We start from the raw sequence: 71,628 nt of genomic DNA, 5'->3' as shown, positions 1-71,628 counted from the left end.
AGGAAGGGGCGCGACCCGGGCTACCTATACAGGTCGAACTTCCTAGGCCTGGACCGCCTAGAATCTCATCATGGACTGGACTTGAGGAAGGCCCAGCGTCCAATGATGCATTTTGTTGATTTACGGCCTCAAAAAACTCCTTATTTCTCTGATTCCCCCTCTCCTCCATGTATGTTAGCTAGACCGTCTGAGTGTGCCCTGCTCAAGAATAATGGTGTCTCTTCATCCTCTTCACGCATCTCTGATGCTTGGAAAGGAAATAAATTCTCATAAAAAAAGACATACCGCTAGACCAAGAATTCCCGAGTCTTGAGATCATACACACGTCACCCTTTCTTAGCATAAGGGTAACCTACGAAAATACATTGTCATGCTAGTTTCTTAAACTTATCCTTCGGTGGTGGCCTTATTTGTGCATAGCAAAGTGAACCGAATATCCTCAAGTGCAAGTAGGTGGGTGGCATACCAAACAAAACTTCATACGGGTTTTCTCCGGATAGAACCGGAGTAGGTGTAATGTTGATGAGATAGGTTGCCGTCAATATGCATTCACCCCAAAATTTTGCCGGAATAGATGCTTGACTAAGTAAGGCTCATGCGACATTTAGAAGGTCTCGGTGCTTCCGCTCGACACACCCGTTTTGTTGAGGAGTGTCGACGCATGAAGTTTGATGGGCAATTCCTCGTGCGAAAAGAATTCATGCATATCTTGAGATAAGAACTCAGACCCGTTGTCACTCCGAAAACTTTCACTATTCTATCAAATTGATCATGCACGAGATTGTTATTAAGTGACATTTTACTTCCGGTTTATCTCGTAGTAAGTAAACCCACTAGCCTCTACTGAAATTGTCGACTATCGTTAAAAAATAATAAGCACCTGAATGAGACCAAACTCTATGAGCGCCCCATATCAACATGTACCAACTGAAACAAAGAACTTGCCTTATTCAAACTGTTTGGAAAGACAGATCGAGTTTGCTTGGCTTTATGGCGGACCTCACAATCCTTATTAACTTGTAAACCGGGAAAGGAAATACGAGGAGACGGATGCCTGGGCCTTTTATGCCACATATCATCCACCTTGATTGTCGTTGCCTTATTTGTCTCACGAGTCGAAGCAACGTATCAGAGATGATAGACCCCCCATTAAGCTCACCGATTCCAATCATCACAATCAACATGCGATCCTGAATAAGACACCATTCAGAAGAAAATATTATTTGGCAATTCATTTCTTCAAACAACTAAGCAACATATATTAAATTACAATCGAAATCCGAAACCAACAATACTACAGATAAATTGAATCTTCTACCTAGATGCACCTTGCCAATATGTGTTGCTCAAACAGATTTCCCATTAGGAATGAAAACAGGCAAGTCATCGAGCAAAGTTGATGAATCAAATAAAAATCAGGGGCGGCTGGTCATGTGTCTCGAAGCCCCGGTATTGACGATCCAAGTATCATTGCAGGGAACAAAATAGAAACGGTTACTAATCTGTATCTCGGTTTCTTCATCGGGTCCTGCTATGGTGAGGAGCAGCTAAATCTACCCATCAAAGAAAGGCAGTGTCGGATAGGTCAAGCTTGCAGCATGGATTGCATTAGCCTGATTAAAGGCAACCGCAGGTCTCTTTGTATAGGAACCATTCTGCTTCTTCCCATTCCCATATGCTCCTTTTGAACCCTTGGAGCCGCAACTTTAGGTTGGTTATCTCAACCTCCTCGATGCTCCCATCCACTAGATAGCTGCATCTGAAGTAGTCGGGCGCCCGTGAAGCTTGTAGCAGGCGCTACTCGCGTGCCTAACTCGATTGTAGTAATCGCAGTGAGGTCGGCCACCTCATGCTCGAGCTGCTGGCTTGTTCTCAGTCAGTGCTTTGGCCATGAAAGTTGTAGCTTCTAGTCCTACAGCTCTTGGGGTCGAGCTACGATTCTTTGTCGCTTGTCCTGAGTAATCATTTGATAGACACGATTAAGATTAGGGAAAGGTTCCATACTGAGTATGTTTGAACGAACCGTCAAGAACTCGGGATTCAATCCCATGAGGAACTGATACGCTTTCTCCCATTCTCTTTGCCCGGGTTGGTAGGCAGCTGCTCCACAAGTGCCAGCGCAATTACAGGTCCAGCTCTCTAGAAGGTTATCCAATTCATCCCAAAGTCCTTTGAGCAATCCATAGTAATCCGATGCTGATCTCCTTTCTTGTCATGATGTATAAATCTCGCCTTTAAGCTGGTATATGCGAGTCCGGTTTCCTTGAGCATACCATTGCCTCAAGTCTTCCCAGAGCACCCACGCATTCTTAATGCAAGTGACACTAGGCTACAGGTCTTTCTCCAATGAATTCGTTATCCACGTGACCACACGAGAGTTAGCCATGACCCATAACTTGTTAGGGTGATCATCTGCCAGTTCATCTAGGGTTCCATCGATGAATACCTATCTTATTGTTCGCGCGGAAAGCCATCCACATCAGACGAGACCAAGTCAAATAATTATCTCCATTCAGTGAGTCGCGGAATTGTACCATCGGATGGTGTGACGGTGTATGGAGAGATAAGAATAGCTACGGCAGCTCCTGGAAGCAAGGCACGTTGTTCTGGTCGTCGCCTCCTGGAGGCAGAACAGCAGGAATTTCACCGCCTCCTGACATGATTAATAGAGTCTCGGTTGATCAACTTAGCCAAGAGGAAGAGCGCGATCGAAGCTTGGTACGACCTCTAGACCACTTGCTCTGATACCATCTTACAATGTGAGAGTCGAGAATTGAAATGGACTCTTAGTCAGTCATATTTTTCGTCAGACATCACCCATATAAGGGCCAAGTTCATCAAGGTAAGAATGCAAAATCTAGCCTAATCAAGAAACGTATAGGTGCTAGTCTAAAATATGAAAACTATACAAAAATACAAGATATAGAAGATATTTGGAAAGATACACAACAACTGTAATATGAACGGATACCATTTTTCTTTGATTATGTTCCATTTCATTAAGCCTATTTCTATGACATTACTCTCAGTTGTGCCTACCTAGACAGTTCGTGCAATAGTATTTGCACCTCATGTGTAGTTTATGAATTCTGACTATTATTAATATTTTGTAGGGTATGTTATCATTGATGATACCTTTCATATGTCTACTTGCATATAACATTTTGAATCCACGGACCTATAAGCTTTCGATGCCCTGAAATTACAACTATAAAACATCGTCCTCATCACTAAATGAGAAGAGAGGTCCAACTCCCATAAATACAATTCTGCCCCAAAACCCTAAAAAAATTTCTTAATAAATTCAAGGATTTTCTATATGAGCAATCACACCTCCCATCTCGATATCTCGACAGTATTGGCCTATATAGCTCTTTGGGAGGTAACATTATATGATTAAGTTGCTTAGGGTGGATCGACGGGGTGAGTTTATATTCTACAAAATTGACGATTTCGTCCCTGAAATATGCATCTCAAGGAAAATTCGTCCCGGAAAGATATTCTCCGTACAATTTGGTCCGAACGTTTCAAACGTTTGGACTAATTGGTCCTTCCGTCCAAATAAATGAAGGTCCCTGACGGATTAGCCATTAACGCCGTCCCCAATCCCCCTTCCCCCGCAATTTCTTCCCTCCCCAATTACCCCCGATTGGAGCTTCTCTGCCTTCTTCCCCCAAAATTCGATCAAACACTAATCTTCAAATTCTGGACAAAGCCTGAAATTCGATCAAGCTTCCTTCTACAATTGATGGTTTCGTTTGCAATTGCCCCCGATTGGAGCTTTTCTGCCTTCCGATGAACCCTAATTGAACCACCCGATCGGTTCGATTTTGGCACCGTTGGAGCTGATTTCAGCTCATCTCGAGCTGGAGATCCTGCGCAAGGAGTGCTTCTGCATTGTAAGTGTTGACATTTACTTACACGGGATGTCTCTGTAAAGGGTTTTCGAGGAGTCTCGGTTGTTGTTTCTTTCTTTCAGTTTAGCTCTGTTTTACCATACTATATTTATGTGTGTGTGCAAGTGTAAATGTCATAAACTTTTTTGCAGAAAGTGTTATGTTGCTCAGTTGCTATTTGCAGAACGTGCTTTGATGTGATGGATCTGCGAAATTTTCAGTCTATTATAAGAATACGGGTTTCGAATGTCTTCTACTTTCTAATTGACTATTCGTATTAGAACAAGTATGAAGTTACGACTACCGGTAGGGGGGGAAGGGGGGGAATTTTTGGATTTTCCTATGAGGAGCAGATGCTCCTCATCCTCACTCTCTTATCTGGCCAGATCGATAGAAAACATATCTGTCTCCATTGTTGTTCAATTTCGTTGTAGATGTTTTCATGGGAAACTTATTGCTTCATTTTGGGGAATGTCTTAGATTGTGGTGACTTCTGTTTTTTGCTCTTAAAGCTCTCGTATGGTGCTATATCATTTAGAGTTCAAATGGTAGTGAGACGAAAATTTGTTCCTAGTTTGGTGGGAGTGGAGAGGTGTGACCTTCGGGCCTCATTGGTCATTGCAACTAATTGCTGAAATTCGTCTCATTTTCTTCTGTCTGTAATTACCAGACAAATCAAGCTTGAGGGTCTTTCAACTAAATTGGTTGTATTGAAGGAAAAGAATGAGTTGATGGAAATCGAACTGAAGGAAATGCAACAGAAATACTTCGAGATAAGCCTGAGGTTTGGAGAGGTTGAAGGCGAAAGGCAGAAGCTCATCATGACTGTTCGATACCTGAAGAATGCCAGGAAGAAATGAAAACCGTTCTTTCTAATTATTCCTTTTTTTTTTGGATAGAGCAATACGTATACAATGTACAGTTCCCTACAAGAACACAGCCATCGGGTCGAATAAGAGTATTATTAGCTATAAAATCATTCCTTTTGTTTGTTCTTAGGGTTACTAGTTTAGCTTGTCCACGGGATCATTTTTTGGTTCAAATCTTATCTATGTCCATGTGAACTTTGTCATAAGTAATATAATGTTTATCTTTCTGGATCATTTTTTTGCAGAATCTTGCTTCCGGTTTCCCTTTGTAGTATATATATAACTCATCAGTGAAGAACATTGGGAAGCTATCACGGCAGAACTGGTTCGTGGGTTCTGAAGTTCATATGATATTCATTATTGTGGTGAAATGTTTTCTGTTCTTACACTTGTGCTTCTTGGTGTGTCAAAAACCCTGTTATCTACAGATACTACACATCAAGAGCAAGTCGCACATCGGACCCACTTTGTCAGTTCTGTCCTATTTGATAAAGAATAAAAAGCTCGACATTCGCTCAAATTTTTTTTTAATAAAATAAAACTCAAAGAATCGGCAGTTTCCTCCTGTCCAGATTCCGCACCAACTCGTTTATCCCGGACTTACTTGAATTCTCTTCCCATTAAGTAGGGGATCGCTGATCGCCCTTGTTCTTCGAGAATGCATCACATTCTATGGCTCATTGATCCATAAACAGCAACCAGAGCCACAATGAGGGAATGATCTACTTGAGGCTCAATTACCAGAGCCAAGACATCCTTTCCTAAGTAAACTCCTGAAGTTGTCTGCTTTCTCCTTACCTGAAATCCCCGACGAGAACAGGGCAGGAGACGCATTAATGTCTTGAAGTATCGTAAAACCATGAAAAGTTATAATAAAAAAAAAATCGGGATATGATCCAAATTGACCCAGTGGTACGTTTGACATACCTCTGCAAGGACCAATCTGATGCTATTCTTGATGTTGAACTCCAACTCATCACCACCTCGAAGTAATTGTCAGCACCAGGAGAACGATCTGTGTAAGCATTCCACTGTTGGTCCTTCAAAACGGGGTCCTTGTAACACCTCTCCACTCCCACCAGACTAGAAACAAATTTTCGTCTCACTACCATTTGAACTCTAAATGATATAGCACCGTACGAGAGCTTTAAGAGCAAAAAACAGAAGTCACCACAATATAAGACATTCCCCAAAATGAAGCAATAAGTTTCCCATGAGAACATCTACAACGAAATTGAACAACAATGGAGACAGATACATTTTCTATCGATCTGGCTAGGTAAGAGAGTGAGGATGAGGAGCATCTGCTCCCCATAGGAAAATCCAAAAATTTCCTAGGATGAACTATCCTCCTTCCCTCCCCCCTGCCGGTAGTTGTAACTTCATGCTTGTTCTAATACGAATAGTCAATTAGAAAGTAGAAGACATTCGGAACCCGTACTCTTAGAATAGACGGAAAATTTCGCAGACTCATCACATCAAGGCACGTTCTGCAAATAGCAACTGAGCAACAGAACACTTTCTGCTAAAAAGTTTACGACATTTTCACTTGCACACACACATAAATACAGTACGGTAAAACAGAGCTAAACTGAAAGAAAGAAACAGCAACCGAGACTCCTCGAAAACCCTTTACAGAGACATTCGTGTAAGTAAATGTCAACACTTACAATGCAGAAGCACTCCTTGCGCAGGATCTCCAGCTCGAGATGAGCTGAAATCAGCTCCAACAGTGCCAAAATCGAACCAATCGGGTGGTTCAATTAGGGTTTATCGGAAGGCAGAGAAGCTCCAATCGGGGGCAATTGCAGACAAAACCATCAATTGCAGAAGGAAAGCTTGATCGAATTTCAGGCCTTGTCCAGAATTTGAAGATTAGGGTTTGATCGAATTTTGGGGGAACAAGGCAGAGTAGCTCCAATCGGGGGCAATTTGGGCGGGAAGGAAATCGCGGGGGAAGGGGGGTTGGGGACAACGTTAATGGCTAATCCGTCAGGGACCTCCATTTATTTGGACGAAAGGACCAATTAGTCCAAACATTTGAAACGTTCGGACCAAATTATACAGAGAATATCTTTCCGGGACGAATTTGCCTTGAGATGCATATTTCAAGGACGAAATCGTCAATTTTGTCGTTTATATTCTCCCAAGAAAGGTGAGTGCACCACGCAAGATTTGCCACGTGGACGCTCATGTGGGGCCCGGAGGCCTCATACCTAATGTGCTACATGTCCTACCCCAAGGGAACACGTGCTCGGTTGGGAAGAAACATCTCACCAAATAATTTAAGCCCCCTTGTAGTAACCTTGTCTTATAGGTCAACTCAAAACAGTTGAACTAAGAATTTAAATTCGGGAAACATGGGGCCGATGCCCCGGGGATGTTCTTTCCATTTCAATATCATTTCGTTTCCTAAAAGTCTGAAAGAAATTCACGATTACAAAAATTTTATTTTTCAGTTGATTAATTCGATTTAAACTGAATTAATCTGATATTATTATATTTTCGCTATTAGAGTATACACCGAAAAAAATATCTAATAAAATGATATTATCCTCAATGATTGTGATCAACCATTCTCTCTGGTTTAGTTTTACTTTTAGTTTTTTTTTCGTTTTATTAAAAGAATCCATGAACTGATTGTTGGTCAAATTTCTCATTAATGCCATGCTGACTATTAGGAAATTATATTGGGCATAATGTCACAAAGAGTATCTGATATAAAAATAAAGCCCAACGACAGAGAGGATTCATAGATGATTCTCCAGAGCTAGCTGATATATAGTCGAGATATGTGTTTGTGTTAGAATTACCGAACGAATTGGCTTGCCTGCCATTATCGACTTGGTCATAAGAGGATCCCTAGCGAGATATTTCAAGAAGTCGAAGTTATCTATTTTCGTTGAATTTCAAATTGGAGTAAAGTAAATCAAAAGATTATGCGAGGATGTAGCAAGCTGCCACCAATTTATGGCTGAACAGCAGCAAAAAAAGACAGAAAAAGAAAATCCCAAATCGTGTAGAGAATAATAGCGTTATATACTACAAACGGCACAAGTGAGATTTGAGTTATTAGATAGACAATGACCATCATCATCGATATGAACGGTCGATCAACCCAGCAAACAACATCGAAGTGTCACTTGTCCTTTGGAAGGCCCAGACGACAAAAGACATTCTAATTACCTCATGGGGTCGGCCAAGCCGGTACTGCTTAACTGCACCACAATCCCAAATTAGCTAGGGAAGAGAACATGTGCTTTTGAATATTGATGTCTTGTTTCAGTAGAGTACCGGATTGGGCGGACATGAAACAACAACACATTCTCTTAGTCTTATTAGTTAGTTATTATGCGATAATTATGCATAGCCAATCCTTAATCAACGACATGATATATACTTATATTAAATTGAGTCGGTGCAGTGAACTGAGGCTGTATTTGGAGCCATATGCAGACTAGTCTCCTCTTGTATTTTTTTATTTTGAGTTTTTCTCCCTTGTGTGCACCACCCAGTATATGCAAGGCCAATAGGTCCCGACTAATTTATGTTCAAGTAGGTCCATCCATGAAGAGGTAAAATCTGCCAATCGTGAAATTTTTTCCATTTATAAAACTCGAACTAAAGACCCTTATATAAGGGAAAGGAATGTCGAACCACAGAAACTAATTCACCTTGATGCATTAATCTTTTCTTATTCCGGTTTTGATACATACAACTGATCCTACATCTTGCAAGGTAAGGGCTGACCTGATTCCATCGCTGTATATATAAAGCAGCATTATTGTTTAACAAGATTTTTTTTCCTTTTGATTGTTACAAGAGATATCCATAAAGAATCGGTAAGTGAGAAAAAAAAATAGTGGTCAATAAAAATTCCACTCATGAGAATTAAATTTAAAATGTTGGTCTGGGCTTCTGATTGATGGGGAATGCCACCGTACTGAACTTCTTCTTGCGACTAATACTTAGCCAAATAAGTACCTCATTTTTTTTTAACAAGCGTAGGTTTAAACATTGAAAATCTATATACAGGTATATAATCTTATGTATATATTTGAGGAATCTCACGAATATGTTGGACAATAATAAGCAGGTCGATTGGCAATTTGTTTTTCTTTTCAACATGCATCACCTAATATCCGTTTAAGCCCCGACTTGTTCAGGTTCGAGTGTTGGTCCCCTAGGGACTAAATCTCTACCAGTCGTTGATTTTCTCCATTTATAAGACTCAAGATTTTATAAGTGCCAAAACACATGAGTGTGTTTAGGATGACATGATACGGCATATACGCTTATATATACACTTAGACATTACTATTGTTAGTATTAAGGGCAGTCCATGTGGTTGAGTTTACAAAGCATGCCCTTCTTTTTATTTAGTGTGGAGTGTCTATACTTCTTAAAGAGTTATATAACAAATTAAGCATCAATATCAAATTGGGAAGAGCGCATGCAAGTGGTACTATAGTTTCCGTCCTGCTATAGTAAGACCTGACAGCATTAATCTCATAAAACTTAAAAAATACTTCATTTGGCTTAAGCATGGTCTCGGATTCGAGTATTCATGAATGCAGAAAATCCACGCTGCGAGAGTTTTATCTGATAGTGGGCTGACTTGGCTTAATTGGATTAGTCTAGACCCAATTGAATTTTCGGATACCAGGGTTCACACAAAAAAAAACATGACCTAACTCAATTCTAGAAACCATTAACCAATTAATTAAACCAAAAGACAATATCGAATGCCATATTGTCTCTTGTCCCTCTTTTGTTTTCTCCTTTTTCTCTTTTTCTTTTTCTTTTTTTTTCCCCTTTTGGGGTGAATTGCTCGAAGCACTTTATTCTTTTTGCCCTTTGAAGCATTGATCAATTAATTAAGCATCTCTCATTTCAAGATCCATGTGTGTGCACTTAAACAACTTGAATGAAATTATATAAATGAGGTTCTATATATCATGTGAATTATATGTTTATACTTTTAATTTTGGTAAAATGTGTTTTTGGGGTATAGAGACTTCTATTTCAGATGTTGTGGTCCAACGTAAGACATGGAGCATAGAGGCTTTAAGAACGGGCTCCCATCACAACAAGATAAATTATGTTTGTAGTATTGGTCCTTCCCTAAACTGCAATCCAAATAATTGGCAAGTGTGTAAATGAATGGATTTTGATCTCAACTTGTTAAGAGTTGAACTTGTTTAGGATATACGAAGTTGATCCCACAGTCCTCCACACGAATTTGATACCCTTGACAATGCCATTTGTGAATCACCATATGCTTTCGACGATTAAAAGCATGTGGCTCTCCCCATCTTAATGAATACAAGAAAATGAGGTAATCGTCAATAGCTCAAGTCTTCAACCGATGACAACCACAAATTTTGATAGGATACATAAAGTGAGTGTCCCTGATCATTCCGAAGAAAACACATTCGTTTCCGGGTTTCCTATTATTATAATTTGTATATGTATCTAAAAATAGATAAAGTAATATTAGAACGAAATATATTATTGCAATAATTAAATTATACAAAAATAATATTTTAATATATATAATATTGCATTTATGATGAAAGAAACGTGGGTTAATTCAAGCGGTCCGACGCTTGGTCCGTTTATGCAAAGGGTCGAGTTCAAATTTTTGTGAATACAGAAAATCAATGCTATGAGAGATTTACCCCTTAGTGGGCCGATCTGACTTGACTGGATTAGTCAGAGCCATACTAGGTTTCACACCAAAATAAATTATATAGTGGAATTAAATTAACTAGAAGAACTAACTCAAATTGTACGAAATTATTATTGTCAAGTAACATCATAAAAAATATTATTTTTTAGAAAGTATATAATACACACGTTACGAAGAAAAAGTGTAATAGAGATAATCCTCACTTATAAAGAGAGAGTAAGATATAACTGATCGGGGTAAGGTACGAGGAGAAATAAAAGTGGAAAAAGATGGTGTAATAAGTACCGTAAAATATCCACTAGATCTGTAAGTGATTTGGCCGGATCAAATCCAAAAGTTCGAGCTAATAAGTTGTAAAATCTAATATCTTATAAACCCATACTTTTCTATTCTATTTTTTCCCGTGAGATTAACTCTCAATACATGTCCTTATGTAGTAACATATGGCTCTGACATTCACCTGCCACATGATCTTGAAGAACCCACCCTAAAAAAGAAACAGTTAAAGAGACCACGAGTTCGACACTCGAGCCCATACGGGCGCACTTCGGCTGCTGTCGACAAAAAGACTTAGCATTGTGTGAGTCCATCTGGTTGCTTGCGGAAACATAACCCGTTCTGATACCATGTAAAATATTCACTACTTCTCTAAACAATTGAGCTCATATCCAATTCAAAAATTCAAGTTGACAGGTTGTGAAACCTAATTTCTTATAAACCCATACTTTTCTATTCTATTTTTCCATGTGTGATTAATTCTCAGCAAGTACATTCTAATGTTTGTATTTATTAAAAATTTATCACAGTGAATTTGAAAATATAATTTTATATATTGAGAAAAACTTTGAATTATTGAGATTTAATTTTCTCAAAAAGCTCTTCGATTATACACTAAATAAAAATAACGTACAAAAATATCTAAAATTTGTTCAGTATAAATGTATTAAGGATGTGGACAATGAGGGATAAACACATCAATGAGAGAGACTTGAAAAATCGATTTTAAAGGAGTCAAGGGTTTACCTGAAAAGCAATCATATCGCTTCCTTATTGCACTTGTCAGTTTTAAATATTTATCTTAATTGAAGAAATCTAAGATGATAACAATTTAGTAATATTAAGAAAAAAAATGGATATCCAACTTTCTTCAAGTTTTGTCTCTGGGTGAATATCATTTTTTTGTTTATTTTAAATTTCATAGACAGGTAATATATTTATTGGACTCTACGATCTTCCAACATCCGACACCAACACATTATTTACGTCAGAGACCATATATACAGGTTTTTCCCGATAGATAATCTCTTTCCGAGTCCGTACAGGCTAAATGCCTCCAACATGGGTTAGTTGAGGTGGTATGACATCCCTTCATGTCAAATAAATGTCTTGGTTCGATTCTAGTAAATAAAGAAATTTTACAAGATTGGGGAGAGTTTCACTTTTTATAACTTATAGGGGAGAGTTTCACTTCTTAAATTACAGGTACCGGGTAAATGGGGAAAAAAAAAAAGCGTTTCTAAAGTCGTGAGTTACGGGAGTTGCAAGTGGTAGAGAACAACTAGGGATATGGTACGTGGGAATCAGTGCATGTAGTGTACCCCCGACAGACAGAGACGAGAGCGAGTGATTGTCACCAGCTGGACCTTATTCCCCAACTTCAGTTTCCTTTCAACTTATGCTGGCTATCTCTTGTTCTTCTTCTTCTTATGTTTAAATTATATGCAATTTGATTTCCCTGGCAACACATGTTGGCCATTCATGTACCCTTATGGGTGTGACATGAATATTATTCCTTTGTCTTCAAGCAACCATACAACCAGTACAAATCCAACTAATTACACCGATTTTATGCATGGACCATATCGCGAGTTCAATTCAAAAATACAATAATTGATACACTTTTCTTGTGATCCAAAAGAAAAATTCTATAATACAATCAATTGTAAAAGTGATATCATTGTGCGGTCGTGAATTATTTACTAAAACACATCTGAATAAAAGTTTTCCGAAATAGAATGATTTACTTTATTTTTTCGTCTAAAACTATTCAAAATATGATAAATTTATTTTACTTATTGGCAATGTGCAAAAAAAAAATCAAGTAATTTATGCTACGTTTGGTTTCAAAGTAGGATTTTAAAATCAGATTTTGATTTTGAAAATAAGTGGTATAAATGGGGTCCACCCTTTGACTTTATATGAATTATTTTGTTTTGTTGTGAAAAAGGAGTGGTATAAATATGACCCATTTTTTGATTTTGTATAAGTTATTTTGTTTTGTTGTTGATATAATTAAGTTAAAATAGGATTTTAAAATCTTACTTTGAAACCAAACAAGCCATTACTCCAAAGTAATTTTACTCAAGACATACGTGTGATTTACACATAATATGCATATATAATTTACTTGATAGACGACCTTTCTTTATATCTATATTTATGCATGTTACATATATATATATATATATATAATGCGCATGTAAATCTGATTATTGATTATTTTTACTCTTTTTTTTTGTTATAAAGGAGACCATGAGCTTAACGGACAGGAAACAAGAATGGGAATTGAAAGTATTCATCATTGAGAAGAAATTTAAATAGTGCATTTGGTTTGTAAGTAACATTTTAAAATTAGATTTTGATTTTGAAAAAAAAAGTGGTATAAATGATTATGTATGGGGTCCACCCTTTGACTTTGTATAAGTTATATGATTTTGATTTTGAAAAAGAGTGGTATAAATGGGGCCCACCCTTTGACTTTGGATGAGCTATTTTGTTTTGTTGTGAGTAGAATTAAGTTAAAGTCAGATTTTAAAATCTCACTTTGAATCCAAACGGAGCATGGCTCCTTTCCCTAATTCAGTATATTCATGGATAGATATAATAGACCTAACATATTAGAACTTCTAACAAGTTTTAATAGTATCGTGTAATTTTTATTGGGTGTCTGTCAGGTCGAGATTTTGGAAAGAAAATGAGTCCAACCAAACTTATAGGCTTAACGGATGAAAATTTTACCATCTTTCTCCATCATAAAGTTTCTATTCCCTTTCATTATCAAACATTAATTGGAATCTTATATAGCTGCTACTGAATAGCTACTGTCACTCCCGTTTCAGAAGTCATTCTTCTCTCAAAGGCATGTGCTATATTTTGATCACTTGCCTTGCTACTTTCCTTCAGTTGTATTGTATTTTTTTTTGGGTGAATATTTGTATCGTTCACTTAATAAATTATAAGCTAAAGCTTATTCATTTAAGAGAGAACGTTAATGCTAGAGGTGTCGACCGTGTGTAATTTTTCAATGTAAATTCATCATGATGATGATGTATATGCATGCATACGCATGTGCAATGTCCATCCATGCTCGCACATCATCATCATGATGGATGCGTATATATGAACTGGAACCTTATATTAATTACATGGGACATGCATGTTCCATGATTTACTCCCTTCTTTTCTTACATGGGGTCTCATCTGAAAATGGGGTACCCAACTTCAGGAAAAATACGTATACAGCAAAAGGACTGATCTCAGCCTCTCAACCAGGAAAACCCACATGGGGCTGTCACCTTATCAGATGGCCACGAGGAGATCCCACCAAATCACCGATGATCAACAACCCTTGGATCTGTCCGTCCCCATTGTCCAGCTTATAATGCCGGCCTTTTATTAGTCTCATGAGAAGCATAGCGGGACCCGCTCTTGCCTCTCATGTGACCGACCATATACCCGCAATAGATCTGTCATGTCCTCTCCCCTCGTATAAAAACTCTTCACCCACTTTATAATCATAAACCCTCTCATCAACTCTTAACCTAGCCTTGAAGAAGAAGCAAAATCTATTGCCTTGACATTGCCGGCGACGATCCAAAGAAATGGAGAGAGGAGGGCTAGGGCTTGAGATCACGGAGCTGCGTCTAGGGCTTCCAGGGGCAGACGGTTTGAGTTTTGCAGAGAAGAACGAGAAGAAGAGGGCCTTCTTGGAGATTATCGAGGAGGGGTTGGGATCGAGTAAGGGGCACGATGATCGGAAGGCCCCTCCAGCGAAGAGTCAGGTTGTGGGGTGGCCCCCGGTGTGTTCGTACCGGAAGAAGAACAGCTTCACCGAGAAAGATCGTGCTGAGAATTCAAAGAATACATGCGTGAAAGTTAGTATGGATGGAGCAATATATCTCCGTAAGATTGATCTAAGCATGCAAAACGGATACTCGGAACTTGCCTCAGCTCTCGAGAAGCTCTTTGGGTGCTATGGCATTGGTAAGTTTGAGTGTAGCTAGATAGTCATTTCGATCTCACTTTCCACTTATTTCGCTTTTACATTTATATAATTTCATTTAATACAAACATAAGTATAGGAAAGTAGGCTGCCGTCCTAACTCAAAATAGAAGGTGCGGGTAGAATAGTTTTTCTTCAGTACGTACGTAGTGGTTATGATTTCACTAGCCAACACACCCTCTTAATTTTGTTCTCACTGGCTAAGCTAATATTAGATGGGTCGGCACATGAGACCATGTAACTGTACATTGCCAAAATTCAGGTTATCGGCAACCATTAGATGGGATAATATCATGTAATGGAGATAGTTTACATAACAGTTGGGAAAATAATTAAGTTCATATGTATATAACATGCTTCCTAGATTAATTGGTGTGTTGCCATAGCACCATACACTTTTATGTAATTTTCACTTGGAGTGAAAAGAACCTCAAAATAGATCTATTAAGCCTGGCAAAGCATAATAGATACATATATCCCTCTAGATGCAAAGAATGACAAATAAATTTGTACATGCGACGATCACCCGTAGAAAGAATCATAGTCGGTCCATATAAACATTTTATGAGTCCATTTTGACTACATCATATATTTGCTCCATACGCACAATATATACAAAAAAAACTATAGTAAATTATTTATTGTCGAATAACTATTAATTTTTCCAATATTAATTGTTATAAAATTATTAATAAGCATTAATTTACAGGTGAGGGATTGAAGGAGGCAGAGAGTGGTGAATACAAGCTCATCTACGAAGATAAAGATGAGGACTGGATGCTCGTCGGAGACGTTCCATGGGAGTAAGCCCCTTAACTCAAATCCCATTTATGTTGCACTTTTTTATTTTTAAATATATATATATATATATATATTTCTAATATGTATTAAAGGAAATTGAATCGGCTTAATGAATCTAAATCATTTCAATATGTTATAGCCTCTCTTCAGGATAAAGAATTTGTATGACGACCATTTGCTGTCAGAATTTCACCCAAAGAAATAAAATCTGGGAAAATTAGGTCCGAATCGGGTGACCAGTGATGAAAATCAAATGAATGAGAAGGAGAAGGATGGAGATAGTTCTTAATGCCTATAGATCGATCTCTTCAATTGGCGGAAGAATAGGATAATTGTGCATCACAAGTTAAAATCTCTGACAATCTTTACATAAAATCGAAAATTAATCTTGTTGAAAACAGATAACTACCCTTTTTTTTTGGGTGGGGGGGTTGGGGGGGGGGGGGGGGGGGGGGGGGGGGGGGGTGTGGATAGATAAATATCTTAAAATCTCTAAAATATTAACAGGCATAATTAGCTATATTCCTTTAGCCTCTAAGCTCTAACTACCTTAGATCTTATTTGATATATATTGGATGTTAAATCAGCCCTAATACATATTTCAATTAGAATATTATTAATAATATTAATTGAAGATTCTCTTCATTCGGGCAAGATGCTTGAGTTGTACTAGTGACACATTGATTAGAACGTTGTTTTGACGAAGATTTATATGTAAAGATGTTCTTATTTTATTTTATTTTGAATTATTATGCACCGACTCCCTTGTCGTGCAATTCATGTGAGGTGGCCGACATAAACGAACTTCGTCATTATGTTGTCGACAACTTGACCCGAAATTTGTCGTCAAAAGCCCCAACTTGGTCGAGGCAAGGAACGCTCCTTTTGCCGCCACATTTTCCATAAGCGCCCAATAACGTCAAATTCGTAATTAATCGATTAAACATACTTTGAAGAATGAAATCAGATGCTGACAGATGAAAGCTAGGCAAAAGTCCTCTGTCTACTTTTGTAATAGTATATACCTTATATTCCAAATAAATTACCATGATTTCATATCTTATATATGTGCTCTTGTTTAATGCAGAATGTTCATAGAATCATGCAAGAGGCTGAGGATCATGAAGGGATCAGAGGCAAAGCACTTGGGGCTGTCGCAGGCAAGGGACTTTCTCAAAGGAGCCTTCTTGAAAGATCAGTGAAAGAACTCCAGCCATGACACCGGAAAATTAAGCTTAAAAAGAGCAATGAACCACAAAATATTCGCCCGGAGAAAATAACTCAGTTAGTTGTCTTCGTCGAGAGTTTAACATCATGGTTGATCTTCTTAATTATGTATAAGTCTACACATAAGATTAATTAATTAATTAAACAATAATTAGTTTCTTTTGGGTGAAGTGTCTGTTTAATTTAGTGATTAAATACATGGTATCTGCTTCCGTTGTTAGTGCACTTTCCTTATTTACCCATAAAGATCCATGGATATGGGTAAAACATGTCTCTGTACCGTTGTGATTTAGTTATGGATGATGATCATCTTAATATGTGTGAATTTAAGTCAGTACGTACGTATGTCTTGTTGATGATTGTCACTGTTTCAAAATAATGAATTGTGATATGATTGGTTTAATTAATTCTTATATCCAACAAGGTTGCCCGTACTAATTGCAACAACGTGTAGTTAATGCGATAAAGTCCTAAATGGTCTTCCCTTAATATGACATGGCGAGGAAAAACCTATAGAATTATTTCATTTATATAAATTCAAGGCCCCTTCCCATGTGTTTATAAGCCCGCTTATTTATTCCTTTTTTGTAATTTAGTTGTTTACTTCCAGCATGAATCCTGATAGGATTATTCAGAAATTCTTCAGCGGATTCAGTGATGGTAAAGCATTTCTTCGTTGGTCTCTTTTTTTTTTTTTTTTGCTGAATTCTTCGTTGGTCTCTTATGTTGCCCATCGGAAATCATAAATCAGCGAAACGTGAAGTGAAACACTCACTGGTTGAATTGCGATCAACTTGCTAGAGTTACCGGAACTGGTGAATAAAGTTGCCACAATTAACATCCCTAATTGCCTGAAGTCACAAAGGACTGATCCTTCTATCCAAACTGGTGCCAAAGAATACAAGTAATTACTAAACCTTAGCTAATTAATATCACCGGTAGTGTGGGCGGAGACGGGGAAGGAGATGCTACTAGTTCAAAGGAATTACTAAACCTTTGCTTGGACCTAAAAAGAGAAGGTGAGGAGAATCAAAAGAATGTGTAGTGGGGTGGTGCACGCTCTTGTCGGATAACTTATAAGAGGTTACAGATTCAATACTCAGTAAGATTACCCATGCCCATTGATTTACTATTGCTCCGGTTGGTACGCCGAAATGAAATAATTTTTTGTATAGTGAATGTAATTATATTGAGAGAAAAACAATTATTTTTAGATTGAACTAGAGAATATGAAGGATTAAATTTAATTAGATAAACTTATTTTTCATGATATCATTCTATATATCATATGTTTACATATATAAAACTAAAAGATAATTATATGTAGGGTATATTGCACCATATAGCCTACCGTTGACAGATATTCTTAGATCTATTTCAACATCGATTTTTCGCCTGAGGCATCCCAATATTGCTAATTTGATATCACCATCTAGCCCCAAGAGATAGTTGGTGAAATAAAAATAGCAACGTTGGGATACCTCCGGCAAAAAAACAACGTTATGATAGATCTAAGAATATATGTAAACGTTAGGTTATATGGTGCAATAAACCCCTATATGTAAAACTTAGTAGAAATAATGGAATGAGTATTCCTTAAGTTTTTCAAAGGAATGACCATTCGATCATATCATAAAGAAATTTCCCTTTTAACTCATACAAGCGTTTCCATATAAAGAAATGGAGTAGAAGGATGGATTTTCATTCCATTCCTTTCCATTCCATTTCGATATAACAAGCAGGACCTTAGAATTTTTATTTCATTATACTTACGGGTCTCTCTTGTAATTAGGAGGAAAAAAAAAAGGGTGAGGAGAAACTTGTATAGACCTTAAAATTTCTTCTCCACTCCCTTTTCTTTTCCTTCGTTTCCTTCTATCTGTACTTGATAAATATAAAAGTGTTGGAGCTCCTTTATTTGATTCTCCACATTTTACTTCCTAAAATACCCTCATATATATCATAATATTCCAATAATGCCCCTATATGAAAGAGACCATTCCCTATGCCTCCTTTTGCCTCTTCCTACGCGCCCTCTCGCTATCTTAAAGCCATCTTCTTGCTGATTGGTTCCCCCTTACATGGATACACTAAATTCATTTTGCCTCACAGTTTTTCAGTTTTTGTTTCCAATTGTTTTTTTCTTTTTTTCTTTTTTCTTTTTTTCCAAATCTTCACTGCCATTCTATCCCTATGCTAAAAAAAATTGAAGCTCTTTCCATTGTTTTCATTATAGGTTACCAGTTGTGTTTCATTTTCAGTTATTTAATTTGTCTCCCCATGTACCTCTTCGATTTCCTCTTATTCAGTTTCCTCTTATTTTTCAACCTTTCCCCATCACATGCATTGCCCTCTTTCTTCTTTTTTTCTGCAGTTTTTGTCGCCCTCCCAAGTTTTTGAAGTCGCAACTGATCATTCTCATTGATAACTCCGCTCTTGTGTGGTAGTTGATTTCGGTGATTTCTGTCCTTGTGCATCGACACTTGCAGAGGGGGGTAGCGCTCCACTGTTAATGGTTGTTGGAACTCCAAGTAGTAAGTCACGGCGACCCAGATGAAGAGGATTTTTCGCGGAGAGAAGCCCGGGGTCCCATAGAGGGAAAGGATGACTGGTAACTCATTGGGATCGTCCGTGTCGAGAAAAATTTTAGATATGCACAGATTGCTCCGAGGAACGATGGTGGCAGTGTCGCTCCATCAAACCATATGCTTTGCTCTGTGACTTCTCCTCTCTCTGTCTATCAAATTCATGTCAGTGTTATAAAATTCATTTCTTTTGTTATAATCCCATATTGTATTGAAAGCATTTCTTTTAGGCATTTTCACAGCAATGGTATCTTAAATTCATGTACCTTGGTTGATGGTTATATGGAGATTATGATATCAAGTCTACTCTTCATCAGAACAGAAAGTGCCAAGTTGGAGATTATTTATTTCATAATTGAATTTTTCCAGTTTGATTAACCACAGTGGCACTAAGTAATTGGAACAAAGGACTTGTTTCCAACAATAAACAAAGTAGTGATTGCAGGTGAATTTCCGATCAATTGACTCCATATATGCTTTGATGGCTGAAAAAGAAAAATTCCATATGCTTTGATAGATTCTTGAGTCAGTACTGGAAAGGACTATTTGGTTTATGCGCAATGAAGATGAATAGCTGTTTGTGATTGAAAGAGCGCTGGTCTTTACTCGTAAGTTATTTTCTCTTTGGTTAGTAATCTGATTATAGGGAATGGATGTCTGATTCTTGATTTACATGTAAATGTGACGAATATGATTTTCACTATCAGCAAAAAACAATGCTTGAAATGTAAAAAGTTTAGCTGAACAAAGACATTCAGTTTACCATGCTCGCAATTATCAGATACTTGTCAAAATATACTTTCTTTTTGGGTGGGGTTAGAATGCTGCAGAAAAGCTCAAGGATGTTTTTTCTTGCAATCCCTGTATTGTACCTTAGACTTGGGCCCTTAATTCTATCAAGCATGTGACTTAATTCTTGTTCAGCAACATTGAGGAGATTAACTTCAGTTTCAACGGAGGAAAATATTCCACGTGATTGTTTCTTTTATCTTGAATTTGGCGTGCCTTTTTCTTCTTTTCTCATGAAAGGTTTCTATCGATAGTTGTTCTAATGGGATCTGAGCAGATTAGATTCCCTCGGCAGTAGAGGTGAGGAGATGTTGAGCATTAATGCTCTGCTTTAAATCTTGTTCTCTCAATGTCTATGAGCTGGGTGTTCTTCACTTTCTTTTTATTGTGCGGATTTTAGCTTAACATTTCAAGCATATCAGCTAATGGTTCAGAAGTGAGTAGCTAATATTGTTTTTATTTTCGAGTCTAGGAGCTAAGTCCTTGATTCGGGTAAGATCTTGTTTTCACCTGTTAAACTGAGGAAAAAACTTATTTGAAAATTGATGAAGTCTCTAAAATTTGGAACCCTCAAACCTGTTGTTACTGTAAATATATGGAAAGAATCTTATACTCCAAGAACATTTGTCTTATTACAAATCTGGTCTTAAGGTGGATGTGGTCGTGTGTTATTGTGGATTTACAACATATACATAGACTCCATTTTATCCTTATTTCATCAGTGCGTACAAAATTTTTGTATTTCGAGCCAGCTCTTCAAGCTCTAACCATATCGCATTGCTTCCTTCAACAACTTCTTCAAGTGCTTATATAAAAATCAAAAGTCTTATCCTTCCATTGAAGCACTCATATCTAATAAGGTACTCTGTTCTTTTATTCGTGGCTTCAAGATAAACAAATGTGGGGAAGCTTTTGAGGTGGCACAATCATCAAATAAAAAACCTCCCTTTTCCTATTGTCTAAAGTGTGCTATTACATTTGTTAAGCCTGAATAAAATTCGTACCCTTTTATTTTTAGGTAAACAAATAAGTCGAAGCCAGACATTGACATTGATCAAGAAATTCAAAAAATATTGGTCTTACTTCTAGTCTTCTTCCTTTACAGCCCACTGAAGAAATGGTGATTCACTTTCATTTGTTTTCATATAAATTTGTTTCATTTGCCAAGATTTCCTACGGTCTACACGCTCGCCCCCACTCATTCTCTTGAGTTTGTTCATGATCTTCCTTTTATTAGTTTAATCTTTTTTATTTTAGAAATTAAAAAGGCAATTTTTTATTAAAAAAATATCATGTAGACATTTTATGGAAAATTGAACGGCAAAATTATAAGAAGCAAAAAATTTAATATTAAGGAAAAATTAAACAAAAAAAAGATCTAGGATGAAAAAGGTAGTTACAAAAGGTTGAGGACCAAATTAAAATTTTCTCTAATAATAAAATTTGATAAAAGGACGAAAATAGACAAATAATCAAAGATTTTGGATGAAAATGAAGCAAAAAAAAAGTAAAATGATAGAAACAGAAAAGTATTCAAAGATATAGGATGTAAACGACAAAAAAATTTTAATAAGTCTAAAATAGAAAAGTAACCAAACCTAGAGGACTAAAAGTATAATTTCCCATATTATTTAATGTAATAACATATAAGGATATTCTTTTGAAATAACAAACTTACAAATGTTCTAACACTTCTTTTCTGTTAAAAATTTTTTTAACATTCAAACCAACATACATACATATAAGTCCCTAATTCCAACTTATAACCATTCAAAAAAGTCACGTTTTGGTAGGTGGAAACATAAGTAAAGAATGTGATTTTGGTAATTGTGGGAAAAGAAGAAAACTATGTGATTTTTCACGTAAAAATCTTTGGTCATGACATCCACGGAGGCAACTGTGTGTCATATAAACACTGCTAAAGTCTACGTTAATAAATTTGACGGGGCAATTAAATGAATTGGTAGATGGAAGTAAACTTTGTGATTTTACATGCCAAAATATAAAAGAAAAAAATGATAGATTTAGGAATTTAAGGAAAGTAATTGTATTATTATATTATTAACAATAATAATAATAATAATAATAATAATAATAATAATAATAATAATAATAATAATTCAAAAGCACCTAATAGAATTGAATCCGAGGTCCGAAGAACCAATAGAATCCCTTCCCAATTATCCCAGGGGCCGAGGACACGGTTTTTCTTTTTTTGCTGAGTGAGGACGCAGTTTTTCAGCTAAATGGGATATTTATACCCTTCCCAATTATTACGGGAAAAAGGCGCACCCGTTAATGAACTGTCTCGATTGGTTCTATTCCTTATAAATTTCTATTTCCGATCAAGGGAAATGTATTACTTTTAACCCATTAACTTTGGTTATTTTTCTATTTTCGTCTACTTTTTTTTTTTCCTATCTTCACCCATTACCTTTTATCCATTTTCTATTTCTCTCCTTTAGTAACTCCTTTAGTAACTTTTATCATCAAATAAGCTGAGTTGGCTGTCCATGTAAAAAAAAAAAAAAAAGAGTATAAATGATACGTGGCACATACACAGCCCTCAACTACACCCTGACCCTTGCCTACATTTATCTTTATTATCTCCATTTCGAACAGAGTCCTCTGTTCAACCATGTCCTCATCGTCTTCTCCCTTCTCTCTTTGTCGATTTGCTCTACAATGTGAATATGAGAATATTTTGAGACCTTAACTGTTTCTTACCCTTCTCTTTGAGTTTGAGAAATTTCAAGCCTTAATGGATCTTAATCTTCTCTCTGTTCAAATGTGTTCCCATGCTCTTTCTACTTGTTTCTTTGTTGGGCAGTGGATTTGAGGAATTTTAACGCATGCATGCTTCTTGTATCTCTCTCTGAGAGAAGTTGGGCCAAAGTTGGGTCAAAATTAGAGTTTAGCTTGACAAGTTTGTGACAATTGAGGTGGGGAGCTCACAGAGGGTGGGGGATGAGATATATTCTAGCTAGGTCCCACAATTTTGTGCAAGCCAGCTTAACATAACAGAAAAGGTCATGGAAGGAGGAAAAGAAAAAACTCGTCAAAGGTATAGGACTGAATTAGAAAAGGAACCAAAGGTAGTGGGTGAAAATAGAAAATAAAATAGAAAGTGGACGGAAACAGAAACGTAGTCAAAGCTAATGGGTTAAAAGTATGCTTTTTTTTTTTCCTTCAGATCAAATACTACGTTTGAACAAGTGAAGCGATCTGAAATTTGTTTTAAGGTAGTCATCTATGTTCTTATAATTTCACAGTTATAAATTCCCACGGTTGGAAAAAGCTGGAGTTCGAATATTGTATTTCACTGAGGAGCCACTGCTCCCCTTATTAAACTAGACCAACGCGAACGATCCGCTCGAACTTCCTGTCGGGAAATATAATAATCACGTTGATGCAACCCATGGAAATAGCGGGTTTGTTTTTGGGCGCCAGAGTGAATGAGTAAAAACCAAACGTATCGGAGTAAAAAGAGGGGTCGATACTCCCACGGGATTGCCAATTTGATTTATCGTTTGAGGAAGCATTGATTTGATTCACATATACATATATATATATATATATATTATATATTGTGAAAAAGCAGTGACCCGACCAGACTGGACTTCCATATATATATATATATATCTCTCTCTCTCTCTGTCGGCAGGGGATCCCTTCCATCCGTACCGTCAGCTTCAGTCAGCCACGGCCATCGCCATTGATTTATCCATCCAAATCCATGACAGTAAACCAACGGCCAGCGCCCCCCGTCCAATCCATCCCCCATTTCCCGGCCGCTCCGGTAAATCCTCTCTCTCTCTCTCTTCCCTTCCACCGTCAAGATTTGGTCTTTCTCTTTCTCTCTCTAGAGCCTCATATATATAGAGAGCGTAAATATAGAGCGCGATCTCAGACCTCTCATTCCCTCTTCCCCTGCCCCTGCCCGAATATCTCTCTCTCTCTCTCTCTCTCTCTCTCTCTCTCTCTCTCTCTCTCTCTGTTGTTCGCGCGCTTTCCAGGTACATTCTCCTCCTATCCGAGATCTGACCGATCTTTCCCACGAACCTGCTTGCTCTGTTGTTGTCAATGCATTTTCTTTACGTTGGTCTGCACTTCTCTTGAGTCCCACCCGATTCGAGTGTAATGCGTGCGGGAATTTCCTGGTTGATTGATTCCGTCGTTGCCCAGATTTGTCATTTCGTTCGAGAAATCAGTGATAATGAGTTTCGCGGCGTGATCTGCCTCGGTTGCCCCGCGTGCTCTCGCGTCTGTTGTGGGGAATTTCTTTGATTCTGATCTGTTTATGTCCATCACTCGCTCAATTCCATGTCGGCGGTGAGATTTGAATTTCGTTCTAAATTGATTGATGGTAATGCGTGTGGTTTTAGCTGACTTGGGTGCAATGCGTGTTGTGATTGCTGGTTTGGACCTGTTGGGATCATGGCAACTTGAAAGCGATATGTGATGGTCACCCATATCTGTCGATGCTGCATGTTTTTAGTCTTGGTTTTTTCTAAACCAGATCCAGGAAGATCTTTTCTTGCATCTTCTCCTTCTTCACTGCTTGATCTCTCGCCGGATAAAAGTGCTTTTTTCAATTTCGGAATGACAATCCCTCACATTGCCATTTCAGGTTATCCCCGAGCAAAACTGAAAGTCAGAGGCTTCCGTTCTCAAAATATACCCTGGGATTCCTGCTGAAGTTTGATCATCATGAGCTCTGAAATGAATGGTGTGACAGCTAACGGTCATGAGAAGCCCTTCAAGATCTTTATCGGGTATGATCCGCGTGAGGACATCGCTTATGAGGTCTGTCGCTACTCTCTGCTAAAGCGGGCATCCATCCCCATCGAGATCATACCTATCAAGCAATCTGAATTGAGGAAGAGCGGCCTCTACTGGCGTGAGAGAGGGAAGCTTGAGAGCACTGAGTTCTCCTTCTCTCGGTTCTTGACCCCACATCTGGCCAACTATGAGGGTTGGGCAATGTTTGTGGACTGTGACTTCCTGTATCTTGCAGATATCAAGGAACTGAGGGACCTTGTTGATGACAAATATGCCATAATGTGCGTTCAGCATGACTATGCCCCTAAAGAGACCACAAAGATGGACGGGGCAGTTCAAACAGTTTACCCGAGAAAGAACTGGTCATCCATGGTCCTGTACAATTGCAGGCATCCCAAGAACAAGATCTTGACACCTGAGGTCGTAAACAAGGAGACAGGCGCTTTTCTTCACAGGTTCCAATGGCTCGATGACAGTGAGATTGGTGAAGTCCCATTTGTTTGGAACTTTCTTGTGGGTCACAACAAGGTTGTCGAGAATGATAAGAGCACCTTCCCGAAAGCCATACATTACACTCTTGGTGGTCCGTGGTTCGAGGCCTGGAAAGACTGTGAGTTTGGAGATCTATGGCTGAATGAATTGGAGGAGTACAAGAAGGCTGGGAAGAACAAAGTAGAGTAGGCATTGGGTTTGCTCAAAGACCACAATTGGCTCTCTATCATGTATTGTTTGAGTTAGCTTTCTCATTGTTTGAGAATGCAGGTTATTCTAGTGAGATGTATATGTTAATTGGTTTTAGGCATATGCCACATTTGTGTTGTTGTGGCCGAGTGTTATTCTTATTTTTTAGCCAGATATGGCACCATTTATCTGTATCCCTTTCACACGGAAGCTTTGCTTCCTTTCTCTCTTAGAAATAAATAACATCAAAAATCTGCTTTTGCTTGTATTGCTTTATTATTGCTCGTTATGGAAGCAGACTGGTTGGTGGTGCCTGTGATCCTTTTCAATTGATATCTGCTATGAATTCCCTTTATTGTTACGGTCTTCTGAGGATGTGGAAGCAGTTGAGCCGTGGATGCAATTAAAGCTTTATCCTCGGAAATTCAAAAGATTATTTTGGTTTATCTGCAGGGCGTAGACGATCTCTCTCTGATTAGATAACTAAGCTGATTCTCGACGCAGGTGATCAGTGTATGATGAATTTGTTATAGCAGGAATCATTGTGGATGCCTTGCCTCCTGCACCCATGTTGCTTCAGCATGTTACCAGTCTAGTGTAGGATTCATTTCTTTTTTTAGTTCTCTCGTTAGCTTCCAAGTTTATTGGCATTTCCACTCCGGGTTTCGGTTGAAGATAAATGTTTTTCGCGTCACCATCAACCTGAGAACTGAAATTTGGCTTTATGATCAGGTTAAAGCACGTTCTGCATTGCTGTCATGTGAGGTGGGCCTGTGAAGAGGACAGAGCAACCGCTCTGTTTAAATGCGAAGAAAATATATCTTGGTAGGTTCGCGATCAAAACCAAAATCTCTGAAGCGTATCTCTCAACTTGGATGCACCCTAGGATGTCCTGGTTTCATTCATGTTGTCAGATATCTACAAGAGAGTAGATTTGTCATTTGCACTATGTGAGACTCGAGGATGACACTATATTCCTTCGTTCTGAATTGAACTCGAGCTACTTGGTGGAGTTTTTGTTTGAGGGTCAAAATTTGATGGAGCAATTGCCCTGGATTGTTGTTTAAACCATAGAAATAATGTACTGCGGAGGCTGTAAATCTGTTGGAATCTACAGAAAACGTGACACATGAGATACTGTGGTTCATGTCCTAGTGATCATGTCGAATCCGTAAGCAAATCGTTTCTTGTCGGAATTGTAAAGTTTGGATGGGGATGAGAATGTGCCCAATAGGTTTCTTTGGTTGATCTGCCTTTGGTGGGTCTTACATAGAGGCAATTTCTTAAGGCTGGCATATCACATGATTGAGGGAAAGCAATTAAAGAAAACGAATGAATGTGAGAGAGAGAGAGAGAGAGAGAGAGAGAGAGAGATGGTCCTTTACCAATTTCAACTAACAAATTAAGTGTGTAGATAAGGTCAGCGAGCTACTTCATAACTATAAGAACGCTTCCGCACCGTTCGTTTCCAGACCAGTACCACTTTGTTTCTCGAATCTCATTGATACGTTCGCCTTGTGAAGAAGAGGAAGAGGACATGGATGCACCAGTTAATCAAGAGATGTCCTACAAGGATCATATTCAGAGGCGCAAGGAGGAGAAAGGTTGCCTCTATGCTTGGTGAGTAGATGTTCCATCTCATCCTCCTCTCCCCGATCATTTCCGTCCTAAATATCAAACTATATTATCAGAAAATGGAAATTTTGTCACTGAAATAAAGAATAATCTATGTGGATTTAGATGATATGAAGTTGATAATCTGCCATGGGAATTTGTATTCTGCAGTCTGTTTTCACTGTGCTGCTGCTGTTGCTGTTTCGAGACCTGTGAATGCTGCTTGCAGACTATCTGTTGCTGCCTGTAAGGCTACTCGACAAAGGGATCCCTCATGTGTGCACGACGAAATTCACAAATTTGCTCTCTCCATTCATCTGTATGTGCTCGAGTGGTAGTTTATGTATGATAAGTTCGATCTGCTTTATGCAAATGGTAAGGTTTTAGATTACTGGGTGAATGTTTGACAGATATTGCTGTCAAATTCTTTTCTCATGTTTCAGATATGCGAGGGTGGTTCATATTCATGAGCTCTGTACTGTGTTGATGATGAATATCATGAATTCGATGCAAGGATCCGCTTAGAAGCGAAATTTATTATTTCACGGGTTACTAAAAATTTACATGTACGGTCCGTTTCATGAGGGAACCAAATAAACGAAAATTTGGGACCTTGAAAGGAAACAAAATCCTAAGCAACACTAGATTAACTGCAAAGCTCTCTAAAATGGGTTTCTCCCTTCATCAATCTCGATAACGAGAAGCCGCTCAGGATCAGACCCGTTCGGTCCTCCGGAATAGAGGGCTGGAAGGTAAGCATTGTATGCTGGAAGATATCGAGAAACGAAGTCTCTAACCTGCAAAATTTATCGAGTTAAAGAAATTTTCAGTTTCAGAAAATCTGAAAATTTGTCGAACCACTCAAATCATACAGCAGGAAAGGAAAGGTACCTCCTCATCCGACATCCCGGGTAATCCCTCGTTTCTCATGGCAACTTCCGCCTAAAGATTTTCAAGTGAACAACTTTAAAAAATGCCATAATAATAGTAGTCACTAGGCTCACTTGTAGATGAACTTACTTGTAAACGCCATTCAAAGACGCAGCTTGGGTCCTGAATCTTAATGACAATCCAAGCCTCTACAAATTTATCCCATGCTTCATAGTAAGCTTCGAGGTTTCTATTTACCGCCTCTAGCTGTTAGAAACAAGATGAAGTCGAACCGAATCAAACATTGTATGAGACTGAAAGAACAGAACAGCTCCTAGCCTGATTTCTTCAAATTGTCTATTGAACCTGAGGATCGACAGCTTTGACAACACTTGCTGGTTGAGGCTTAAACCCGAGCATCCAACCTTCAAAGAGAACTACCTAAACGACCATCCCAAAGCACCCTAATCAATCAATCAAATAAAAGATCCCTGTAAAAGTCCTATGAAACCTGCCAAGTTGCTACTTCGGGTATTATTCTCTTACTGTAAGTGGGCCTTCTATTTCAGGCCATACTGATGGGTCAGCTCGATCACCTCTCCCTTTATGAGCAGACTGTATAAGAAAGCATGTGATTCAGGAAAGACAAATTTGACGAACAAAAAAAGAAGCAGTTGTCCTGTCTTGTCTGCTTACTTTATCATATCGGGGTAGCTTCATTTTCATGCCTGAACAATCCAAGCAGCTCAACTTCAGTTAAAACGTTGAGTGGAAGAACTGGATAAGAACAGTTTGATCAATAATAGTTCCTTACCTTCCTTGGTCAATTTAGTGACACCAGTCAATGTTTCAATTGAAAAAGGGAGATCATGAGTTCCCGCATTTCCCCGGAACTGAAGAGAAGAGCAGAAAAGATCAGTCTCCAAATTACTTCAGACATTTGTGTCGCCCAGGCTTAGAAGCCATTTCAGGACTGTAGTTACATTACCTCCAAAAGGGCGTTACCCGGATTTTCTTCCCTCACTTTAGCCTGCAATTCCAGAGGAACCAAGCATGAAACAACGCCACCATTGAGACGATGAGATTTTTCAAATTCCACAAAGGAAATATCACCTGACTCTCTGCTGTCAAATAGAAATCATCTATCGATAATGTTGCAGACTTCCTGAGATTTGATGGCATCTAAGCAATGTTAACATCTATATGTGGATCTCTTGAACAGATAATTGACTTGTGGAATAATAGAATTGTGAGAAATTAGCATAATAATGCCACATATGTGCTACCTGCCTGTGACTCGGAAAAGATAGTTGAGCGCAAACACAAGAGTCGTCTTTCCACAACCTTGAGGTGCACTAAAACCAATCTGCAACCAGAAAAATGTAAAGGTGATCTCTCAAACCACCGACTTCTAGAATTTTTTCCTAGCACGGGCCCATAATGAACACTCAAAGATGCATCATACCACTAAAGGAGGCGCATCCTCTACGTCCTTGAACTTCGATTGGTGCTTGGCAATTTGATCCTCACACCACAAGAAGACAGGTACATAGTAGTGGTAAAACCGAACTTTCTCAGGAACCGTGAGGCAGAGCTCGTTGACCTGAAAGAGCCGACAGAGATGCAACCCATATGCGAGCCATTTATCAATGGACTCAGCCACCTTTTCTTTGGTCAGACCCACCTTGCTCAAAAGAGGGCCCAAGCATATGAAATCGAAGAGGTCCTCCACGGACGAAACTTGAGCAGGTGTTGAAGGGAAGACGCAATATATCAGGCCTTGCCTCTGCAGGAGATGTGTTGTAGAGGTTCTCGACCATGGGGATCTGCTGCTAGGAAGAATTCCTGAATGTAAGGGATCGGAGTTGTCAAGAAGAGGCTGACTGGACTAAGTACAGAGTATTGCAACCAGTTAGCTATATTAACATAGTCTCAAGTGCGTCCATTTTGTTATCCCTTTTCGTTTCATTTCTTCATTTCCCAGAGAGAACAAAAGAAAAACCCTCTGCTCTATCAAAACAGCAACTATAATCAGATCAAATCTTCGCGTACCTTTTCTTTTAAGAATTTAATTAATAAATCGAAGAGAGAAAACATGAGCTAAGCGACAGAACACTGTCGAGAGCACAACTAAAACCTTCCATATTATGAACCTCAAACTGACTCGAATCAGCAATAATGGGACAAAGTGGTAGCTGTTATCTTCAAAACATCACCGATATTATCGTTCCCTTATTTATGTTTTCTTTTCAACTCAACTACCGATAGAATATGGTCTCATGTGGAGATTGCAGCAGCTTAGAACCAGAAATCAAATCTTATAAGAAGAATCAAAGTTCTCCAAGCCAACATTCAACTTTAATAGAAAAGTCGTATCTTGTACAGCTCAACACTCCGAAGCAGATGAAACATATCAGTTCCATTTTAACCGACTAACATTATCCTCCAATTGTTCACATTCGTCTCTAACTTTTCAAATCTGTTTGCACAATCCATTTACCAGAAGCTTAAGCTAAAGGCATTGGAAATGGACTTTCTACCCACTTTCGAGTGCTTTTCTCAATAAATCTGCTCACTCTTTCAACATTTGCCATTGGTTTTGGTGTGGATGTCGAATTCGTGAAAATCAAATAACATGCCATATCCCGCGATTAAACTCATAGATGACTCAGAAAAACTACTCAATTCAGCGTCCTCAAGCATCACACCACCCAATCACCCAACAGAGAAATTCAAGCAGAGCTGAACCCAAATTCCTCAGTGACCACGAAACAGAGGATGCTGATTGCTGGTAGTCAGAGCAAGACAAATGATGCAGGAGCAGAGAGAAATACCCGATCGTGGGAGATGGGTATGCGAGATGGGAGAGCTCTTGGGCTTCTTGTGATGCGAGAAGAGAGAAGATGACACAGCGGAGACGTGAACAGAGTGAAGCCTGTCGCCATGGGTGCAGGACGAAGAAGAAGAAGTAGAGCCCAAGCTTCCATGGCAGCAAAGAGCCACCAAGGACGAGGAGGCTGGCAGCACATTCAAAGCCCCCATCTCTCTCCCTCTCACTGTCTCCCTCCCTCCCTATACACACTGCCTCTCTATGAAGCCTTTCAAGAGTCCTGTAGGAAAGAAAATCCTGCGAGCGGGTTAAGATAAGCGATGACGAGGGAGTGGCGTTGGCTGCCTTGCGAAGCTTCTTCCTTATTTATTTTATTTAAGAAAATTACGTCATGTGCCTTATAATTTAACATTTTTAAATTTATTTTATACTTTAAAAAGTATTAAATATATGTAATGATTAATATTTTTTTCCAAATCTATCCCGGTGTTATATATTTCGTTAATAAAACGTTAGTAGGCTCCAAATCTATCTATGATTCTAAATTTTTTTTCAAATCTATCATATGGATTTAAATTTTTTCCTCAAATTTTTTTCATAATTTTAATTTTTTTTCAAATCTATCCCGAATAAAAGTACACATTGACAAAATCGTTAAACTTTAACGGAGATATAACGGCACGATAGATTTGAAAAAAAAATGTAAACCGTGAAATAAATTTGACATTTTTTAAAGTATATGATAAATTTAAAAAAAAAAAGATTAAATTATGATATCGGGATAAAACCCCTTTTGCTTATTTATTTATTTATTGTTCCCTTTCTTTTGCGGGGTGGAAAAGACGAGCCGAATTGGGACAAAAATTCTTTTGTGGTCTGTTTTCTTACGTTTTCCATTGAGGTCCCAATTGGATTTGGCTTCCATCGTCTCGTCTAGTGGTTCCTTTTCGGAACCACTAGACGATGATGATCCGACCAAATTAGAAACTCGGGATACGGAAAATATTCACGATTTCAATTCATTCATTCTCACGTGCAGGTTTAAATTTTATTTTATTTTTTAATCAGTATGTACAAGTTTTTTTTTTCCCGGTGGAAAAGGAGGCTAAACGCCTGAGTATGTACAGGTTTAACATTATTATACACGTGCTGCTGTAGCCAAAGAAAACGCTAGGAATGCTAATTACAGAGAATGAAGTCGGTAAAAAAAATGGGAAAGTATACCGCTGATGATTCAATCAATCAAGGGAGCTTAATTGGGAAAATACTGATCCTTCTATAGTCTTTCTCATCAGTACTATCGCCTCAAGTTGGAGCATGAATGATATTGTGTAAACGACCAAATTACCAAGCAAGAATTGAAACCTGTCTTTGCCAAGAGCTTTTGTTGTCGTGTAGGCACATGCTCTGCAACAATATTCTTGGTCAGGAGATGCTCACGAATAGGGAGATAATCTATTTCTATGTATTTAGTTCGCTCGTGAAATACCTGCAATATGAAATGCGGCTTGATATTCACAATATAGCTTCATAGGCTGCTTATGATCCACTCCAAGTGACTTGAGGAAACTGTTCGAGAAGACTAACTCGCTCGTGGTTGCAGCCATCAATCTATATTATGCTTTAGCTGTGGATCGCGAGACAACTATCTATTTCTTGGTTCTTCAAGAGAGGATATCCTCCCAAAGTCACAAAATATCCTGTTATGGAGCACCTAGCTGTAACATCCCAAATTTTTCACGTGAATCACGTGTGCATTTTTCCAACCTTCACTGCATTTGTTTACTGAATGATCATTATAATTTTTATTTGATTATTTAATTATAAAGATAAGATTAAGAAATCAACTTTCCATGTGTCCTTCTTCCTGAGACTTGCTTGCATAATTCTGATGTGTCTCTCTTCCCCGGGGGCCAATAAGTTTTCTCCACTTTCACTGCCTTCTTTTATGCTTCCCTCATGTATCGTCTTCTCTATTCATCCTTCCATTCAGATTTCAAAATAGGGAGAGGGGTCAAGAATGGAGAGGAACTGGGAGTGATTTGAGTGAAAAAAAAAAATCAATTATTGTTTGATGTTTCTGGATTTGAGGAGTGATCAATGTGAGTAACATATTCCTAACCTAATATTTTTATCGTGATTATAGTCAGTTTATTATAACTGTATTGTTATGGTCCTATCAGTGTTACAGATCATGTATGTATTTTATACGATCGATTATAATGATATTTGGAAATGAGCAGTTTGGTTTTGAATTGTATAACTGAGATTGATGAGAATTGATGAGTTTTGTGGCGTCTTTAACCAGTCGAAAGCCGAGCAATAGGAAAGGGTTGTCTGGAACAGAGAGGCTGTCAGTGTGGAGTTGCCACTACTGTTGAGAGTTGGGAATGGACACAAGAACGATTTGAGTTCTGGAAGTCTCGACGATATTTTTATAATATTACTGAACTCATACTATAATTCGGATAGTTTAGGTTGTGGTTATTTACTGGACGTCAAGCTCACTCACCAAAATTTATTCTCTCAGCTGTTTTATAGGTTAGAATGGCAGTGGAACTGTGGCATTTTTCGGGATTTTGATTTGTGTGATTGAAAATTCATTTGTTTTTATTGACCTTTATTGTGTAAAAATTTCAGATTTTACACTAGTCATGAGACATTTTTCCCAATAAGAGTCGTAATAAGCCAGTAACGTTAGGTTGAGCAATATGCCTTGCCCTATTGTGTGCTCGATATATAGAAGAACTCTCATAGCAGCTTCCCATTGTGGGGGGGGGGGGGGGGGGGGGGGGGGGGGGGGGGGGTTACCGACAATGAGGGGGAAGAGGGTTAGCCCACACTAACCACCCAACCCCCAATCAACATCTCTGGCGCGGTCTGAGCTGGCTGCAACGTCAATCGCGAGGGTTGGGTTGGGAGTAGGGGGAGGCAGAGGTGCTCCCACCCCCTTCTCCTATCCCAATTCGATTTTTTTTTTTTTCAAGTTTATGTTTTTTTATTTAATTTAATTTGTTTTGAGTCCCACAAGGTACCATCTGTGCAAATTTTCCCAAAAAAAGGTTGCATCGTCAGCTTTTCATCCATATTTTAACAGAATATAGACTACATGCTGTGGTGTGAAAAAAATTTAACTTTTCGTGCTATATGGTGAAACTTTTCGATTTGTGCTGCAGCATGAAATTTTTTTGCATTTTCATGCTTTATAGTGAAATTATTTTGATTTGTATTAAACTGTGTTGTACGGTATCATTTTCGTGTATCAAACAATGAACATGTGAGAAAATCACAGCATAAATCATATCCTTCAAATGCCCCATCGCAAGCAAAATTTGGAACATAAAGCGTGTCCATTAGAAACAAATTAGGTCCTATCTTGACATAACCAGTCTGGTCACCATAAACACATTGCTCATCGGCTACTCTAACTGGGATACAATCGGTCAATCGGAACAAAATTAATCAACAGTTACGTGTACAGTCGCCCTAGTGTCTAGAATCCAACTCGAGCTGTTCCGATGGGAAAAAGAAATCATACCAGCAAAGTTGGATGTGTTCTCTGCAGGATTGAGAAGTGCAAGCAGCTTCTGAACCTGTTTGAATGAGTCAGCACCGCCGCCTCCTTGTGCGAAGACTCTCCTGCATCTGCATCATGAGCTGATAAAGCAACGTGACGCTGTGCACCCTGCTTTAGTCCCGAAGATTGCTGGACGTGCGAATAATTCTGCCATTTCCCGCTGGATTGATTCTGCTTCACTCCTCCATCCGAGCCAACCCCATCTCGTGCAAAAGCTGCCTTCCTCTGTTGTTCCCAGTCGACTGGATAGCCTATTAACTGGAAGCAATCTGACTTTTCTGGTGGCTTGGTTTGCCTCAGTGTCGCAAAGGCAGCAGCTTCCACAGCACGTCCACTTGTCCTCATCTTTTGAAGTTCCTCCGGTATAACCATGGAGTATACTCGAGCCAATGGTGGAACTGGGTCAAAAGTTAATACCTCGGATCACAGGGTCCCGAAGGTTTTGCTATTCAAGCCCAGGATAAACTGATGAACCTTCTCGATTTCCTTCTCCGGCGCATATTCCTGTGCAGCAAAGCATGTGCATCGTGGAACATTCAACTAGTCGTCGAGTTCATCCCACAAAGCTTTCATCCTGGTATAATACTCCGCAACGGTGAGGCCTTCTTGCCGTAGAGTACTCAGGTCAGCCTTGATTTGCTGAACCCAGCTTGTATTTCCATGCGAAGATCGCTGTTTGAGGTCATTCCACATGGCTTGCTCACTATCTGTGTTGGCCACACTCGCCTGCAGACTTCCATCTAGTGAATTAAAGATCCACGCAATCAGTATGGAATCGCACACCTCCCATGCTCCGCTCAGGGACGTGCCTTCTTTTGACTTAGGGGTACTCCCATCGATGAAGCTGATCTTATTCTTCGCTCACGGGGCATTCAGCATTGCCTTTGACCATGTCGGATAATTTGTTCCAGTGAGGCAGCAAGTCATCCAGACATGTGTCCGGGCTATCCGAGCTGCTGAGGTAGCAAAGTGAAGTAACGTCTGTTGGCTTGACATCTCACATGGCAGCACAGAGGCTAGGAGCTTAACTGGGAAAATATACTGATCATTCTAAGTCTTCCTCCTCAATACAAATTATTTTCTTTCCTCCACTTCCTTTTCCCTTTGTACTCCAATTCGTACATATTGAACAACCTCCGATAATGTCGAGATTTGGGGCCGGTGTAATTGAAATCGACTCAGGTCATGATCCAGCTTGAGCGAGGATCCTCTGCTTGGTATTGTATGATTCCTCTTTGGGAATTGCTTCTCTACTTGAAGTTTGCTCATGTGACAAAAGAGTTTATTGTTCTTCTCACTTTGTCGAGTTTGAGTCTCATTGAGAAGTTTGTGCCGCGTAATTCTTACAAATGCGTTGAATCAAATATACATGGGTCTGCTTGAAGGGCAAATGGTAATAAGATGTTTCTTTTTTTTTTCTTCTTTTTTTTCTGAATTGGAAGCCCAATACAAGAAAATTCATTAAAATTTGAGGAACAATATGTAAATTTATGTAAAATATTTAGGCTCCTCAACTCCCTCTGTTCATCCTTGAACAAGCATATGATAGACTTTTCTTTTCTTCCCTCTCTAAAGGTAATGAGAATCCATTCCGTAACAAAAGCCAATACAAAAGCGGAAAAATGCCCAAGAGAAAGATTATACGAATAGGACGAAATACCACAGGTCCGACGAAAAAATTACAAAGGAAACTAGAAATGTTAAACACATCAAATGAGCACAAGTCTAGTCATATTCTGGACCTTATACAACCATTTTATACTAACCCAAGTGAAAACTAGGGAGGAGATCCTCAATGTAGTCCATAATCCGTATCAAATTCTACTTCTTGTGGTACCCCGAGGGAGCCATAACGGAGTGATTTAGTAAGGGGTCTTGGAACAGTATAGGGTGCCGGATTCACAGAGCCATCCCAACTAGATCAAAACAAAGCCTACAACAAAATTGATATCGACCCAATTCTGAAGAGGAGGAAGGGGATGTCAAGATAGCAACAGCCTGAGGAGTCGATAACTTTCGACAAGAGAGAAAAAACGAACAAACAATACCACGAGTCGTCCTGGCTGACCAGTGGACGTATACAAAAGCCAAACTGAAGTCGATTTTGAGGAAGTTGCGTATGCTGATGTGAGCCCATCCCAAATGGCCAATATTTTAGTGTTCAGAAAATAGCAGTTGCTGCAATGAACAGCTAATTTGAAATAAAGGGCTTCTATTCTTCATCAATATCAGATCTGATTCTTCTTCAAAATTCACTCGAGGGAAGACATACAACCACAAGTCAATATACCCTCACATGTTCATTCACCAAGAAACTTGCTGCTGTTCAATCTGCATAGCAACCAAGCTCAAAGGAAGAACTAACAGTAACAGTTAATAAAACATACTTAGTAATATAGAGTACGCTGAATCTATTGAGAAAAAAAGGACTCTACATTCACATTTGATTGAGCTATTTGTCCAGCAGGAGTGAAATGCCGAGGACTGGCGAATCTTGCCTACTGACAGGAAAGTATAAAACAGGATAGAATCGAAAAAAAGAATAAAGAGCATGACCAAAAAGAGACTGTCTGTACCCTCCTATGAACAAAGGCTAAAACGGCCAAAATCTAGGACGTGAAATGCGAGGACCGCATAACCTTGAGCATTTGTTACGTTCCTATCCTAGAAATGGAAAGGCAGTGAGTGGAAACCCCGTGAGCAAAATGGGAACTGTTCCGAGAGGGAACTATTAGTTGTTGCAGCCTGTCAAGCATTTGGTTTTCTTCAGAAGAGTGTTTCCAGCACACTGGTGGAAGATAGACCAGCCACGGACTTGAACTGTCACGAGAAATATACAGAGGACACTTGTAAGATGTTCAAGTGACAAAGCTCTTTGAAATGCATCCTGTGCAATTGATTTTTAGAGGAAACAAAGAACCTGTATGCTGTGTTATCACATTTTGTCGGTTGGTTGTCTGCAACTTAGTTCTTAGACTATTGAAGGAACATGTTTATGTTACCTTTTGCTGCCGGTACTTAGTCTGGATAGCATTCAGTGGGCATCTGTTCATGCTTAGCTGTAGATCTTGCAGAGCAAAGACTGTTGTTTTCAGATCCGACACCTTGTATCTCGTGTAATATTCCAAGGTCGGGTTCTGTGGCAAAAGAAAAATCAAGTCAAACAGTAAAAACATAAACCCATATGAATAATAACAATCGAAAGTGAGAGAGATCCTGACCCAAGGGTGACAAGAGTTATCAAGAGTCCACTTGGCAAGAAATACAGCCGATGCAGCGATAATCGAAGGAAGAAAGTTCAAGAATTCATATTCAATCAGGGTCAGTTCCGCAAGATAGTCGGCCAAGTACTCCAAATCAAGACTAGGACTCTGGAAATACAAGCACAGACACATTAATCTTCTCTTCAACACAAAAAGCCTCATGTTTTTTTAAAATCTCAGGCAAGCCAACAATTATTTTACCGTGTAATTTGCCTGCGCAGCGAGAAGGAATCTCCTGAAAAAAAGCAAAAACAAACCATTTGCATAAGAATCAAGTAAACTCAGTAGATATCAACGTAATGAATTCAAGTCACTGCAAATGTAATGGGACCTGAGAAACGTTTTTGTGGTGGGTCCAGATATTCTGAAGTCAAAATAGTTCAAAAGTTGGCCTTCCATTCTCAATACCTACCAAACACACTTGAGACAATTAGACAATAAGCAAGGAAAATGAGTGTCTGAATTGGATGAAGGAGAGTTCGATGGTAACCTCTTCTCTCGTGTAAGTGTTATCTGTCATAAAGCAGAGTTCATCTACCCGAGGAGCACAGATTTCTTCGTACTTCCTTGAAAGCATTAACAGAGAAGGGAAACGAATGTCTCATTTTGACGTTTTGGTATAAGGCAGAATCTATAACAAGTTCAATCAAAGATGAAGTTCATTTCGACATTTTGGTAAAAGGCAGAATCTATGAACAAGTTCAATCAGAGATGAAGTTTGAATGAATCGCTTACGAGGCAATGAGCATGCAAGTGATGCCAAGAAGTTGGAGTCTGTGCCTCTCGATGAAGTTTTGGGAGAGAGACCAGTCAATGAGATGCACGGTGATGTACAGTGTGTCTGCAGCCAAGCTATACTCTTGTGATACCTGAAATGATTGCCCAATGGTATTACAAAATTCACTGGTAATCGTCAAGATCTACTTAGGATATTCAGAACTGATTAATGAACATGATCTTAGTAAAACTGTTGGGACCTCGACAAGCCAATCAACCAAGATTCCCCTCATGCCCTTAGTGATGTCCCGTTGAAACATCTCCATATAGCCGCATTTAGGCCTTCTAAGGAGCTGAAAATTCGAGACTCTAACTATAAGTAAATAACATTAGTTACTTAAAAGATTCTCACTTGCATTAGTCTGATTATTACTTCAAAGTCTGTTAAGACTACAGACCTCTGCAAGACGTAGGTTGTCGTAGATATCAGGTGCATAGATGCTACACAACAGAGGATTCTTCTTATCTGCATCGATGTTGATGATCTCTGGGTTGCTTGGTATATCCTCACTTAGCAATCCTTTTTCTACTGGCAAACAAATCCATGTCATATGAGTCACTGAAGAGCATAAGAAATTCTTGACGAGCCTAAGAAAGAAATTCAAACTTTCATGTTCCGAGTAAAGGCTAGTATATCTACTGTCCAGATCAGAGTTCATACCCTTCTGTGAAGGGCCTTGGTCTTCTTGTGACAGAATTGCCGAACTAACTCCATCGAGAAGGGAATCTTCTGATTCACTCAACTGAGAAGATACATTTTCATCTGACTTCATCGTCACGGGCATTTTCCTTGAGCATGCTTCCTTTCGTGATGCTTTAGCAGATTGCTTTGCTTTTTGATTTTGAACACCTTGAGGCTTCAAGATTTCCACAGAAGCAGATTTCATCACTTTCGTAACCTTTATCAGAGCTTCGCGGCCCTGTTTCCCACTCTTAGCCTGACATCAGGAAAACAAACCCATTCCATGATCCTTCATTAACTTTTCAGCGAAAACAAACATATCGCAGTATGTCACTTCAGGTCAGTCTCAAACCAAAGGACGATAGAAACACCCAACACTACTGGAACATCTACAGCCTACTGACCAGAAAATTTGCTGCATTCAGGCAGTCATTGTAAGAGGTTTCACAGTGAATGTTCGTGACATCTTGAAGAACCGCCTTCCTCTTGCGCAGAAGACCTTCAGGATCCGCTTCACTCTGATTCTTCTTACCCAAAGTTGACACATTTGGAGCCTGTGAAGCAGCAGCACTAGTCATGCGCAATGCTGCAGCTCGAGCTCGGGTCACACGACCCGTAACAGCTTCGGGAATAGAAGCCCATGAACTCTCCTTCATATCGACAAGCCTGAGAACGGAAAAGCCCCAAACATATCAAGATTGCCGACAAATTGAAGCAAAGGCCGGAATCCACATTCTTTTGCTAACCCATTGAACTGGGAGTTCATTTCTCTTCTTTATGTGAGTAAAATCAAGAAAGTAAATGCCCAGAAAAAAGGGGGGCGGGGGGGGGGGGGGGGGGGGGGGGGGGGGGGGGGGAAGAAACATGAAAAGCACAAAAGACCATGTTTCTCACGAGATCCACATGTTGAAATTGAAGAGCAGAGGACGAACCCCAAAAACATTACCAAGAAGTTGTTTTTTTCTCGACCCAGAAAGAGAAGATTTCCAAAATAAAGATTGCATTTTGATTTTACCCTCCTAAAACTGAAGAATCGAGAACAGATTTTCACAAACAAGATACAAACATTTTCACACAAACACCCAGAGAAAAACCCAAATGTCAGTTCCTTTCATGAAGAGGGAAACAAGACCAAAGTGAGTTCCTTTCATGAACCCTGCATTGTATCATCACCGAATGTAAAGGGGACAAGACTACAAAAACCCAAGATTTCTTGACTAGGTTTAAAGAGGAAACGCACTGTTGATTCATCTTCCGACAGGAGCCACGGGGGGATCAGATTATGTCAAGAATCAAAGGTGGGTCTGATGTCTTGCAATGTCACGTATTGTTCATTTATAGCTGATTGACACACCTGAACAAGCCAAGCCGTCTTCTCTTTTAAGCTCCAAGAAGACCTCCGCAAGCTGGAGACGTTTCGGAGCTTAGAGAGGGAGAGAGAGAGAGGGAGGATGGTTTTAGGGAGAAGAACTGGGCGGGCTGTTGCAATGTTTGAACTTTCTCGGGAGAAATAAAACAATGGAGCAAAAAGAAAAAAGAAACAACCCACGTAGAATAGATATTACTATTATCATTATTCATTATTATATTATAATTGTGGTTGTTATTGTATTATGAAACGACGAGGAAAATGCAGGTGAGAAATAAAATTAGCGTTGACCGGTTGACCAAAAAGTAAGGACAGTTCATTCGGTGCTCTCTAATTTAATCTTCTTGATGGATGGATTTTTTGATTTGGGATTTCTTTCTTTTTTTTCTTCTTTAGACTTAGATCGGATCAGCTATTTTCCAAATTTGACCCTCCAATCTGGCAATTATTACCTGCGGGTTTGTTGGGTTTTTTCTCAGTCCTTCTTTATTCAAGAAAAATCAATTTTAAGGTAAAACATATGCCCAGTTTGTTAGTGAACTCCCAATGTTTTTTGCTATTAGAAAGGTGAAATTCTCGGAGCTCTCCGTTTTCATTTTGACTTTATTTCTTACCGTTGAAAGAATCAATTGGGATATTATTATTCTCTTCTCTTCGGTGGATTAGAAAGGTAATTTGATATGAAAAAGTCCGAAATGGTAAATGTGAAGAGGACTGTGGTAGGGGATCGAAGTCCGACTCCTTCTCTGGATCGGCAGTCTTGAGCTCGTGGGAAGGTATCGGGTAAATTGTCCATGCGAAATGAACTGAACTGGCAGTAAACCTTTAATTTGATATTGAATTGCACGAACCTGATGTGAGGAGATCATCTCCTTATATATCTGGTATGGATAATCCCTCGTCATTGTCGAAAGTCTAGTCTTTTTTACCAAGATATCTTATAATACAGCCACAATGTTTATAAATGGATTGAAAGTTGGAATAGTTTTGAGGTTTTTCTTTTCAAATTCTTTTGGCTGATAGACATACCGATTTTGCCTGCTTTCTTATCTTGATCCTTTAGTTTATAATGTAAAATCTGCATGTGCTGGAAATGGAAATGCTTATATTATTTATATTGAAGAACAGTATATAAATTTCTTTACGGTATCAAAAATTTAGGGTGCCGACTTTCCCGGGTGGTATTTCCTTTAAAAGTAGCTCGGTGTTAATATTTACGGTAAATTATACTGATGGTCTAAAATGTTTTACAAATGTTTCAATATGATACAAAAAGTTTTTTTTACTACTTGATGATACAAAATGTTTCAAAATTATTTCAATATAGTACAAATCGTCATCTCACCATTAACGCCGTCAAGTTATCCTTTATAAGATCTGTAAATTTTGCACAATCATATAACTTACGTAAAATATTTTGTACTATTAAGTTAGAACTTCAAAATATTTTGCATCATCATGTAACGTTCCACAAAAACCTATTTTGCACCATTAGAATCAGCTTGATGGCATTAATGAAGAGATAACGGTTTGTACTATATTGAAACAACTTTTAAACAGTTTGTACCATTAAGTAGCAAAAAAAACTTTTTGTACCATATTGAAATATTTATAAATTTTTTTGGACCACAAGTGCAATTTACCATAATATTTATGTTAAGTATATTGTCGAAACCAAGTCACCTTGTCCTATTTATATCTATATACGTGTTCTTACGAGAAAATTGCCCAATTCGTTCAATGAAAGACTTCCACGTAGATATCTCAGCCTATGGTTACCTATTTCTTTGAGTCCCCTTACTAATGCATCCATGGATTATTGTAAAGGTTTCATTACTTAAATTTATACAATTTAAATTAATAAGATGTTTTCAAAATTTATCTAGTTTAATGTCCTGGGCAATGCGGGAGTTCAATTGACTACTTAATTATATTCCACATGTCATTGCATTGTGTAGGAGCAACAATAACTGCATATTCTATGCAATCAAACATTTAAATTTATGCAAATCCCTATTGGCCCTATTGAATCTTTTAGCTAAATTACTCTGATGGTACAAAATATTTTCACAATGTAACACTTTGGTACAAAAAAAAATTTCGTAACAATTTGATACAAAATGTTTGAATTTATTACAATTAATCACATTTCGTCATCTACCCCTCTGACACCGTTACCACTTGGTGAAGTGGAAGATGACACGTCCTATGGAGTCCAATATGGCACTGACCATAAAATAAAAAAAAAATTCATTATTTGAATTAAAATATAATTAAAGTAAATAAATGTAAAAATTAAAAATAGATTAAAAAAATTTTAAGAAAAAATCTCTCTCCTCTCCTATCCCCTTCCCCTCTCTTTCCCCGCTCCTCTTTTCTTTGCTCAGACCCTCTCCCATGGCCATTTGCTACCGTCAGCAGTCAAAAGCTCGTGCCCACTGAAGACCTCTCTTTCTTCCTCTTTCATTTTTTTTAATTATTTGGATTGAGTTAAGGCGGGGGCGCCCCCACCCCAACCTGGATCTCTCGAGAGATCTAGGGCCGGAGTGGGGTGCCACCGCCGGCGACCCACCCCCGATTGAGCTCGCGAGCTTGGCAGGGAGGTGTGGTCGCCGGCGATGGCTCTCCCATCGCAACCCTACCCTCGATTCACTCTAGCATAAAGAGAAAAAAAAATTGCAAGATGGAGAAGGAGGAGAGAAAGGGGTCCGGCAATCACAAGTTTTCGACGACTACTCTAAGCTTTGTCAATACACTGTCGACTAGGCCCGTGCGGGTCCGAGTACCCTTTTTTTTTCACAATACCCGGAACCTACCATATAAGGGACAAGTTTCAAGATTTTGGAACCAGACCCTACCATGTTAAGTCTTGGAACCGGAACCTACTCGGAACGTGTATTATATCACAAGTTCCGAGTACCCTATTGGAACATGTAAATGTTTTTGTCTCGCTAAATAAAACCGAAAATATCTCATCCATAATCAGTAATCACTCAAAACAGAATATCGATATAGATTTAGATTAGTTCACAATATATCTACAACAAACAGTAATAGTCGGCAAGCCAGCAATCAAGATTCAAAACTCAAAATCAGCCCACAACAGCTCACTCAACAAAACAACACAAAGAAGACCACAGAACACTACAAGACACCACAGAGGCACCACCACCGCACTTGGCGGCTCATACAACAGATAAACAACACACCACAAACCACACAAGAAGATGCATGCAGTTGAATTGAACATCAAAAGAAGTAATAGTCGGCACCAGCCACTAGGGCCGGCAATTCGTATCGTGTCGTGTTTATACGTGTCGTGTCTAAACGGGTTCGTGTTATCAAAGTCATAACCCGTACACGATACGATTATTAAACGGGTCAAGTTTAGGAAACCCGTACACGACATGGTTATATTCATGTCAACCCGTACATGACACGTTTAAACCCGTTTATCGAAACGTGTCATAATAGGTACACGAATACACGACACGATTATAACCGGTACCGGGACACGTTTACACGACCCGTTTATCCGATAAACCCGATTACCCGTATACGTTTACATGACTCGTTTATCCGATAAACCTATTTACCCGGACACGTTTACACGACCCATTTACCCGTTCAATCCGGTTACCCGGACACGTTATACGACCCGTTTATCCGTTTATTTCCTCAATGCATTGCACAGTTGCACTGCAACTCAACAAAATTTCAAACAATACAATTCAGATCTTACCAATACAATTAGTTCCGGAATTATGCAAACACGACATGTTCATCGACAATTCCACTGGCAACTTAATCATTAAGGAGTTCCGCCATCAATGTCAAAGAACGAGACTCAAAAATGAATTCATCAATTCGTAAATTCAACCCAGTAAACGATAGAGTTCATATAACTCTATCGTAGTCAATGTCTCGGTAATTAGCTGGTGCTGCATGTGTGTGCAAAACTGAATTGTCTTCTGATTTCCCTTCAGACTCTTCATCCGACACTTTTTCCTCTTCATCGTATGGAACGTCAGTTTCCTCCAAGAGATGGTCAATTGAATCACGCCTCTCACCTTCACCGTTGCTCTCGCTCTTGTACATCTGGATATAAACAACTGGACACTCAGTATCTGAATACATAAATGCTCAATATCAGGGACAAACCGTTCTCTTTTCAGCAGATAAGTCAACAAAATCTTTTCAATAGTACAATGTAGATGCTTATAGCATTCTCACAGGATTAAGCCCCCGAAGATTTACATATGGGTTCAACAGAGACGATTCCCAGTGCACAAGTTTACATAGTCTGCCTCCAAATCTGATAGGATCAAAACCTACAAAATCCCAAACAGTCGTGAACAACCAGCCAGAGGAACAAAATGTAACCTTGCCCGCAAGTTTAGTGTCCAACCGCTTTTAAAGTCTTAAGTGATTATTCTTCTATTATCACAATGCTCGTACGCGGATTACTTTAAGCATGACCCTACTCAAAACCACATTATAATTGCCACAGACATTGTCTGCTTTACAAGAAATCGCTGGTACAACTCATAGCAGAACATAAAAAATAAAAAATAAAAAATAAAAATCCATTGATCTTTAGTAAGCATGAACATACAATTGTCCGAGGTACTCGTAATCAATGTCCTGCGTATTGAAGTAAATGCGAATCATGACAATACTTTCAGCTTATCTATATAGTATATACAGAATGTGTTCCAAAATCGATGCTAGTACTCAAAGAATGTTGAACTTTGGAAGACGAACTCATCAGAACTAGTCTCATATAATTTCCTCAAGAGGAAGAAATAGCTAGCAGCCAAGTAAAAATATCTTCCAACCGAGTTCTCCTCCAAGCCGCCTCACCTAATTCCTCTCCGGCAACAAAAACAGTGACGAGAATCAGCAAGCATACCTGATACTAGAAGGTGGACGCGAAGAGGAGTATGTTGATGATGAGGAACGTGACGGAGAGGATCAGAGCGGAAACCATGTCCGATCGAGATCCAATCGAAGCTCTGGCGACGGAAGGGGAAGGATACTTCAAGTGAGGTTCTCCTCCGGCCAAAAGGCAACGAAGACGAGAGATCTTTGACTGGACTGTGAAGTGTTGAAGCAGCTTCGCACAAAAAATCGATCACACAATTTTTCAAGTACGTGTGCCTGCCAGAACAGATCGAGTGCGTTGATGATGATCGATTGTTGGAGAAGAAATGCAAAGGACGGTGATATCGAACCTGCTTCAGAGAGGGAGGTTGTGGAGTCGACTCGAGATCGAGGTGGCGCGGTGAGGTCGCCTTCGTCTGGGTTCCGTCGATCGAACGACGGAAGGACTCAGGTGGAGGCTTCGTCTGAGCAGACGATCGAAGTCGTCCTTAACTCAGGTGGAGGCTGGATCTGCAAGAATTCAACTCAAGGATCCAAATTTCGAAGGAAATCGGGTGGAACCGTGGAAGCAGGAGGGAAATCGACTTCGACTTGTGAAGATGAAGGATGAAGGGGGGTGTGTGAAAGTTGAAATCGGGTACTGCCAATGGAAATTTCGAAATTAGGGTTAACCTAAGGATATTTTCGTAAATTCAGTTAGATAAACGGGTTAATGGGTTACACGATTACAGTAACACGATTAAACACGGTTAAATAAACAGGTTTAATCGTGTATAATCGGGTTACACGGGTTCAACCCGCTAAGACACGTTTATTAATCGTGTCTAAACGGGTTGGACCCGTTTAACCCGAATATCAAAAATACCCAACCCAAACCCGTTTAACTCCGTGTCGTGTAATCGTGTCGTATCAAATATTGCCAACCCTACCAGCCACACCACACCACACATAGACCATAACACCAACCTCGAATCGAGCCTCAAAGTAAAGCTACTGTCGGCGTCACACTTGAAGAGAAGAAGCAACAATCATAGGAAGCTCAAAATCCAACGAATAAGCAAAAAGAGAAGCAGCAGTTGTCGCCGTCAATTGGATTTGGAATGGAAGGGGATGGGATAAGGAGAAGGGGAGGGGAGTCGTACCATACTCGTCATCATCGGAAGGAGAACGATAGAGTTGAGTCAAGGATAGTCCCATGGGAATCGTGCAGCTTGTGCTCGTCAAAAGGAGAATGATGGAGTCGACAAAGGGGGAAGAGAATGGAGAAAACTGAAGAGACAGACAGAAGAACCATAAGATAGGGTTAGGTTTCACTTTTTTTAAAAAAATTAGTGACTATATCATCCGGGTCCGGGTATCGATTCCACTTCCGATTTTGAGTACCCTATATGCAAGAATCGAAATTGAAACCCCATATTTTCAATTCGAGCTAATCGGACTATACCCCAACGGGTAGGTTTCGACCAATTTCGAGTTCACTCGGTATTTGTGCACACCCCCACTATCGACAATGGGGGAAAAAGAGCGCAAGGTTTTGAGCATGTAGGCATAGAGAGGGAGGATGGAAGAGAGAGCATTTTTTTTAATTTAATTTAATTTATCTTAATTATAATTTTGTAAAATGAATTTTTTATTTTAATTCGTTCCATGTGGGTAGTTATTTGATACCTTAGTTGCTACGTCAAAAAGATTCTAACAGCGTCAGAGGTGAATTTGATGGAATATACTTAATCGAAACAAATTGAAACGTTTTGTACTAAATTGTTTAAAAAAAAATCTTTTTGTATCAAGCTGTTATATCGAACAAATTTTTTGTATCATTGGACTTATTAACCCGAATCTTTTTTAACATATTTCGAACTTATGTATATACACTATTTGCATATATACATATACATATATATATATATATACTTTTTTGCTATTATAAACAGGCATAGTAAGACTTGAAAAAAGATTATAAAGGGTACAAAGACTCACCAATAAAAATTTAATCCTAAATCTCTTAATTTTGGGTTGAAAATGATTACCGTTTTTGTATCTGTATTAACTCTCCTTTAATGCTAGTTATCTATTTATATTTAGATATATTAAAAGTATGGAATTCCCCTGTCTTCTTTTCTTATCCACGGATATTTTACTCGAGCTTTGTACAAAATTATTATTTGTAATAAATATATATATTTATTTAACAAGATCTTAAAAATATTATTTAGCCTATAATTAACTCTTTGATAATCATCAAGTTAATGATAAACAACAAATAAATACGTTATTTACATAAAAAAAACTAGTTTACTCATTTAAAAAAGCATTAATTTATATATTTCATAAATAAGTTTAGTAAAATCAAACGAATATAATTATTCTAATTAAAATTCTTAATTTTATAATAGAAACTTTTAATTTTTTACCTTGAAAATGCATATGATACTTTGATATTTTTTATTTTAATTCTTTTATACAATAATAAATCACTCCTAAATTTACAATAATATTTTTATTAAATTTGGTTATTTTATCATCCCATTCATCGTGTGGTTTAATACATGGTTAATAAAAATATTGTTGTAACTTTTACAAATGATAAAAATTGATAAAAGATTATATAGTTCGAGTACATGGCAATAATTTAAATTCACTTTCCTTTCTCTTTTGCTGTAAGTAAAACGGTCGAGATGGACTCTTTAATTAAAGTCAAATGTTGGGACTTTTCACCTGATTCCAAATCCAATCCAATGACGAACTTATAATAAGACCAAAAGATCTTTCTCAATTAATTTCCTCGTTTTGACCTAAATATACATGGTCTTATTATATGACATATTATATGGAATTTCTTTTTTGTGTGTATTTTGATATTCGGAAGTCCAATAGGTCCCGACTAATCCAATTTGAGCTACATCAGAACACTAAAGGGTAAAACTCTCTTAACGTGAATTTTTTTCATTCATAAAACTCAAACTCGTTATTTTCTTTAAGAGAAATAAGTATCACTAATTCAAGTTGGTTATAATGCATGGAATTTTAGTTCACTAGCTTCTAGACTGTGGCTTCTTGGCAGACCGAGAGAGAGAAAGGAGATCAGGGCCATGGGGGGATGCCAGCAAAAGAGCAAGGAGCATTTGAATGTTTTTGAAATTTTGAAAGCTTTTTAGGGTAAATTTTTTGAAATGCAGAGGAAATTTTATCACCGATTAGCAATAACATGTGAAGCTGCAGCTTTATGTAGTCGTATATTAATTGTGCGTTATTATTCTCTTAGATCCAAGCCAAGCTGGACCCTCACATGATGGGAACCCAATAAGCAATAGCAGCAGAAACCGCATCATCCAAGTCGACCTAAAAAAATTTGACGTTTGGGAAGAGCTGAAAATAGAGTGGAACTCTTTTTTTTCTTCACGCCACTTTATCTAAAAGTTCAATAAATTCTGATTAATTTGAACTTTAGTCGGGTGAAACTTTATCCAATCCTGAAATAAAACCGGTCCAGTTGATAGTCGACCGTAAAATGAACATGGTCGATTGAAGTAAATTACAGTCGAGGTAAGTTAATCTATTAAAAAGTGAAATTCTTTTGATGATAAATTTTTTATATTCATAAGATTCAAAGTTGGAACATTATTTAAAAGTTAGAGGTGCTCAAACCACTTGCAATCCACATTCGTGGTTCTTTTTTTCCTTGAATATTCCCCGAATTAAGTTAACATGTTCTTTATATCAATATCAATCTCCAGAATAATAAATTTGAGAACCAGCTGCTGCGATCCCCTGTAGATTTGAGAGCACGACCTTATCACAGGACTTGTTTGTACCACTTTCAATGAAGTCTAAAATTAATTTCCTTCCATCAACAGGGGATTGGAGTATGGCATTTTCAAATTAATTTCTTCTTCAAGCTCCTTATCTCGTCCTCCAGTAATCGAAGAAATATACTCGGGGTCATATGGACAACGAGATAACCCTAAAGAGTAAAGACAACGCACATGTGCGATTAGTGATGATTCATTTGAATGAAGAGATAACCTTGTGGTTGGATTCTTAGCGCTCTTGGTGAATAAAATCAAACACATGCGTGATTTTGACATGGTTAGATTCCTCATTCGATGAGTTTTCTGACGACATATCATATGCATGATTTCGATATCGCATTACAAAGTTATGGTCATTTGGAATCATTTAATCGGATAAAAACAGATTTGGGTTTTTGCGATTTTAGATGATGAACTGCGGGAGAGGCTCTTCCAACGGCGGCCACTCTCGGAGTCCTGTGTGTGAAATGCAGCAACGTCCAGTCGAGAGGACGACGGTGGTAACAGCCTTCCCATCCCAGTACGAGGCGGCCGGAGATCATCATGCGCCTAACCGATGTTGGGAGAGTGGCGCGTGGCATCCACGCGCTGACTCGCTGTTTACAAAGAAAGTTTTTTTTTTTTTATGGCCTGCGAAGCAGTCAACACACGCACGGTGTTGCGTGTGGGCGCGTGCAGTCTGCTCCCAGAACCGATTGCCATTCCGTTTTAACCATCAGATTCCTTGAAGAATTTCCTAATTTTTGGTGTTTTTTCAATATTTTTGAAGAACTGAGGAACGACAGATATTTTATTGAAAAATGAAAAAAATAGAGAATCCGATTTTTCAAATCACTCGCGCATGGGAGGACTCTTTCTGTGCATTTTGGGGCTGAAAATTTTTCTGCAGGTTTAGAGAATCACTAAACATATTTGTAGTGCGTTTGGATTCATAATTAAAGTAATTTTGATTTTAATTATGAAAAATAACAAATGAGTTGGGATTATAAATTTGACTTGGGAAACGTGTGTTTTTGTTATATAGTGTATTGAGTTAAAGTTAAAGTTAAAATTTTTTATTTGGAAAATGTGTATTTTTATTGTGTAGTATGTTGAGTTAAAGTTAAAATCAAAGTGATTTTAACTTCCAAAACAAACAGGCCGATATTTTTCGGTGATCTTTCCCGTGCTTGGAATACTTATATCGAATTATTCTCGCCCAATAGTTATAAAATTCTTAATAAATAGCAGGAATCTTCAAAAATGCTGAACCTATTTCTGTAGGTCCAGAATATCACTAGAAATATTGGGATATTTTTCGGTGATTTCCAACAAGCAGAATAATTATCTTCAATTTTGTTTCATGTTATGCTTTAAAATTCCGAATAAATAGAAAGAGAGCTTGAAAATTTTTTCTCCAGTGACTTGGACCTGTAAGAAGTCACTGGAAATTATATTTGGAAATTTTCGCACTGATAAGATATTTATTTGGATTTATTTATTTGAGAATGCTCAAAAGTTCGTAATAAATACGGAATATTCTTAATAGGGCCAGAATAATCTTTGAGGCATTTGGTAAATAATATGTGCATATTTTTGCATGAGTAGGAGCTTAGGAGTCTCCTAATCTAGAAAAAAACTCTAATAAAATGGATATATTTAAACGACACATTGATCTCGCTGCCTATGGATATTGGCACAAGATAAATTCTCTGATGCGCTATAGAAGGACAAGCAGCAAGGACATCAAGGTTCTGTTTGGCAAATAAAAATGGTTCAACTCAACTCAATTTATTTGTAAAAAAAGACAAAATATCTTAACTTTTTGTTGGATGGTGGGCCCGATAAGGGAAATAGTACGGACTTCAATGGAGGAAAAGATGAGGTGGGCTTGCCCTGAAACCATTTATGGAGAATTTTTGCAGCCATTGCAGCACGTTTTGAAGAGAAAGGCTTCGACTTGAGATGGGTTGTTTCGCGACGAAGCTGGAGCAGGAAGGAGAGGCGATGATCATTTGCTGGGAGAGGAAGAAGCTGCTGAAACAAGCGGTTGAGATTCGAGGGAACCCTAAACCAGAAGCTCCAGCTTGAAGAAAGGAGATTGTGTGGCATTGCGACTTTCCGACCTCGATTAGGAGGTTCTTCTGGCCGATTTCGGTGAAATCTGGAGTGATTCAAGCAAAATCGAGTTTGAAAGTGGTGTAGAGGATCGAGCTTGGAATTTGTCGATGGCCACTGTGGCTTTGTTGGGTAGGAAGAGCACCCTACCCAACGGTCAAATACAAGAGCACCGACAGGGGAAAAAAAAAAAAGAAAGGCGAAACATTAGTCAAATGTATTCAGCTTAGGTGGGGCCCTCAACTATGGCTTTGTTGTCTATTTGTGAGTTAAATTGAGTTGAGTTAAACGATTTTTATTTGCCAAACAGACCCCAAATATTTGGTGTGTTTGAGAAGTATCAATAGTTAATGAGACGTGGGAAGTCCTCATATATATAAGACAAAGGTCTTGTAATTCACTGAGTCTCAAGTTGAACATGACTCTTAACAATTGAAATGCTAAATCGTAAGATATAGCTATGTAGGGGTCTTGTTAACTAGGAGATGCAAACTTAAGTCACAAGAAATGTGACGCCTTGACGCTTGTAGATGCCATTTTGCACCCGCATAACTCGCCCTGGGAAATTATGACTGTAGTAGCGGATATAATTTCTTGTCTTAATTTATTCTTGGATTGGCTTTGCTCATGAATCCCTAGGTCAGATAATACTCTCACTCATGACCTGGGCCAATTTGGCTCCAAGTCAAATTTTCATTCTCTATGTATTTATTAAGGGTATTCAAACCTAGATCCATCGGCCAATGTAATTGCTACTTTTTTTTAATGAATTATCTTTATTAATAAAAAAAAGTCACAAAAAATGTCTTATAACAGTTAGTTCATGTGATATGATAGCAGTTAATTTTAGGAGACAATCACATAATGAGGAATTGAGAACACACCTGCAAACAGTCAATAGCATTGTCAAATCTAGCATATGTTGATTTTATTTTATTTTAGTCGAGCACAATGAACTAGAGATGCTCTTGAGATAATGAACTAGCTGAACCAAAGGGGGTAAACTATCAAGCATCTAAAAGTGTGCTGTGGTTATAGGATAATTCTTGGGGCATGTGTTACAATAGGGAAAGGTGAAAACATTTTGCATGTGATTGCACTCAGGCTAAGTAACTATTCCTAATTATGATTGTTGTTATGTAACTGTGAAGTTAGAATTTTGATCTAATTCTTTGAGAATTAAATGTATCTGAATACATGACAAGAACCATTAAAGGTTGGTGGAGTATACCAAATTTTCATGGAGGAATTGAGAGTTGAAAGTGTGAAGTTCGCGCATTTATCTCCAAAACTTCCATTGCACGTTTATTTGGTAATGCTTGTTTCCTGTTATGAACATAGTGCGTAAGCAATTTAAATTTAGATGCTTTCAATAACGGTCACGTTGCTCTTAAGTTGAGTTTATTGACACTTGGATTTGTTTTGGCTTGAGAATGTGGCTTCCTAAATGGGTTAGGCCATGACTATAGTTGGGTAGACTAGGTCTTTCAGGCTAACTCACCAAAGGCAATTTCCATACTCGCCAAATATTCCTACAACTTGGCCAATAAATCAACTAGAGAGAACCAAGGCGGGCAATTATTCATTTACATGATTCACTCTTATATTTTGTCCTAGTTTGTGAGAGATTAGAATAAGGAATTCATCACATCTAACATAGATGACTTACGAGTTTTATTGGAAACTATTTGATCACCTACAAGTCATAAGCATCTAAAGAATCATATGCGGCTCTTGCTGCCTTGTTGAGAAGAAGGAAGAAATTCCTAAATCTCCGAGGGACAGTGGGAGCAACTTAACATCTAATGAATTTGATTTATTAGATGAGGATTTCCTAAATTGTCTCATAGCATGGAAGCAAATGTGAGAAGGTTTCCTTATCATTTTTTAGAGATTGAAAGGACATTTTCGTTATTACTCTGCAAAATAATTGAGAGTCTAGATGGGTGCTCTCTCAACTCCTACAAATTATGAGTCAATTAAGGCTATGAATTTTTTGATAGGGTCTACAAAGATCAACTAAGTTTCGAACTTGGTAGATTTTCCATGAAAATGTAAGAAAGACCCTGTGAACTGAGAGATTCTAGGGTTGAACTTACATTGGATACTTTATCTAAAAGTTCAAGGCTTGCCTAGTGGAGAAAGAGGGAACATCGTAAAAAAAGGTGTGGTTGTGAGAAGGCTTGTCAAGTTTGATGATAGCTTCTGCCAGCACTTTTTTTGTCATTTGTCGCACAATTGATTAGAAACTGTCTAATGGACATTAGTATACATTTCTATTAGAAGAAATGGATAAGGAAGATCTTTGGTGACCATCTTGTATGTTTTTTTGGCAAAGCGTGGAGCGCAAAGTTTGCTTAGCTCCTAGTTCCTAATAGCCTCAAAAGACAGTCCATAAATGATATTTTTCATTGGTGTTATTGCAAACAATGAGCTCTCTATGGTAATTTCAACTGTTATATGCATGACAAATGGTCCTAAATAAGTTGTCTAATTGTATGTCGTTGTCATTTAACTAGTTAGAGCAACATGAATATGTTTGTTGTTTCTCGAGAGTGATCATCCTTTAACTTCAATGTTAAGAATGTAGTCGCATGCTCAGACTTCAGATCCTAAAGGATTGGTCATTCATATTTCTTTCTTTGTCTAAAAGGACTTACAAGGATAAATCATTTGATAATCCCATAAGCAAGATTGTATCTAGTTGATGCTCTTGTTCTTGCAGTGAGAAACCAAAGCCTTGATATTTGCCTTAAGATCGTGAAAGAAAATGACACCTTCGCATTGGTTTACATGGTTGAAAACCTGATGTATATCAAAATGTATATGGTCTCCCATATTTGTGGTCTAGTTAGTTGTTGAAATCTAGCTTGAGATTCACTGAAAGACTGTAAACTGGATAGCTGCGCTATATCTAAGGCATGACAAAGTAAGTGTCTTGCTATCAAGGAAGTGATAAGCATCTAATTAGGTGGAAATGCTAATTGGGTTAGAGATATAAGCAAGCTGAGATTCAATATTATGTCTACTTTTGTTAGATGATGGTGAAATAACCATATTAGCAAAAATCAAATAACACCACCTTGCTTGATGGAATTTAAGTACGTCTTGCTTAATGTGATATGTACAGGAGACTATATAGTGGATTTAGATTGGAGAAGGGGAATTGTAGATACAACTCGATCCATCACGGTACATCGCAACTACATAAGTTGTGCAGCTTGTGACAGATGTCTGAGCATCATGGACGACCAAAGAATAATATGCAAACTTTCTAATTAATAAACACAAACTTGTGAAGGTATGTCTTTCAGGCTGAGATTGATTCGCTCACACGGGCAATCACCCTTGGCACCTACGATGGCGAGCGGGGATGTCACATGAGCAAGCGCACTTGGCTAATGAGATAATTAGCAAGGATGAGATGCAATGCTCCTATATCACCTCGGATGGAGCCGAGATGAGGTCATTAATGATAGACCGAGATGAATATTCCTACTCTATTCATTATGCATGTTCTTAAAGCTAGATGCGAGATCTTAATTTTGTTGGGAATTGGTATATGGCCTAAAGACAATCTGTCATCAATTCTGTAATATGACATATATTTCATTATAATATGAGGCATTTTTGTTATTGTGTGGGTTGCGCTGAATATTAATTTTACATAATAACGTCATTGGAATAGTAGGTTCAACAAGCATCAAGTGTGACTTGATTGTGAGATCCTATACTGACTGAACATTATTCCTAAATTCCCTAGTCAAAGTATTATCGTTAATTAGGATAACGATAATGCAGTTAGACTAGTGTGGGTGTAGATTGATAACTAGGTCTCGCAGGTCATCGATGTGGAGACATCGAGTCACACCGCAGGTATACACTAGGAGTAATGTGTACTGGATTGACCCGTCATGAGATTGCTACATGGGTTGTTATGTGACTGTCATTAGTAGATCTCATAGTGACTATGGTGCAGTGGTCCTTTGACTTGATGTCACCATAGTTTCCTACATGTAATGTCGTATACTTTGATACTATTAAATGCCATCGTAACAGGCTGATTATAAAGACAGTTATTGGGTATACCATAGAGCATGGAGAGGAATGTGAGTGACCAAGATATGATTTGTCCCTCCTACTTAATGGGAGTGATATCTCACGACCGCTTGGTGGCAGAGTCTATAAGTGTATGCATACCCAAATGAGTCGATATAGAGATATCGAGCTCATTTGTTCTGATAGACTTACCCGATAAACCAAGAAAGAGAGACTGAGCCATACAAGGATGACAGCGACCATGCCTTGGGCTCAATAGAGATGTAGAGGACAAAGGGATTATACTGCACGGTAACATAGGTTACAAGGTTCGTCGAGAAATTGACTTTCTGATTACTTGGATAGCAGTGATGCATTGCTAGATGCCGCTAACTGTTTATAATATTGAAATAGAGATTTCGATATTACTGTTAACGAATCGGGAACCTATAGGGTCACACACTACGACCAAATCGATAGGATGGTTATGAAACACTGAAACTGTCTAATAGAGATTAGACGAGTTTAGGTGCAACTGATTAATCAGATATTTAATGAGATTAAACTTACCGATTAATTAGACTCGATTTACTAGATTAATTGGATCCGATTTATACACAAAATATAGACGCACAGCGGCACGAAATAAAGCCATTTGGCTTTTGCATGGACGACCATATAATGGTATGCATGCATGGCCACACGGTAACATAGGTTACAAGGTTCGTCGAGAAATTGACTTTCTGATTACTTGGATAGCAGTGATGCATTGCTAGATGCCGCTAACTGTTTATAATATTGAAATAGAGATTTCGATATTACTGTTAACAAATCGGGAACCTATAGGGTCACACACTACGACCAAATCGATAGGATGGTTATGAAACACTGAAACTGTCTAATAGAGATTAGACGAGTTTAGGTGCAACTGATTAATCAGATATTTAATGAGATTAAACTTACCGATTAATTAGACTCGATTTACTAGATTAATTGGATCCGATTTATACACAAAATATAGACGCACAGCGGCACGAAATAAAGCCATTTGGCTTTTGCATGGACGACCATATAATGGTATGCATGCATGGCCACATGGAAGGCCATTTGATGGCCACGGTGCATGACCATGCAAATGGTCAACTCCATTGCATGTGTATATATATACATGATGGAGAATGGCCGTGATTTTTTCTTGGTCAGAAATGCATATGATGCATTTGTAAGTCTCTTTATGTAAGTGTGTATGCATATATGTGTATGAACATTCGATCGAATTGTTCGATTCGAAGAAGTCCATTAGTCTTCTAATTATCTGAGTTACACCGGTGTTTCCTTCGAGCATTGGCCGCTAGCACCGCCGATCTCGAAGTCCTATCGAGAAAGTCGGTGTGGATATCGGTAGAGGCGTCACGCGTGGGACGCTCAGTCGACGGTTTAAAAGATTTCAGTTACACTTTATCTATTCTCATTCTAATAGTAGGTCTTGGGATCTAGTTTCATGGGTATGAAATTTTGAATTTCTATTCCTTTTATGCTTCTGTAGGTCCTGTGAAACTAGCAAATTTGGCACCTCGAATGGTGAGCAAATGAAAGACTCAAATTAGGCACGAGGACAATGACTAAACTAAGATCTGTAAGGTGTTTCTAGTGTAGAGCTTAAAAAATAAGGAGCCTGTTTACTTTTAGATAACTAATTCTCACTTTTCTTAGCTATATTTCTTCTCCTTTCTAAGTTTATTTCTTTTATTGAAAAATATAAAAATATGTCTATTAATGTTAAAGTTAGAAAATCATAGTTCGTAGTAAATCAATCACTAATTTAGTATTAGGGTTCAAATATTGTGGAAATAAATGATAATTAATAAGTAAGAAACGAAAGTCATAAATTTAAAATTAGAAAAGAAAAGAATTGACTAATTAAAAAAAAAAGAAAACTAAAACAAGAGATTTTCTAATCTCTATACAAATTTGAATAGTGGAGCTTTTCTACCCCAAAAAGAAGACACTAACAAGGTATTAGTTGAGTGATAAACAACTCCAATTCCATAAGGAGGAAAACACAATTTTGAGTCTTGAGAAGTGCATTTGGAGGAAGAATAACCATTCATGCTCAATCTCTTGGAATTGCGAGAGCAATACCTTCCACAATTTTTTTCCTCAGACCTAGATTGGTCCAGCTTTATCAGAAGAGGGTGTAGTGCAGTGACGCACGCTCTTGCCTGGTAATCAAGAGGTTTTAGATTGGATACTCGGTGAGACTACTCGTACCCTTTTATTAGCTATTAGATTTTTATTTCATTGTAATCAGGCACGAGCCTTCCTTGTAATTAAAAGAATAATTAGAACATAATTTTTTTAAAAAAAATCATTTCAATTTTTATGTAAGTAAACATTTTTTTTTGTAATTTTCTACTATTTAAAAAAAATTTCGTAAAAATTTGAAATATTCTCCAAAAATAAACGGCCCTAAAATTTGACGGAATAAATTTTGCTTGGAGGAGTTGCAGTCCATGACTTTGTCATTATCTTTATGGCAAAAATCGACACGATCGATTGATCTAAACGTCCTATGTGGTTTTCTTTTGTCACCTCCATTGACTTTCCCGCCCCAATTCCAGCCAATCATTTTACACGATGCCACATTTAAAGGTTACCCTTGAGATAAACCCCCAGCTGAACTAGAACACTAGTTGTGCTAGAAAATAATTTAAAGATATACTATATCGTACGAAAAATTTCATTGACAAGAATTAAATTTTTGATCTTTTGATCTCAAGTCAAGGATAATGTTACTATATCAATCTCATTTCTTTATAAATTTCACTGATAAAAATTAAATTTTTGATCTTTCGATCTTAAGGCGAGAATAATATTACTATATCAAATCTCCTTTTTTCATAACTAATTACTTAAAGTTTGGGCCCATATATCAAATCAAATTTACTTGCTTCCGGCGAGATCACGAGTCTCATACGGGTGTTCATTTGGTTCGCCGTGAGTGTTTTCGATAAGTTTAGAATCCCTGCATTATGATTAAAATCCATCCACTGATAAATCAGTTTACCGTTTAACTAACATTCTCATAGTTTTGCGAATCAGATAATAAGTAAATAAATTGCCTGTAGAGAAATTTGTATGTCTAAGACTCTAAAATTAAAGCGTCTCCAATGAGGTAATCAGGCTTTGGCTGGATGACATTAATTAAATTAGATGAGCTGGCGCGAGAGATAAAATAATTGATCATCTATATTTAAAAAGACAATTAGTACCATGATATTTTTTAACCTCAAGTCACAAAGTAGGAGTCCAATTCCTCATATTGGTGAGAGAGTTTTTCCTTTTGTTCGTCTCATAAGGTTTGAGGATATGTACTTTTGTTAGAGTGTTTTTATTTAATTTACTCTTAGTACTAGAGCCCGTGAAGAATAACTGAGTTTTTTTTCTTTGAGACTAAAAATAGAACTTTTTGATTTTTACAACTGAATTGTGGAAGTACTATATTATAAAACAGTTAATCCAACGAATATAATATTTCTAATAATACTTTTTTATAATATAAAGTATTAATATAACCCCCAATCTAGATATGAAATTCTTTCCATAACCATGAAGAGAACACCTCCACTATGTCAAAACAGAATTCTAGTGCTACGGTTTTGCTAGTTTTGTAAAGTAAACATTGGAAGTTTCAAACATAAAGTTTCCTGGACATTGGAAGCAAACATGGTGGTTTCGCGTCTCTTTTCTATATAAAAATAACAATAATTACATTTAATTATTATAAATATAAATACCTAATCTTCAATAAGTATTGGTCCTTTCAATTTCTATAAGTTACCTGGCAGCATGATATTGTGCCACATACCACATCACCATTGGTAGTGAAACGAAAGGTCATACTACGAAAATCTTGCTTTGTTCTACATGGCGCATTCAAGCTCATTTTCTTTACTTTTATAAATATTCCCATTTCCACGGAGATGGCTCATTCCCTGCACCGTAGCAGCATCTATATATGCACTTATAAAAAGCTCTCTCTTTGGAGCCGATCCATCAAACCCCAACGGACACCATGGCAATATCATCCGAGAGCTTGAACTTCTCTAACAAGCTTATTCACTCTCTCATCCTCCTAGTCGCTCTCTTTGTTATCGCAAGCAGTACTCATACGACAGCCTCGTCACATGACTCGATTGTAATGTCGGACTCTGCCGACGACACACCACCGGGTAAAAGTTGTGCCTTCTCAGTTGTGCTCCCATGACCTAGTTAGGTCTTTTCGCGCAATTTCTAATTATGTTTGCATGTGAGAGCAATTAGAGAAATTAACAGTACGATCTCTCTTGGTTTTCATCGTGGTGTGTTGTATATTCGTATAGATCCATGCGCGCGTGTGAACTGTCTGCAAGGGACTTGCAAACCGTCGCTTCTTGGCTTCGACTGCGAGTGCTACCAGGGATGGCTGAAGCCCTTTGGCTTGCCCTTCTGCATTGTCCCCAACTGTAAGCCTAGGTTCCATTTGCTCCCCCTTCGTTATATGTTACTGTCCAAATCACGTCGTGATGATCAAATACTACCTATATTGATTAGGGTTCGTTTTTCATTTTAACAGTCTCCGTTATGAATTATATCCTGGATAATTTCTCATTAACCATTGATTAGTTCGGAGCACTGGACCGATATTATAGCCCTGACGAACTTAATAGGACTGCTGCCTAACTTCATTTCTTTAATTATTCAAGGTCCCTATCTAGCTCATGAAAACTTTGTAATTAGTATAGTCATGAACTAAAAAAATCTTATATGATCTTATTTCACAATGATGCTATGGGGAAAAACCGATATCATTACTACAATTAAGAACAATTATGGCGTCACTCGGGCGACTAATATTCATGTCTTCGTTTATTGTAATCAAATTAATGCTTCCTCTCACTTCTAAGTCTATGGACCTCTTTTATAACCAAAAAAAAAAATATCTTCATGTCACGTGAGTAGGTAAAATTGCCAAAAAATTTCACACGGTAATGGAACAACCTTTTACGAAGGTTTTGGCAATTTTTTTTTGGGGGGGGAAGGGGATTACAAAAAAAAAAGCCCATTTTTGCTTCATATATTGACGATGGCACTTTGGGGAATTAATTGTATGCAGGCACGATGAACTTTGGATGTGGGAATGCATCTCTGCCGCCGTCTCCTCCGCCGGCTGCTTCTGTGTCTCCGCCGCTGCCATTTACCCGTAAATTTCAATGACTTGATGGATGATATAATAACCAATCCTTGTCCTATGCTACATATATTCTTTGAAACGATAATAACTTCTTTTCTTTCCTTTTCTTTAAAAAAAATGGCAAAACAGCATGTTTTCTTGTTTGGTGCGGGGAAGGACAATGTGTACCAAACGGGGCCGATCACAAGTGCGAGTGCAACAATGGCTCGGATAACTTGTTGGGCAACAAGTCCTTGCCTTGCTTAAGAAAATGTAAGTTAATTCTCACCCATTGGTTCCAACAATAAGTCTCGTTAATGGAATGAACTCTCTAATTTTATTCTTTTATTAAATTCACGAGCCTTCACTATTAAATAAAAATTTAAAAATTTCCAGAGATCTTCTAACTAACTTTTTTTTTTGTAAATAATCTATATTCACATAAATAATTGAATCATGTCAAGTCATTTTCACATGCTATAGGGGACATTAATGGGATGGACTCATCGCTTCCCTTGATATTTACGTTTCTCAATGTCTCTTGAACTTGGCAGAATTCCAAGAGTCTCCTAGGGAAATCTTTAGTTTGGCCTCACCCTCGAACGAATCGTGAAGTAATAGGTCCAGCTCAAATTCAACTATTATTTCTTTTGCTTTTTTCATCTTTGGTTTCTTTTGATGATTTGTCGACGTTAAGCTCTTAACTAGAAAAGCTTTGTACATTTCGTGGTGAGGATACTTTTGATTTTTTTGCATAATGCCCGTACGTTGGTCCAAATAGGTTGTGTACTAGATTTATTATGGTGTTAGATTAATAGATATTACATCCTAAAGAGTTTTTTTATTTTTGATAAATTCCTATTCTAATAATTATTAAAAAATTAAAATTGTACACATTATTAATTAAAAGTCATCAAATTAATTATAAAAAACACATTTATAGAATTATTATTTTTAATTCTTTTACCAAATAATTTTCTTATGAATATTTCCGATCAAAAATCAAATGTGCTTGCATAACTAAACAATTCATCATTAAATATATAGATATAGCATAATAAATATTTCTAAAATGAACCCTTCCAATCAAATGTCTGCATTTTATGATAGTATTTGTAGATATGTTATTTCTAGAAGATCACAATTGATATTCAAATAACCTTTTATAAGTCAATTTTTAATTGAAAAATTATAATCCTTTTAATTTTCTATAATGGACTATAAAGGCATGACTAAATAAATTGTAATACAAACAAACTTCTTCATTATTATATTATCAATGTAAAAGCTATGTATACATTTTAATGATTGCGATATTAATAAGAACAAATAATCTACAAACATCTGTTTAAAATATTTGAGAGTGCTAAAATATGTTAAAAAACTTATATTTATTTTTATGTTAGAAAAAGTTTCAAAATTTCTATGTGAATTATTTCATAGAGAAAAAATTAAATTAATTAACTTTTTTACAAAATAATATTAATTATTTATATTAATATATTTAAGATGCATAATAATGTTTCAATTCTCCCTTAACCATCAAGTTGATGATCCCTCCTCTTAGGGAGAAACGCTTCAATCCCACCTCGCTATATGGTGTAAGGAAGTACCAATTACATTACTGTAAACTAAGAACCGAGTGTTGATTTACTCAAGTAATGTAAATATAGATGTATAGTATAATCATTTATATTAGTAATTTTAATAAATAAATACTCATAAAAAATTTGGTAAATAGATAGAATCATTTTCCACTGTCTCCAAGCAAGATTCAAACTCGAAAACAAAGACAAGTAAATGACCTTGACACTATCTAAGCCAGCAATTTTTTTATGAACATCGAACATCATTTGGATTTAGTTAATTAGTCATCAGCTTGATATAGTCGAGGACAAAGCAAGTCGCATTTATGAAACTATCCCCGGATTTTTTCACTTGAAAATAACAACTTGATAAGTGACGAACAGACTTCGAAAAATACTAGGCTTTTTCTTTGCAATGATCAACTGCTAGATGCTATTGAGTGATATTACCAAAATTACGTCGTATTTAATGAGGTTAAACTTTCAATTTACACGGTTATATTCATCTTCAAATTTCACGATTGATTATTTCTTTGCAGGCAATCTTGGAGCAGATTGCAGTGAGGTACAGATTGGCCCGCCCATCATGCCGCCACCGCCACCTCCGCCTCCTAGTTCTTCAGCTCCACTGGGGAATGGTAAAGGAAATGGTAAATTATATTTTCCCCCAGTCATGGTTTGCTCATCTTTTATGAATCTATATTGATTATCAAAATTATCGAAGATGAATTTTAAATATTTCGATAATTGTGTCTCCCGGTCAACCCCCACCAAAACATATAAGGAAAAAAATTGCCAGCGTGATGGACATAGAAATTTCATGCGTAACATCAAGGACACAACAAAAGTAGGATCACAACTTATTATCAAAGAGGTGTAGCGTAGTGTCGTATAGTCTCGCTAGATAATCAAGAAGTTCCAGATTTAATACTTGAGATAAGACTACCCATGTCCCTTTATTAACTATTAAAATTTCTATTTCATTATACTATACTTACGAGTTTTCCTTGTAACTGAAAAATAGTATCACTCATATTAAAAAAAAAGAAGACACAATAAGGAATCAAAATAAAAGGTGTAGGATGGCAATAGAAAATTAGGTGAAGTCTTGGGGCAAAATTGGTAGCCGCCCTTCTAACTTTTTCGTAAAGAATAACATGTACAAGTACAACTACCGCTAAGACTTTCTCAATTAGAAATTGTTTTTCCTCCGAAAGTTTTCGAAAGAAAAACCTCCGACCCTCTCTTGTTTAAAAAGTGCCCCTATGAGAGAGATTCGGCACTGCCGAATTGGGAAGTTTTAGCATCACTCTTTCTCAATACAGCACAATACACAACTCGCATATGACTCGAAGTTAAGTGGAATTTATTTTGAAATTAAATTTTATTTTATGTCTAAACGGGTGGAATCTATTGAATCGCAATTAATAACTGTATTATACTTGAATTCTATCACGTACACATACATATATGTATGTATGTATATATTGGGTTGAATTACGTACACGTTTAATTAAATGAATTCTATCTGTTGACACGAATCATTTAAACATGAGTTTGAAACAGATTGCTAAACACTGTATAGAACTTGAATAAAGTGCAAGAGACCACAGTCACTGATTTTAATCTTTTTCAGTAGGCTGAGGCCCAGTAATTAATGGGCCTGGCGCCCATAATGGGCCCAAGGCCCACCATATGGCATCATCGTGAGCTTGTCCTGGGTCCATTTCTATGTTGCCCGGAGTTAATATTGCCTATATTATTTTAGATTCCTAATCAAAAGGATTTATTGCCGTTCTTGATCACTCTAGTATATTGATATGGCAGGGCTAGCATCAGCTCCAAGCTGTTCGAGGAATTATAAGGCGATGTCAACTGTACTCGTGGCTGCCATCATTTTGATATGGATATAATGTAAGGATTGAGGCGTCTGTTACAAATATCATGACATTGAACAATGCAATTTATCTAGAACTCGCTTAGACAACTTATGGGCAATTTCGTCTATCTTTCTTTTAAGATCCGAGCTTACTTATTTGTCATAGGATCCTATTTAATCCGCAATTTTTTCCTTATATATATTTTGTTCGTCTTCCCATTCTAGTTTTTGAGTTGCAATCAGAGGTCCCCTCTTATGAATGTGATGTATGAGACATTTACTTGGTAATAGATATTCAATACATGCATGCATACGCTTTTTCTAAAGAATCGAGATGGACTGTAAAGCTTAATTCATTGATGAAAGATGAATGTCTATACAAGTTTGTGGCCTAGAGGATAAAATGGAAAGCCCTAATGACGGAGGAGAAAATTAAGGAATGAGAAAATCTAGGGAGCCTATCTAACATGTGCAGTGGAAAGCACACGAGACTGAATGTGATCACATATAAAATGACAGTCAGTCTCAATGTACTTGGTTTACTTGTGAAAGACATGACTCACAACAATGTTTAAGGCGGCTTGATTATCACAAAAAAGTCTCATCGGGGCCAATTGATGAATACCCAGAGACAAAAAGCGAACTCCATAAACACAAGTGTTCGCTGGTAGCAGCTGCCATAACATGATATATTTCTTTCGTGGACGAACGAGAAATGAGCGGTTGTCTGTTTCTTAGCCTTCCAAGAAATAGGATTCCCTCCCAGTAATGAAATAATCGGTAACGAAGGGTTTGTTCGTAGGACAGATAATCCAAGTCGGAGTCATAGAAAGCCTCCAGTTGCAAGAAGGCCGTTGATAAATAAATTGGCCTGCAGAAATGCACAAGAGAGTTGGGTTGCGGCGGGGGGCTGCAGATTCCAAATGTTGGGCCCCAAAGCCGGCTATTACCACCAAGGCAAGGTTGACGACGACCTTTAAGGTCATTGGTGACCTTGCCTTGGCGGTGGAGGCCGACAATGCACACGTACCATTTGGGATACCCTGGACAACCTCTCTCCCTCTCTCCCTCTCTCGTTAAACCCGAAGTGAGATGTAGCAGGGGAGCTGGGCGATAGATGGTGACCTTCCTCGTCTAAATGATACAAAATATAATGAAATAGAAATTCTAATAATTAATAAAGGGACACGGGTGGTCTTAATGAGTATCGAATCTAGAGTCTCTTAGTTACCTTCCTCATCTTTGATTTTTCGTTTCTCTTTTGTTAAAATTCATTTAGGTTGTGGACATAGTGTTATGTGTATTATCTTCCAATCTTAATAGAAATTTGCTACTTCTAATATTATTTTGCATCATTAATTTGGTTATTGCTATTTCATTCAGTTTTGTATTTTATTTTGTTAATCTTTATTGCTCTTTTTTCACATCCTATATCTAAAAATGAATATGTCAATAAGCAAACACCGACAATGTGGTTGCGTATGTGCTCAGTTAGTCTTGGAAGATCTGTTATCGATTTTGATCTGCCCGACATCATGTGATTGTGATCGGTTTTTGTACGATGCGCAGTTTGTTTTTCTTGTTGGTTTTGTATTAAAAAGTATATTGTTACCCAATAGTTCGATGACTAGGACAAACACCGATAGTGTCATGGCCAAGATAGACTCCGGCAGCGTCGTGACTGGGTTAGACGCCGACGGTATCATGTGGTTGTTTAATGTATATCATGTGTGCCGATTAATAAAATATATCTATTCCACAAAAGAAGAAAAAATAACCAAACACATTTTGATAGTTGCAACATATATGTATATACCTTTTTAGAATTCTTAAATATTACGATAAAAACCTTTACAAGTAAATCAACGCCGATTTCTTTTATTCAGTTGTACTGAATATAGAAAAAGAAAAAAGTTTAAAAAAATAACAGAAAGCCAAATCATACACTACATCTCTTCCCAAGATCGCCTTTGGCCTCCTATATATAAAATACCTTTAGTATATATCTATCTATATGTATTAAAGAAATGCTTTTACATTTTACTTTACGTAATTATTTTATTGAATTATTCTTATAGCTTATAGAAGTATGGCTTGATTTTCAAGTTAAATTAACGAACAAGCCCGGTTGCAGTAGTAGGAAGCTTGTTATTACTATGATCTAATTATAAGTAAGAGTCCGATGCTTTTAATAAAATTGTTTGAAATATTTTAAATAGTACAGATGAATCGAATTCAAATGTATTACTCATCAAAATCAACTTTTTGAATATAACATTCGATAAATTTGACAAATTATATATTATTATATACTTAATCCAAGAAATAATACCATATTTATATATATAGGTAAATTGCACTAGTAGTCCAAAATGTTTTACAAATGCTTCATTATGGTCCAAAAAGTTTTTTTTGCTACATGATGGTACAAAATGTTTCAAAGTTGTTTCATGATGGTACAAACCGTCAACTCGAGCTTGACGCCGTCAAGCCGACGCTGACGTGGTTACTACGTGTCACTTTCTTACTGACGTGGCCGAAAAATTTTAAATAATTCTAAAAATTTAAAATTTTTAAAAATAATTCTAAAAATAATTTTAAAAATAATTTTAAATTTTAAAAACTTTTAAAAATAATTCTAAACTTTTAATTTAAAATTAAAATTTAAAATTTAAAATTTAAAATAATTTTTATTATTTTAAATTAAAAATAATTTTAATATTAAATTTTAAATTTTTAAATTTTAAATTTTAAATTTTTTTATCAATTTTTTTAAAATTATTTAAAAAATTTCAAAATTTTTAAAAAAATTTTAATTTGTTTCTAAATTTTTACTCTTTTTTGTATTTTTTATTATTTTTTTGTATTTTTTAGACTTTTTAAAATTTTATTTTCTCTTAAATGACGTGGCGCATAATGATTGGTTCCACGTAACAAAAGTGACACATAGGACGCGCAACATCAGCAAAATGTTAACGGCGTTAGGGCCAATTGACTGTTTGTACCATCATTAAATAATTTTGAAACATTTTGTACCATCATGTAGCAAAAAAAATTTTTTGGACCATAATAAAACATTTGTAAAACATTTTGAACTATCAGTGCAATTTACTCATATATATATATATATATATATATATTTATTGAATGATTAATAGTTTCACTATTGGTGCATAATTGTGCATAACACGGGCCCTTCACACTAGTATTAGACGTCAAGATATAATTTATAATATATATATATATATATATAATAGCTATAAAATAGGATGCAAATTTCGATTTTTCTATTTGACTTCTAATGTTATGTTTGGTTTTAGAGTTGCGTAGAGTTGAGTTTTAATTTTAATTGATTTGCAATGATTATGTTATTGAATTATGAGAAAAATGTGAAAAAATAATGAATAGTTGAGAGAAAGTAATGACTATATTGTTGAATTGTAAAAAAAGTAATGAATAGTTGAGAGAAAGTAATAATTGTGTTGTTGAATTGTGAAAAAAAAATAATAAATAGTTGAGAGAATTTAGGATTAAAAATTGAATTGAATTGTTAAAAAATTAAAGAAAAAGAGAAAAGTAATAATTTTATTGTTGAATTGAAGATAAGTGAAATGTGAAATAGAGTTAAAAAAGAATTGTAAAATCAAAATGGTCCATAAATAACTCTTTGATGCTAAGAGACAAAAAACCAAATCCGGAACATGAACAAAACTTGTACACGAAGTTCCGTAAGTGCGGGCATCATATTCATAGGTAGGCGGATGAATTTCACACGGACCCAAGTTGCTGTGGGTCTCTTTTGTTTGCCCTTGCACGATTCCCACGCATGGCATCTTAAGTCTACTCTTTCCTATTTCCAAGACCTTAGAAGAAAGTCAATTTCTCCAACAAACCACAAATTATTCTCTCCAACTTTTCTTTATCCCCCCCCAACAGTACACTTTGCTTTTTAATATTATCTGGAATGTGATCCCCGTTCTGTCTGTCCAGTCCAATTTGAAGGGCTACGGTTAGGGTGGTACAAAAAGAAACGTAAAATTTCTTTTAATCAGCAATGAGAATTCTTAGTAAATCGATCCACTGATAAAGAGAAAAATATATAATCAGAGATTACAAGAGCGTGATATATTGATTGACCCACCGGTTATATCATAAAAGAAAATAAATGTGAAAGTCATATTAAGTAAGAATAATTTGTAGCAAGCTTTCCTTAAACCGATAATCCCAGTTCACTACCTTCATGCAAAAATTCTCCATAGACCTCAGTGAAAACCGTGAAAAGGAATCTTTAGTCTAGTCTATTAATCCACGTGAATTTCTACCTCTATTATAGGAGACAAAAGATAGAGAATGCCTTGGGTTGTTATTCGGTCGAAGGATCCCATCACAAAAGCATCACCAAACAATTAGAGCATAGTAGACCTAACCAAACCTTAATCCTAAACACCCCGATCCTAACTAGTCAAACCAAGTATGGTTAGGAAACCTTGGTTTGTTCAAACTAACGACCACATCGGATAGCTAAAACTTGTCCAAAAAATCACAAAAAACAGATATGAATGGACACAAAAGCTTCTTAAAAAATGGTGGTGGGTTCGATCGGAGCTTGAGTCTAACTATGAAGCGGGTTTTTGCATGGGGGTTGGGAGGATGGGAGACGACGCCGTAACAGGGCGAAGGAGTCGCAAAAAAGAACCCGCCACCGACGGAGAGGGAGAGGCGATGGAGGTGCGCATCTCCGTTGTGTCACCATCACCACAGGTTAGGAGGGACGTGCTGCATTGCCTCCATTATCGCTGCCCCAGGCAGACACTGTCAAAGAAGCCAGGGTGTCACCATTGTACTACCTAGGTTAGTGCTGCTCAAAAGGTGTTGTGTGCGACCTGTAAGGGAGGAGAGGCCACCACCACACACACCCAAAGGAGATTGGGAGGAGGAAGGGGAGGGCCCTACGACCGCCTGTACACCATCACAAGTAGGTCAGCAACATCCGACCCGACCCCATTCTCTGGAACCAACCTATACCCAGAATCGACTGAATATAGTTGGATCCGACTTAGGTTCGACTAGAACTAGTTGGATCTTGCTCGATCTCACCATATTTGAGGTAGGTCCAACTATATCTCGGCGTACCTGAGCTAGATCCGACTATATGTAGTCGGATCGAGCACGATTTAGGTCGGGCAGAGAGAGAAGGAGAATGCAACGGCATGGAAGACCATCAGAGAGGAGAAAATGATGCTCACTAGCTATGGAAGATTGGAGATGATTCAAACCATCATAAGAGAAGAAGAATGCAATGACTTGGGGATGGAAGGCATCACAGCCACTGTTGCCGGACCAATTGTAGGTGCTGGTGGGGAAGAAGCTGGCATCATATCTCCATCGGACTAGGGGAATAGGAGAGGACGGGGAAGATAAAGACATTAGGAGAGGGAGTGCCGCCGGACGCGCTCAGCTAGAGCCTGACGCGTCGGTGGCGGTGGAGGTAAGCTAGGATTTGAAGTTTTCCGAAAGGGAGGGTTAGAGAGAGAGAGCACACAAATATTCATAAAAAAGAATTGTGAATCGAACGGTCTCATTGGATTGTTGTGAGTTGAACTAGAAGAAATCCAACTAATAGATTTTGAGAAATATTCGGTTTGGGATTGTTATAAACATTTTCGTTTTGTGATGGTTATGGATTTTTAATTAAATAACCGTGGTTAACTCCCGTCCTAAATTTATAACTATATATATATATATATATCTATACTATTATAAAGAGAAAAGGAATATAGTTGGTATAACTTTCCTTCCCTCCAAAATGCCCTTTGTAAATAGATTTAAAAAATTAACAACCCTTAGATCCAACGAACATTAAAAATAAATAAGTAATTTTAATAATTTTATTAACTAACAAATACCTATCCCCCACTCCCCCACAATTCTCTCCGTCCCTCACTTTTCTCTCTTCAGGCTGCCATCTCAACTCTCATTTCGCTTATTTTCTACTTTAGTTTTTCTTAATTAATAATTTTTATTACATGGAATTTCAAGGAAAAAACAATATTTAAGTTTGTTTAGAAAAAAATTACATTTAAAATTATAAAAATTGTTTAGACTTTTCTAGTTATGTAACACTGCACTTACTGCGGAATGGTCTTATATATGTATAATACAAATGGGAGCATGATGATATTCGGAGTAATTTTCCATCTCATATATTGCCCATAAAAATATAATATAATGAATTAAGAACCGTTGGATTAAAATGAAATTAAGGACGAATAAGTGATTTTATACCTTTAACTATCAAATTAATTGATCCCACAATTCTCACTATTCCTCTATTCTCTCTCCCTTCTTCCTCTCTCCTTTGCCCTTTCCCACGTTACTTCATTAATTTTTTCCCCCTAAAACTTCATTATTAATTTTATTAAATTATTTCAAATTAAAAACTTATATTGTGATCTATAAAAAACACTTATGCTACAAAATTAGGTAATTTTTATATTTTTTGGGTATAATTTGAAATGACTTCCATAAAAGTATAGGAATTATTTTAAACATGAATAAAAGTTGAAATATCTTAAAAGTCAAGGCCTGTTTTCTATTGGAGAATTTTTTTATTTTTCATTAAAAATTTCTAAAAATAGAGAATTGCAAAAAATATGTTTATTTATAAGGAAATGATATGATTTTTTGACGATTTTTTTTCACCATTCAATTTTGTACACAAAACTCGTTTTTCAGTTATCCAATTTTTCATTAAGCAATTCTTTCCTTTTCTATATCTTAATTTATGACTTTCGTTTCTTATTTGTCAATCATCATTTACTTCCACAAGATTTGAGTCCAATACTAATTTAGTGATTAATTTATGGGATTTTAGCGCCATATATCCCAAGATTTACTATTTTTCTCAAATCAATCTCATGGTTTAAAATTTATTTAAAAATGCCTATGGTTTGCATGTCGTTCCGTATCTATCACGGCTTCAAGTTTTTCGTCAATTTTTAGCGATGTTGCTTGCTCGTTTTATGTGTAATGACGCCTATATGAAAAATTGATACATCAGCAACACCAATAAAAATTGATGGAGAACTCGACATCGAAATAGATCTTAAACAACATGCAAACATGCCTTTTTGGGTAATTTTTATACCGTGTGATAGATTTGAGAAAATGAGCAATCCATGAAATCTATGGCGTTAAAACCCCTTGATTTATTAGGAATTATAATTTTTAAAACCTTTTTCGGTGAAAATCCTAGTATTAAGCCCAACGAGCTCCGAGTAATTTAGTTCGAACTGGATCGATCCATTAAGAGTAAAATTCTCCTAATTAAAGACTTATTTTTTTCATTCACAATACTCGATCATGAGACATTGTTTAAGGGGAATATAGTTGAAGCGCTTGAATTAACTCTCCTTATATTTTGACATTAACTTTAGTAAATATATTTTATATTTTTCTAAAAAGTAAACAAATTCTCAGATTTCATGTTTTATTTTGCGAAACCTTTCAATTTAAGCTATAAATAGAACTATAT

At 37.4% G+C, this 71,628-nt stretch overlaps 5 protein-coding genes and 1 long non-coding RNA gene across 10 annotated transcripts; 4 read left to right on the top strand and 2 right to left on the bottom strand.

Annotated features, from left to right (window-relative positions):
- The first annotated feature begins 14,240 nt into the window (after positions 1-14,240).
- Positions 14,241-17,123, top strand: LOC116198762 (auxin-induced protein AUX22-like). Its single transcript, XM_031528993.1, has 3 exons — positions 14,241-14,720; positions 15,449-15,542; positions 16,628-17,123. Exons 1-3 carry the CDS (start codon positions 14,339-14,341, stop codon positions 16,740-16,742), a joined length of 591 nt encoding a protein of 196 aa, XP_031384853.1. The 5' UTR covers positions 14,241-14,338; the 3' UTR covers positions 16,743-17,123.
- A 6,617-nt stretch (positions 17,124-23,740) lies between these two features.
- Positions 23,741-25,918, top strand: LOC116200051 (protein CDI). Of its 3 annotated transcripts, none has more exons than XM_031530717.1 (2): positions 23,741-23,940; positions 24,772-25,918. In XM_031530717.1, exon 2 carries the CDS (start codon positions 24,852-24,854, stop codon positions 25,602-25,604), a length of 753 nt encoding a protein of 250 aa, XP_031386577.1. In that variant the 5' UTR covers positions 23,741-23,940; positions 24,772-24,851; the 3' UTR covers positions 25,605-25,918. The 3 variants fall into 3 exon arrangements, with proteins under 3 accessions (XP_031386577.1, XP_031386576.1, XP_031386578.1); XM_031530716.1 differs by lacking the exon at positions 23,741-23,940 and adding an exon at positions 23,997-24,157; XM_031530718.1 differs by lacking the exon at positions 23,741-23,940 and adding an exon at positions 24,201-24,473.
- A 1,803-nt stretch (positions 25,919-27,721) lies between these two features.
- On the bottom strand, positions 27,722-31,226 carry LOC116200050 (D-glycerate 3-kinase, chloroplastic). The gene is made up of 12 exons (XM_031530714.1): positions 30,923-31,226; positions 29,554-29,933; positions 29,375-29,454; positions 29,202-29,253; positions 29,077-29,118; positions 28,903-28,981; positions 28,785-28,816; positions 28,635-28,703; positions 28,455-28,529; positions 28,239-28,355; positions 28,110-28,160; positions 27,722-28,015 (listed from the first exon to the last, which is right to left on the bottom strand). The coding sequence occupies exons 1-12, from the start codon at positions 31,128-31,130 to the stop codon at positions 27,881-27,883; spliced, it is 1,320 nt and encodes a 439-aa protein (XP_031386574.1). The 5' UTR covers positions 31,131-31,226; the 3' UTR covers positions 27,722-27,880.
- Positions 31,227-34,244: 3,018 nt separating this feature from the next.
- Positions 34,245-35,780, top strand: LOC116198702. The gene is made up of 2 exons (XR_004155368.1): positions 34,245-35,119; positions 35,228-35,780. It is a non-coding gene; the product is annotated as an uncharacterized LOC116198702 (long non-coding RNA).
- A 1,082-nt stretch (positions 35,781-36,862) lies between these two features.
- On the bottom strand, positions 36,863-40,723 carry LOC116198701 (cyclin-A2-3-like). 3 transcript variants are annotated; one of them, XM_031528925.1, is made up of 12 exons: positions 40,458-40,723; positions 39,622-39,883; positions 39,197-39,473; positions 38,934-39,064; positions 38,736-38,828; positions 38,494-38,627; positions 38,249-38,324; positions 38,090-38,166; positions 37,960-37,993; positions 37,717-37,866; positions 37,498-37,632; positions 36,863-37,315 (listed from the first exon to the last, which is right to left on the bottom strand). In XM_031528925.1, exons 1-12 carry the CDS (start codon positions 40,466-40,468, stop codon positions 37,262-37,264), a joined length of 1,434 nt encoding a protein of 477 aa, XP_031384785.1. In that variant the 5' UTR covers positions 40,469-40,723; the 3' UTR covers positions 36,863-37,261. The 3 variants fall into 3 exon arrangements, with proteins under 3 accessions (XP_031384785.1, XP_031384786.1, XP_031384787.1); XM_031528926.1 differs by having other exon boundaries at positions 38,934-39,061; XM_031528927.1 differs by having other exon boundaries at positions 40,572-40,723.
- Positions 40,724-59,398: 18,675 nt separating this feature from the next.
- LOC116201819 lies at positions 59,399-64,318 on the top strand. Its single transcript, XM_031533237.1, has 6 exons — positions 59,399-59,649; positions 59,800-59,922; positions 60,573-60,659; positions 60,780-60,902; positions 62,755-62,865; positions 64,043-64,318. The coding sequence occupies exons 1-6, from the start codon at positions 59,493-59,495 to the stop codon at positions 64,126-64,128; spliced, it is 687 nt and encodes a 228-aa protein (XP_031389097.1). The 5' UTR covers positions 59,399-59,492; the 3' UTR covers positions 64,129-64,318.
- The last annotated feature ends 7,310 nt before the right edge of the window (positions 64,319-71,628 follow it).

This window comes from Punica granatum, chromosome 3 (assembly GCF_007655135.1).
Source record: "Punica granatum isolate Tunisia-2019 chromosome 3, ASM765513v2, whole genome shotgun sequence".
Classification (NCBI taxonomy): Eukaryota; Viridiplantae; Streptophyta; class Magnoliopsida; order Myrtales; family Lythraceae; genus Punica; species Punica granatum.
Note: the sequence above shows the minus strand (reverse complement) of the source record. Positions and strands in the feature narration are given on the sequence as shown.

Bases quoted from the DNA above. Each gene is read 5' to 3' on its own strand.
- LOC116200051 (XM_031530717.1), top strand. From the start codon at position 24,852: ATGAGCTCTGAAATGAATGGTGTGACAGCTAACGGTCATGAGAAGCCC.
- LOC116201819 (XM_031533237.1), top strand. From the start codon at position 59,493: ATGGCAATATCATCCGAGAGCTTGAACTTCTCTAACAAGCTTATTCAC. The intron at 59,650-59,799 runs GTAAAAGTTGTG...ATATTCGTATAG, and splicing joins TGCCGACGACACACCACCGG to ATCCATGCGCGCGTGTGAAC. The intron at 62,866-64,042 runs GTAAATTATATT...TTGATATGGCAG, and splicing joins GGGGAATGGTAAAGGAAATG to GGCTAGCATCAGCTCCAAGC.
- LOC116198762 (XM_031528993.1), top strand. From the start codon at position 14,339: ATGGAGAGAGGAGGGCTAGGGCTTGAGATCACGGAGCTGCGTCTAGGG. The intron at 14,721-15,448 runs GTAAGTTTGAGT...ATTAATTTACAG, and splicing joins CTTTGGGTGCTATGGCATTG to GTGAGGGATTGAAGGAGGCA. The intron at 15,543-16,627 runs GTAAGCCCCTTA...TGTTTAATGCAG, and splicing joins GTCGGAGACGTTCCATGGGA to AATGTTCATAGAATCATGCA.
- LOC116200050 (XM_031530714.1), bottom strand. From the start codon at position 31,130: ATGGGGGCTTTGAATGTGCTGCCAGCCTCCTCGTCCTTGGTGGCTCTT. The intron at 29,119-29,201 runs GTGATATTTCCT...CTGGAATTGCAG, and splicing joins ATTTGACAGCAGAGAGTCAG to GCTAAAGTGAGGGAAGAAAA. The intron at 28,982-29,076 runs GTAATGTAACTA...TCTTCTCTTCAG, and splicing joins CGGGTAACGCCCTTTTGGAG to TTCCGGGGAAATGCGGGAAC.
- LOC116198701 (XM_031528925.1), bottom strand. The intron at 37,867-37,959 runs GTAAAATAATTG...TTGTATTTCCAG, and splicing joins CTGCGCAGGCAAATTACACG to AGTCCTAGTCTTGATTTGGA. The intron at 37,316-37,497 runs GTAACATAAACA...TTCTCGTGACAG, and splicing joins CTAAGTACCGGCAGCAAAAG to TTCAAGTCCGTGGCTGGTCT.